Here is a 72,089-nt window from a genome sequence, read left to right on the forward strand (position 1 = left end):
ACTCCGTCCATCATTTCCTTTGGTTTTTACCATGAAGAAATCCGGCATCAGGAATGGAGAAGCGCGAGATGCACAGCGCACGTGATACTTGGTTGCCAAGGAAACAGCACAGCAACAGAAAGGCCTCAGGTAAACGACGTCACAACGCCACTCTGATTGGTAGTGCAAGTAGAAAACTACCGTTACTTCAGGCCTCAAAATCTTCAAAGTTTAACTGCTAGGCCACTAACAAAAACAAAAGAATTCTCCCAACTTAGCCAAAACAGTACCTGAATTTCCACAGTCCAAGGAGATATCAAACCATGGCCAAGTAATCGCTGCAGAACAGAAATGGGTTCATTGGGGATGTTGATGGTCTATGAATCCCTGTCCCCACAAAGGCACAACTCGTCGCCAGTGTTGAAAAGTCCATTAAACAATCAGCAATTCTTATGTAGATGTATTCAGGAGTACAAGTATAGACCACCAGCCCAGGCAGCAGCTAACATCCAACTGTCAAAGGTGAGGCTTTGAAAGATAGAGCATTGTGTTGTCATGGATGACACATGGATGCAGGAACGCAGCCCAGCAACAAGAATAGAAGGCAAGGAAAACATAGCTAATAATAACTAATAGATATATAACTAATCAGGAGATGAGTAAAACCCACAGCAATATCCCCTTGAATTTGACATCTTTTGATCATCCTATTAATTCTACCAATCGCCTCACGGGACTGCTATCAGAACGAGACACACTAGCATCGCGGAATGGCTCAGATATTTTATAAGGCAGGATGCAGACACCACCAGCGATAGTACACAACCAGGGAATTTCCCTGCCACATCAGAAATGGAATGTATTGCTTTCACTACTACACTGTGAGAAAGGGGCTCTGTATATACTGTTCCCAAATAGGTACAGGGTGTACAGAGTCCACAGTCCCCAGAGGTTTGACAGAGGCTAAAGTTAGATATAACCTTACTCTCTAAAGTGGTAGCTTGGTCGAGCAGTAAGGCAGTATCAGAGGACAGTATAAAGCATTTGTTGTACACACTCAGTCAGCAAATGGTCTCACACACTCAATAACTGAACCCTAGGCCAATGGTTTATATATAAAAAATATATGCTTGTTTTATTTTAGAACCAACAATAGGTATTAAAATATACTTTCTCAGAATGAGATGCTTTATATAAATACTTTTGCAATATGCAATTGACTTTTGTAGAAAGTTACAAGTGGTTGCAATAGGCAACACAAGTTTACACACAATAATGCTTGAGTTCAATGGAAGTTTCAAGTTATTTGCAACAGATTACTTTTAGTATTACTTATGGATTTCCAGGACTGGATCCTAGATTCAGTCCTGGGCCAGTACTTGGAATCAAGTGATAAAAGTCGACTTAATTACTGTGGTGATTTTTAGACAATATTTAGCTATTTTAAAAGTTGACACAGACAATATTTCATAGAAAACAGTCAATGATTCCCTATGGCAGAAAATTCAAGTTGCAGGTATAGTATGTTCTCGTGACTTTTGTAATCCAGTACTGGGTGCCTAGACTCAGTACTGGGACCTTTATCCAAAACAGGTAAGTAATTACGTTTTCAGAAATTATACGATTTTTAAAGAATATTTAAAGTTTGCAGAAATTGACAGTTAGAAGAAATTTCACAGATAAACAGTCAATGATTTCCTATGGGAGAAAATTGGGTTACTGGTAAGTACAGTTGTAAGTATTTTTCAGAGTCAGTGCTGGGCACCAAGATCCAGCACTGGGAGCTCACCTAATAGCAGGTGAGTAATTTCGTTTTCGTTACTCGGCTGATTTTTGGTGAATATTTTGAAAAGTCCACACAAGAAATTTCAGGAAAAACCAGTCAATGTTACCCTATGGAGAAATTTAGTTATCGGTTTAAAGGTAAGTACTTGACTGGCAGAGTTAAGGTTCTGGGCATAGACTCAGGGGTCTCCCAGGGTCAGGTAGGTACAGTTAGTTCACCCTCAGCGGCACAAGGGCGGCCGGGTGCAGAGAGAGTTAGGCCCAATGTTATCCTATGAGAGGTAGGGGGGCCTTGGTTGGTGGCTGCTGACTAGTAGGCCACGCGGCTGTGGGAGCTGGGCTCCTGGTCACTTACTCAGGGCAAGTGGGGAAGTAGATAGGTGTAGAGGTTGCACTGCCAGGGCCACTCGGGCGGCTGGGTGCAGGGTGCTTTTAACCTTCGGGCGCTCAATTGATTTCAATGGGAAAGCTCCGGTTTAGAAAAAGACTGCAAGCTCGGGGACGAAGATTCTTCAGGTGCCACCACCACTTTGAGAGGTAAGTTGGGTAATTGGAGGATAGGTAGGTACCCCGGGATTGGGCACAGGGGACCGCGGGGCGACGGGTGCAAGGGTGCCTTTTGGTGTAGGGAAATCTTACCCTCTGTTGATCGCGGTTGGGGGGGCACCTGGTTCTGAGGCTGCAGGCTTCTTCAGGAGTGTCGGGTAGGTCCTTGGGTGCCGGACTCGGGGTTACAGTAACCGTGGGGTCGTTCTCGTGGGCTTTGTTCACTCCGGCACAGGCCAGGCTTGGCAGGTGCAGAGTGTAAAGGGTTCGCGGTTCCGGGCTGCTGCCAGGGATTAGAAGTAGATTTTGAGTAGAGCCTCTACTCATGGGAGTCTGAGGGGTTTAGAGTCAAAAGGTAGCCAGGTCCCCCGGGGTTTGTGAGGTTGCTGGCCACAACAGATGCCGGGTTGGAGCAGGAGCAGGTTCGAGGGTCGACAGGCCGGTAGGGCTGGGGCCAAAGCAGTTGGTGTCTTCCTCTTCTTAGCAGCTGCAGGGCAGGTCTTCTTTCTTCTAGCTCTTCTTCGGATTTTGGAATCTGGAATCTGGGGAAGGAAGGTTCAGGGTGCCCCTAAATACTAGATTTAGGGGCGTTACAGGTAGATGAAGGGCAGGGACTAATAGGTCCCTGTCCTGGGGTGGGTACACCCCCTATCCTGCCTCTCTCCTGTGGGAGGGGGCAGTAGCCTAGTCCTGATTGGGCAGGGCTTCCCATCTTCAAGATGGCGAAAGCCCGGAGATGTGCTTCACCTCGCCTACCCCACCTGAGGGGTGGGGTTGGCAGGCTGGCACATTCCCTGTCCTTATTCGGGGTTTCCGGCCAAGCTTCCCGCCAGAGTGGGGGGTTGCAGTGACCTGGGGAAGCTCACAGAGGCGGCATGCCTTTGAAGCTTCCCCCTGCCCATCCTGGGGGAGGAGATTTAGCACCTCGCTCAGGATGTGCATTGTTGCAGACCTGGGAGAGCATGGGCTCTCCTACCCAGGGGTCCAGCAACATGTCTGCTGTGTGGCAGACCTAGGCAGCCTCAGAACAGACGTGGATTGTAGGTTAGGTTTTAGGGGGCATCTCTAAGATGCCCTCTGGGGTGCTTGGTACATTAAATCCCACACTGTGGGTTTAATGTGCTGAGAAGTTTGATACCAAACTTCTCAGTCTTCTGTGTTGCCATTATGGTGCTGTGGAGCTCGTGTTTGATGAGCTCTCAGCACCATGTGCTCTTAAATGGCAGCACTGCACTTACAGTGCCCAGGAATGGACCTGGGTACTGTAAGGGCACAGGGCTCCTGATCCTGTGCCCACACCACTGGCATAGGGCACTCATCTAGAGGGATGGCTGATGTATGCCATGGCAGTGTAGGTGGTGGGCATGGCACACAAGGATGTGTGCCATGTTGACTCTTTGTTTTCTCTCATACCCAGACACCCAGCCTGCAAGGGCAGTGTGTGTGTGTAAGGGTACAGGGCCTCTAAGGGTGGCACAATGAGTGCTGCAGCCCTTAGAGGCCTTCCCTGGTCACAAGGCCCTGGGCACCTAGGGTACCATTTACCAGGGGCTGACATGTGGCCAGGGTTTGCCAATTTGTGTTTTGTGTTTTAGGGAAGGAACATAGGCCCTGGGCACCTGATTGGCAGGAGTCCAGGGCACACTCAGTCAAAGTACATTCAGCAATTCAGAAAAAAGTGGGGGCATACCATGCAAGAAAGATGGCACTTTCTCACACACACCCACTCCCTTAATGTTGAGAATACTTAACACGGGTGGCGCCTCCTCACCTTTGAGCTTCTCTAGACTGAACTCCCACCCCGGTCACTCATACATCACTCCGCTGCTTGTATTGCCGTTCCAGCAAGAACAATAGCGCATAATGGCTTTCACTGTAACTGGAACCTGCTTAGTTAGAAATGTTTTCAAGAAATGTGCCTCCCTTTATGTTATTGATATAACTGCACACAGTCCTCCAAAACGTTTTTTACAGTTCCCTTAACTAATAGAGGAAATCGTAATCTGAGCACATGATACCTGATGTGTAACCTACGACCTTGAATGCTTCTCCCCTTCCCAATGAAGGCGTGCCTCATATTGACCAGGTCCCTCTGTCTTTCCTAAGGAGCATTGCTCTTTCTCTCTTGAGGTAAGTCACTTTCATGTCCAAATGTATATACTACTACACATGTGTAAACCTTTTCCACCTGATCACGTGCTTGGATTAGATATATGTAATTATACCACCTTCCACACGGTTTTTCTATGTGTTTTTACATAGATATATTTTTACTGTATGTTTGCTGAGCTTCGATTACTGAACTTCGATCAGCAAGCATTGGTCACCTCATTGTATAGCCGATCAGATACACGTCACCCATTTTAGATACTTGGATGAATTCACCAAAGTACCACTAGGGTGACTGAGAATTTTACTTTTAATCACCTGTCGTATGTATCTTTCCACCTTATATCTCTCCCTCTTCTAGGTGGAACAATAGGCCGGCATATATTAAGGGGAAAGCCGGTTAACTTCGCTAGGTCAGCCCCAATTAGAGGGTAGACCTGAAGCCCCAGACAGGGGCATACTTCACTACCTTTGGTCCTGACGAAGTGCCGCCCGATCTGTTGGCCCCCGAGGCACGAAACATGTTGATCACTTTAAATTAGAAGCTATCCTGGTACTTGAAGACCACATGATAGCAACACTGTTTTTAGTTAGACCTGGTATCTGTTCTCTATAAAAATGTATCCATTGGATGCCAGAGCCTATTTTAGCCACCACTCACTTACTCCACTAGTTACACGGTTAGTTAGCCCCCTCACTTGCACTCATCCATATGGCGTCCTTAGATCAAAAAGATCTCAGACAAAGAGCCCTCAGGCCCGTCAGGCATTGCAGCGCAGACCTGAAGAGGAGCGCCCAATGATGAAGCATGACACCCTAACGGGTGTGTGAGGGCACCAAGATCTGACCTTCAGGTCTTCCTGCGACAGGACTACCAACCACTTGAGTCAACCCTTGGTGACCACTTTTGGCATAGGGGGAACTAACACTATCTTGAGATTCGTTGAATTGTTCCTAGGGAGGAGCTTGGGAATCGGCCCTTGTTAAAACATTTTGCTCTTCCTTCCCCCCTTTGATTTTGAGAACCAGATAACACACTTGCGAGGAAAGAAACCAAAAAATGGCACACTGGCAAATCTTAATATGTGAGAATATGCAGCTGAGGTGCAAAGTCAGGCTAAGTTAATTAGAGGATCAAAGTGAAAGCACATTACACTATTATTAATCATTACCAGCCAAACGGTTATTATCATTAAATGAGTATATTCAATAATCATGATTAATTTGATTATCACTCAACTTAGTATAACTTCTCAATAGGCTAATAAGTTGTGACTCAACACACTTATTGTTAGAATGAAATGCAGGTTAATGGACGTAAGGCACACATTGAATATATGAATTATAAGTAAATGCAGGATCCTGCCCACGCCGGGAATCCCGAGGACTCGGATCTTGAGCCGGGACAGGAACCTTCCTTACACCCTGATATTGGGGTGACAGTCCTGGTGCTTTTACTACGAACCTTACCAACATACGTGAATATACTATTTAATAGTTGGAGCCCTGACAAAGTTCCTACTTTGAAAGGAACGAAACGCGTTGGCTGATGGCTGTTTTCAAAGCTTATGATCTATAGTTTTCAATAAAATGATTATAAACTGGGGGCGTGGCTTAGCAAGCCAGCATGGCGGACGGCTTCTAAGTAAGCTCCGTTCAGCCCGTTATTTATCCTGCCATTATCCTGCTCCCCTAACCGAGATACTACTCGCCAGCCACACCTGAAGTTTGGGAGCCGCGGTGTCGCGGTCTCACGCGATCCGGGGTCCGGAGCGGCGCCCGGTGGCAGAAACGGGTCCGGATCGGGGCTGAGGCCTGGGGCGGCGTTGAAGCCGCGGCCTCGGTTACAGACCAGCTGGTGAATCCAGCGGCGGTGCGGCGGCTGCAGAGAGTTTGAGAGCCCCTCCTGCCTGGGGCGCTGCGTGGGACTTCCTGCGGGCGGAGGAATTTTTCCTGTTTGGCGGCCCCCCCCCCCGGCGATCGACGGACAGTCGGTCCGAGAGGGAAAGAGAGCTGTGGAGCGCGGTCGCGGAGGACGATGCCATTTTGGGCCCGCGGCTGGGGAGCTCCTGGGCCCGCGTGGGGTCCGATGCGTGCGGGCGGAGGATCGGCCGCCGCGCTCATTGCTGGTTTGGCCCTGGTGGGACCGGGACCTGGTGCTGGGCTCGAAAGACAGAAGCGGGCCTAGCTGTAGAGACTCGTGTATGGACCTTAGCCCCGCGCCCTGTACCGCCGGGGCTACTGGGGACTGCGCCTGGTTGTTGGCAGCCGAGTCGGGCTGCGGTGCTGATGGGAGAGCTGCGGGGTGAGTGAACCGGCTCGTTGTGGCCGGGCCTGGTTCCCCCCCCCTCTCCCCCGCTGATCCGGGTCCACCGGGGGGTTCGGCGGTGCTGTCGGCCCGCGTGGGGGTGCCGGAGTGTGGCCTGTGACGCCCGCAGCGCTCTGTGGATGGCCTGGAGGCGCATCCTGTCTGTTCCTTGGGGCGTACACTGGGCCCGGTGCAGGTACCATTGAGGTTTCAGGCCGGGGAGCGCAGTGGCACCGGGGGCCTGGGTGGAGCTCTCGTCGCCCGTGGGTCTTGTAAGGACATTGACGTCTGTCCGCTGGGTGGTGTGGAGTGGTGCCGCCTGGCCCGCGCCGGCCGGGGTCGCTCGGCCGGGGCTCCCGGACGGCCTCTTCGGCAGTTAGATCGAGCTGCGCGGCCCGGGATCGGTCTGCAGTGTCGCTCTACGCTGGGTACAGAGCCCCGGCGGGGTGCACGGGACCGGCGCCTTTTTTCGAGGGAAGGAGGATCGCGGGGGTCTGCCTGCCCCATCATGACGAGGGACAAAACCAGCAGAGGGCCTTCTAAGCAGAGCACGATAGATAAATATGCGGGCCCGGGGGGCCCCGCCGGGGCGGTGGCCGGGGCCCCAGGTGCTGTGCTGGACAATGCTGCCCTCCTGGCGGCTATCACCCAGTCTAGGGACGCCCTGGATGCCAAAATAGGGGCAGTGGGCTCTGATGTAATGCTGCTGCGCCAGGACCTGCGCAATGCGGTAGCACGTATCACGGAGACCGAGACTCGGATCTCGGGGGTAGCGGATGTGGTGACTACCCTGCAGCAACGAGTGGCATCTCTGGAGACTACCCAGCGGGCTTGGCATCCAGGGTCGAGGACGCAGAGGGTAGGGCCCGGCGTAACAACCTCCGCTTTATTGGTTTTCCGAAAGGATGCGAGTCTGGGAATATGGAGGAGTTTCTCACCCGGTGGCTAGAGAGCTGTCTACCTACCGACACCCTTTCCAACTGCTTTGTGGTGGAGAGGGCACATAGAGCTCTGATGCAGAAGCCTCCCCCCGGGGCCAGGCCGCGGCCAGTGATTGCAAAGCTACTTAATTATCATGATCGGGATGTGATCCTCAAGCAGGCCAGAGCCCACGAACCCTTGCAATTTAACAACGCCCGTATCCTCATATTCCCGGACTATACTAAACAGACTCAGCAATTGCGGCAATCGTTTCTTGCAGCTAAGGCCCGCCTGCGGGAGCTCAAGCTTCCTTATGCGTTGCTTTATCCGGCCCGATTACGGGTGGTCTACCGCTCCCGCACATACTTCTTTGACTCTCCGGAGGAGGTTTTCAGTTGGACGGATGAGACGGTGCGGCTACGCCCTCATTCTCCGCCAGGGAAGGAATCTGACTCTTCCTCGAGCGGGGTACCCGGGGCGGGCCTGGTGGCCGGGTGAAGAGGTCCCGCCGCTCCAGGTCCAGGAGGCGATCCGGGTCCGGGGGTGCACTGACAGGCGGGTGGTCGGTGTTGGATCAGACGGCACCAGCAGACTGATTTCTCCTTCTATATGTGCATTCATGTCTCTTGGAAATATTTATAGCGGTCAGGGGAGCTCTGTATGGGCTGCCATCCCGGTTAGGTATACCAGGAAGGGAGGGGACCAGGGGATGATGGGTGGTAGTTTGGGGATCCATTGGTGGGTGTGGGGTGGTACCCCCTGTTGGGGTCTGCTGGCACTGCCTGCCGCGACAGGTACTTCTTTGTTCTCGAGGTACGGGGTGGAGGGAGGGGGTTGTATTGGGGATTGTTGTTGTTTTCTTATCGCACTGTCCAATCGCGGGTTGGGGTCGCACTGCGTGACATGTCCTGGGCAGCTGGGGCTCGTCTGGTTTCTGATGCTCTGGTATGGCCGCCAATACAGGTAGATTGCTAGGTTCCCCGGGGTCCCTGCGCATTTTGAGTTGGAATATCAGAGGGGCGATAGATAAGATCAAGCGTGGCGCTATCCTTAAGCAGGCTAAACGCGCCGGTGCGGAGATCATGATGCTCCAGGACACACACCTTATGGGGAAGAAAGCGCTGCGCTTTCAACGTTTTGGAGACGTCCAGGTGTTCCATGCAGGCTTTGTGTGAGGCTCACGGGGAGTGGCAGTTCTGTTTCATAGATGAGTTCCCTATATCCATGTTAGAGCGTGGGGTGACACACAGGGCAGATATCTCTTTCTACAGGGTGAGTTGTGGGGTGAGCCTGTGACCTTTCGGAGCGTGTACGCCCCGCCGCCGCTGTCCTGGGGTTTTGTTGAGAAGCTGGTGACTGTGTGGGCAGATATACCAAAGGGGCTAGAGGTGGTGGGTGGGGATTGGAATGATGTGCTGGATCTGGCTCTTGACAGGCGGAGGCCCGATGGGGCCTCGGCTGGTGGCAATTCCACCAAGCTTCACTCCCTCATGATGGGCCAGGAGTGGGATGACCCATGGCGCCGGTTGCATGGCAGTACTCCGGGATTCACCTACCTCTCGGCAGTTCACGACTCCCTCTCTCGTATCGATTGTGTCTTTGTGTCTCGGGATGCCGCGGGCAGGGTGGTGGAGGCCGATATTCTCCCCCGGGGGCTCTCTGATCACTCGCCGGTCGCCATTACGCTGCGTGTAGGCCCTATGGGAGGACCCTTCCGGTGGCGTCTTTCGGTGTGGAACCTCCAGCAGGCGAAATACAGGGAACACATGGTAGACGTCATAGATCATTATTTGCAGCACAATGTGGGGGCGGTATCGGCGGCGGCGTCTCTGTGGGAGGGGATGAAGCCCACACTCCGTGGGATTGATATCTCCTTCTGTGCCGCGGCACGCAGGGCCCGCAGGTACTCACTTGTGCGGGATGAGGCGAAGATCTTGGATCTAGAAGAGCGTAGTGGAAGTGGAGGGGGACGGCGGGTTCGCCGCCAACTGTTGCTGGCGCAGCAGGAACTCTCCTCCCTCTTGCAGGATGAGGCCCATCAGGCGTGGTTGGCAACCCGCAGCAGGATTTACCAGTGGGGGGACAAATCGAGCAAACTCCTGCATAGACTGTGTCAAGGGGCGACGAGATCCCTTGTTCTCCCGGGTGTGATTGGACCCAATGGTGTACCGATTTCAGACCCGTCGGCCATCGCAGAGAGCTTCGCGGACTATTACGCGGACCTCTATGCGCCCCGAGAATGTTTGCCGGCAGAGGTTATTGCCCGATTCTTAGATGACCTTCCATCCAAGACCCTAACCGATGAAGTGAGTGCAGATCTGGATCGTCCTTTCTCGATAGACGAACTTCAGGAGCTGCAGCCTGGTAAGGCGCCGGGTCCCAACGGATTCCCGAACTAATTATTTAAGCGATACTCCCAGCAGCTCGGCCCTCATTATTGCAGGGTGGTGGAAGAGGCCAGGGAGGTTGGTAGTTTGCCCAGAGACTGGCGGCACGCTGAGGTGGTGGTATTTCACAAACCCGGCCGACCTCCTGAGCACCACGCATCCTATCGTCCCATTTCCCTTCTTAACATAGAGGCTAAGGTCTTGGCCAAGGCGCTTGCCAATCGTCTCCGTCCTCATATCTCGTCTCTTGTACATCCCGACCAGGCCGGGTTTATGCCCCAGCGGGCGACACGCCATAATATACGCCGGGCGCATGCGGCTATTGCGGCAGCTGGAAGCCTGGGGGTGCATGCGGCCCTGTTGCTTGCGGATATGGATCGAGCCTTAGATTCATTGAGCTGGGAATATCTGTTTGCCCTCCTACGTTGCTTGAATCTGGGACCTCGCTTTCTCTCTTGTCTGACGTTACTCTACACTGACATAACAGCGTCTGTGTGAGTGGCGGGCTCTGTCTCGTCGGTCTTCCCCATTGGTTGTGGCACCAGGCACTGGGTGCCCTCTGTCGCCCTATTTGTTCACCCTGGCTATGGAGCCCCTGGCTGCGTGGATGCGTGTCGATGCGCAAGTGTCGGGGTTCGAATGGGCCAATGGCCTGTCAGATCATATTGCCCTATATGCAGACGACGTGCTGTTCTTTCTTACGCAATTGGATAGGACTGGCCCGCGGCTGTTGCATATTATGCAGGTGTTTGGGGAGACTACCGGCCTGTAAGCGTAAGTATACCATATGGGTCCTGGGAGGTGGGGCGGATCCTGGTGCCTGGGCCTCCGCGGTGCCGGTGGCGCGTGGGGGGCTGAAATATTTGAGAGTGTTCCTGTCGGACGCTCGGTCGACCTCTTGGGAAAAGAACCTGGTGGCGGTATGAAACAGGGTGCGGGATGATATTCGCATTTGGTCTCACATGCCCCTTTCTATATATGGTCATCTTCAAGATGGTTGCCCTTCCTCGAATACTATATCAGCTGCAAAATCATCCGTATCCTATTCCGTCGGGTTGGTTCCGCCAGGTGAATGCAATACTGGGTCAGTTTCTCTGGGGCGGAGGGGTTGTGAGGGTGGCTCTTCATACGTGTTTTAAATCCACGTATTGCGGGGGACTCGCTACCTCCGACATTCTCTCCTACTATGTGGCCTCCCACCTGCTGGTCCTTAATGAATGGTGGTATGGCGACAGGTCGGATCCGGCGTATAGCCTTGAGCGTCGCTTAATGGGAGATCATTCACTACATACACTCCTCTATTCTGCGCCTCTGCGGCGCTCATTGCCGAACGTGACACAATTGGTATTTCAGATTTGGAGACAGGCGCTGCGGAGGATGGGTTGGTGGAATCGCCTAACAGGGGAGACGCCACTATGGAGAAATGGTGGCCTGCCGCAATTGGCGACCTTGCCCGGCTTCCAGGACTGGGATGCGATAGGGATCTCCACATTGGGGGATGTCATGAGGGGTTCTATCCTCAAATCCTTCCAGGAGCTGCAGACAGACTTTCAAATGCCGCGCACCCAATTCTTTAAATACTTGCAGTTCCGGCATGCCCTTTCTCCCAGTCTGGTGGGTCTGGAGGAGTTGGACGATTTTAGTCCAATAGAGGTGAAGGTGTTCATGGGGGACCTACGAGACCATAAGATTTCGAGAATATACCAGTCCCTTGTGACTCACTGCTCCCCGTCTCTGCAGCCTCTCCGTGGGGTATGGGAGGAAGATGTGGGTCAGCTGGAGGAGGAGGACTGGACGGAGGCCCTGGCCTCTCCGCGTGGGGCGGCCGTCGCCGTGAGCCTTCGACTCATCCAGTTTAAATACCTCCACAGAGTGTATTTTACCAGAGTTAGACTGTATAGGGCGGGTCTGGTGGCATCTCCGTATTGCCTTCGCTGCCTGCATGAAGAAGGGACGCTGCTGCACACTGTATGGGATTGCTCTGTATTAACTAGGTTCTGGCGGGGTGTACTGACATGCCTTTCAGAGGTTCTGGGTTGGGATCTCCGTCGGTCCCCTAAACTGGTGCTCCTGCATGTGATGGACGATGTAGGGGGCAATGTCTATAAGCGTCATCTGAAGCTCTTGGGCTTTACTCTTGCCAAGCGGGATGTAGCGAGGGCTTGGAAGGCGACGGCCGCACCCTCAATATCAGTTTGGAAGGCCGGGCTAGATTTCTGTATGGGTCTGGAGGCCCCTATTTATGTGGCGCGGGGCTGCCCACGAAAACATTATAAAATTTGGAAGCGGTGGGCAGACTACAGGGGACTGGAACTGGAACCCATTCCAGTGGAATGATTGTGTGGGTGGCCGACGCTTTCTTCCTCGTTTTTGGGGGACATGCAACATTTGGGTATTGGGCGCAGCTGTGTTATATGGACACAGTTCATAGTGAGGACAGAATCGTAGCTGCGAATATATTTGCTGCCTTGACTGGATTGGCGGTGCGATGGGTGGGGGGGTGGAGGGGGGGGGCTGTTCTATGTTCATTTAATTGGGGAGTTGCATTGTTTATGCACGTCCCTTATGTATTTTGCATTTGGTATCTCACGAGAAAAATGTCAAAGCCGGTATGTTGTTTCTTGATGCTACAGAAGTCTCTGGGTTACAGAGCTTCGCTAAATGTGTATTTGACGAATAAAATTTGTTTGCAAAAAATGATTATGAACTGACACTGGCAGTATTGAATCTATTTCTGGTGCACCTTCCTTTTGCAGTATATCTGATTTTCTGGTTTCCAGTGGCACTAAATGGCTGCAGGTGCTGGAAAAGGGTGCACAGGACTATTTACTAAAAAAAATGTGAAGGGGATTGTGGTGCGAGTCTATGGTCAGCTGCTGATAGCTTTGTATTTTGCATATACATGATATATAGAAGGTGGAGCCTAATATTACGCTGCTCCATCCCAATTTGAAATTCCTCTCTCCCTCTTATTTTTGTCAAGTTAGGTGTTACCTACACATGGAAATTCCTATTGATGGGTCACTTGTATAATAATTTTAATCCCGGCAGAAGGGATATAGTGAATCACCAGCTTTGGCGCATGAATGGGACAAGGAGCTGCTACTGGACAACATAGGGCAAAGGTCATGCTCAGGGCAGTGAGAGGCAATAAAACAGGACTTGTCAAGAGTAGACCTGAGAGCATCAGCTCGGTTCGCACATTGTGTAGATACAGTACACTGTTGCTCAATGGGGATTGCAGGCCATAGGCCTATGACACTGGTGACCTGCCCTATCTGGGTAGAACTACTTACTGCCTGTGAGCCTCCCACAGCTGTTTATATTGGTGGGCTATCTAGGTTGAAGCGCAGCCTCAAAGCCTAGCAGCAACTTGTAAACCCTGTGACTGAACTGCAGGCTGTTTGATTGTGAAAAAATGCTGGAAACAAGGATTCGACAGTGGGCCACATTTCTTAACCCTTCATCCAAAACAATTAGTTAAAAAGGCGGTACCTGACTACCCTTAAATCTCCGTATCGCCTTATTGGGCAATCGCGTGCCCATACACAGGCGTATCGCTGTTGGCTGCTTGGGTTTGGGAGTGATTATCAGCGGAGATACCCACGGTGTTAGTCCTGACACCGAGTGATGTTCCTGCGCTGTCCTGAGTCACATGAAATTTCATTTGGAATGAGATATTGCCATGAATGACTTGCACTTCAATGACTCCTTGTAGCGGAATGGGCATGTCGCCCCGATACGTGAATATGTTTGCTCTCGTGGTCATCAATTTCGGCCGAGGGTTTAACTTACAATAGTGTTCTGTGTCCAGGATGTTCACTGAGGATCCTGAATCTATGATGGTGGTTACTTGAGTGTCTCCAATCTGTATTTGGCACATCGGTGGGACCCTTTTCTTTTAGTTGGTTTGGTTCACCCTGTGAAGGAAATGATGAAGACCTCCTCTTCCTTGTCTTCCTCCAGTAATCGCATCTGCTGGTACAAGGTATCCTGCTTCTACAGGGCCTCCGCCTCTCTTGTGACCTATTTGACTTGACCAAACTTTTTGATCTTTCCTCCTGTGGTGGCTGTCTGAGTTGCACTCTGGTACACCTTTGCGAAATGTCCTAGTTTTCCACTTTTCAAGCATGGTTTTCCATAGGCTGGGCACTGCCTTTGTGGTTGACTCTCCAACCCACAGTTGAAACACCCTTGCTCTCTCGGGCGTGTGCTGATAGTCTCTCTAGCTCTTCCTGACCATTTCCGAACAGCCTCCATCCTTTCCTCTTTGATAGTGACTGGGCCCGTCTGTAGGGACCCTGACGCTCTCCGTGGCAACGCTGACTCCATTTCACTTGCTCAGGCATCCCTGGCTTGTGAGAGCTGCTCAATATTATTATTTCATCCAATGTGATGCCCGGCTGATGTAATATGAGTTTCTGCAGTTTGACGACCTGCACCCCTGGATTCATTGAGCGCTCATTTCAAGTTGCTTGTCAATGCTCATGCAGGAATTTGCCAATTTGCTTAGCCTTGTCGACAGTCTTCCCCTCGAGCCGAAATGAACTTGTGTTTCATTTCAGCTCGAAAACGAACCACAAGTTCCGGCATGCATTGGAAAAGGAACTCACCTGAGAGGCACACTGGAGGCCTATAAAATTGTGAACATGCAGGGAATTTTGGGAGCAAGTAGTGCTGTGAGTTCAATTTCAGCATATGAATAAGGGGCTGGGGCCCCAAACATGTCAGGCAGAGGAAATGATCAGAATGAAATGCCGGTTTTTAAATAAAGGGATTATACACATCAAGGACGACGCCGGTGTTTGCAGTTGTTGTACTTATTTTATTCAGCCAATATCATACGCGTTTCAGCTGCCCAGCAGCCTTGCTCACCGATAACATAACAGTGAAAGCGGCCATTTTTAAATACCAATCGTGATTGTGTCACATGAAAACTACACCTAATAACAGTGAAAACAGACTCATAGTTTGTTTGTACTTACAACTCATACCGTGGCAAATTGGGATTGTGATTATTTCAAATACATGAATAAAATTCACTTTCATTATTCTTTAAAAGTTTGCTCCATACCTACATTTTTATACATGTTTTTCCTGAACATTTAAAATGTAATAGTTCAGTGGATGTTATATCAGTGGGATAATATCGCTACGATTATCACATCACATCCTTGTCCTCATTAAACCTAGGTGGGTATACTAAAGGTTACACTCAAACCCAAGTGGGCAAATAAGCCATAAAGCATTAAATACGCTTCTTATGGAGTATACTATTTACATTAATCACTGCCCTAGTGGGCCCATTTCATTGCCCCTCTACTTCTGAGTTCATTTATTGCATCTCACTACTGTTTCTAACCCATTACACACCTTTAAAAACTCTAATTTAATACAGTTAAAACCTTTTTTGATCGTGAATTCATAAGCAGTATCATTTTTGTTGTTATTATATTTTTATAAATGCGTGTACAAATCTTCCTCTACGTTAAGACCTTCTGGCTGTTTAGAGTTTAGTTCAATAATGTACCGGGACAATTACATAATATGTAAGCCCTTTGTCATCCTTTGCATGAATACGTTCAAAATGGTGGGCGACTGGATATGTACGATCGCTATTCTTGATTGCCCTTATATGCTGCAATATTCTCTTATGCACTTCCAGGATTGTACTGGCCATGTACCGTAGGCCCCAAGGGCACTGCAGCACGTAAACAGCAAACCCTGTTTTGCAGCTGTATTTTCCTTTGATTTTCTTCATCATGTATGACAGTCCTGGTCTGTATTGATTTATGTTGATGCCATACAAACAGGCCTTGCATTTTGTACATTTTAAGAATCCTTGTCTCTGACTCAACCATGTTGCTTTTGGTTGCATTTTACCAGGGTATTGCTAACCAATGCCTGTTTGAATGATCTAACACGTCTGTAAGTCACTTGTGGTCTGCGCGGCACCTCCTCTCCCAAAACCGGGTCATTTTTAATCACCGCCAGTGTTTGTTTAAGATGCTCTGCAACATACTAGGTTGTGTACTAAATGTTGTTATTAACCGATACTGATTTTTGGTATCTTTCATTTTCTTTTTGTCTTTTACAAATAACATTTCCTCTCTCCTTCTTTTAGAAGCTCTACATACTACAGTATTGACCCAATCATCAGGATAACCTCGACAAACAAATTGTTCCTTCAAATGAATAAGTTGTGTCTCTGTTTCAGCCTCCTCACTACAATTTTGTTTGGTTCTCAAATATTCACCAAACGGTATACTTCTCTTTAGGTTGATCGGATGGAAGCTTGTTGAGTGAAGCAACGTGTTTCCAGAAGATGGCTTCCTATACAGCTTTGTTTCTACCTTGCCTTCTTTGATATATACTGTAAGGTCAAGGAAGTTATCACTTGATTTACTCACATCACTCGTATATATATATTATCTACTGGCGGTCGCCAGTAGATAGTTAGAGTTAGGACCTATTTTCCATAGGAAATCCGCAACATTCTGTTGGGAATATCTTTGGCGCCGGTTGATGAATCTTCGCAAAATTTTCCAAACTTTTGGCCAGCTCTGCTCCGCTCCTACCCTGAAAGATTTGCGGTGATCTGTCAAGCGGGGGCCGAGAAAAAAGGGGGGTCCCAAAACGCATTTTCCCCATGTAATTTCCCATAGGATCTGTTGTCGCAGCTACAGCCCGAACCGCTGAACGGAATGACACCAAATTTGGCAAAGAGGTTGTCCTCAGTTCGGACTCGTGCCTTTTGCATATATGGTGTGAATCTGTTCAATAGTTCCTGAGAAACTTAGAGTTAAAAAGATAGATATATCTATGGCAGGGGAGGACCCTACCCGCACCGTAAGCGCACCCTCCCCGAACCGAGCGCGCACCTTCCCGATCGCGCACTGAATGCTAATTGGCTGTCGAGTGTCCCTCTACATTCGAAACCAGGAACTGTTGGCGTCCTATTTCTGCCTCGGTAGAAGCGAGGCAGAAGATGGAAGGGGAAAAAGTGTGTAAAACATATAAAGGGGGCAGAGTGGAAATACTCTGACCCTCTAGAGGTGCTTAGGGGGCCCCAGAAGGACCCCCTGGGGCCCCCTTTTTAAAAAAAAAGCACGGGGAAATGCGCGCACGGTGCGCGCATCCTATCACGTTGGATGCACGGATCCTCTCGCGTTGGGTTCGCGGATCCAAGGGGAAAAAAATGAAATTGTTGGGAGATAAAGATTAAGCTTAAGTGTTTTGTTCATGAGTGGCTCTAAAAAGAGCTGTTGTGTTCATTGAGAGTTTTTGGTACTTATAAGTAAGTACCTATACAGAGTCGAAAGTTGTTGAGGAAGACTCTGTTTCCTTCATCAGTAAAGTGTCCTCCATCTCTCCTATACATCTCTTGCATATGAAAGCGCAGATTGTTATTGTAAATGGACCCCATTCTGTAGTCTCGGAGAAAAGCAGAAACAGATTTATTCACATGTTTCCTAGCTTTCTCAATCTGTGGACAAAAATGATCAGACCAGTTCCATTTCTGCCTTTGGCATATGTTAGAGTACACAAAGGCAGTTTTAGGGAAAGTGAAATCAGTTGTGCAAAGGTGTCCTTCATAAGCATTTCCAGACCTACCCCAGTCAAAGTGCCTAGGTTATTGCCACCACAGTGCACTATTATGAGGTCAGGGTGTTGGATTTGCATGAAGGATTTCACCAATGGCATCAATTGGTGCCACTTTAACCCTCTCTGTCCAATCCATTTAATGTCTACATTTGGCAAACCTAGGTCTTTGTGAATGCCTTTGTTTTCTGCATACCTTTGGCTCCAGAAAATGTAGCTGTGTCCCACAATCCACACTGTAAGCATCTTGTAAGGAGGTCTGGATGCACTCAGATGGTCTCTCTAAATGAAATGGCAGTTTGGAAAGTAAGATGTTTCTAAAATGGTGGCTAAGATGTAGTTTTGAAAAAAGACAAGAAATCATTGGTTGTTTCACAACCTTCTACACTGAAAGGTAGGGTGTATATTTCTGTTTTTTAAACGCATGATTCTTATCGGTTAACAAAAACTGATTGTAAGGAACATTATATATGATACGCTGATGTGTTGAAAAGTCAAGCACACTTGCTGTCTTGATTAGCAACATTGTGTGCTGAACTTGTGACCTGTGTGCTCAGTACAGTGTTTCATGACCTGTTTCTATGGTAACGGGCAGAAGGCAGATTGGGGGAAGGGTTGAAATGTTTAACCAATAGAAATGTGTGTTTGCTTTTAAATTTATGTGGGAAGGAATGTGATTTGATGTTTACATGTATATGTGTGGAAAATGAGAGGGAAACCTTGCCATTCTTTGGTTCTGCTGACAGGTGCACAGTGCAGAGATTCTGTATACGAAAATCTGGTGTGAGACTGATATCTGGTGTGTGAATGATATACTTCTTAATCTACAAAACATCTTGAAAGGTGAGTTATTTAATTGTGAGGGGATGTATGTAGACTATTTTGATTTTAATCAGACTAATGTATTTCTCCTGCTAAAGTGTAAGGAGTACTTTTTTTCTGTACAATCTTATTGACAGTGTGTGCGTGCATGTAGAAACCATTCTGTGATAAGCATTTGTGTTTTTCATGTGTTTGCAGAGAGATAACTGTGCTGTTTTTATAATTTGGTAGAATTAGAAACCAGTCATTGTTTATGAATTTGTGAAATGAGTTATGTTATATTTCTATACTAAAATGTAGTACTTCTTCTAGATGAAGAAATGTGTTTTGGTATAGTGCAAGGGATAGTGTTGTTTGTCTAGAATCACACAGTGAGCATGTGTGTATTTGGGAACCAGTGTGAGAGAAGCGTTTGGTAACATCGTGTATTTGCTGACAGATAACTGTTATAAAACCTGTCATGTTGTCAAGTTTTAGTAGCATTAGAAGTCAGTGTTTGCTTATGCATTGATAAAATAAGTCATGCTTTGACACTAATGTGCTGTACTTTAATATGTAGATTGTGTGTAGTCTCCTTACCCCTTGCACAGTAGTGAATGAGTTTTGGTAAGCTGCTAGGGATAGTGTTGCTTGTCTAGAATCACACTGTGAGTGTGTGTACATTTGGGAACCACTGTGAGAGAAGCATTTGGTAACATCGTGTATTTGCTGACAGATAACTGTTTTAAAATCTGTCATGTTGTCAAGTTTTAGTAGCATTAGAAGCCAGTCATTGCTTATGCTTTCATTAAATGAGTTAGGTATTGACAGTAAAGTGTAGTCATGAAATATGTAGATTGTGTGCAGTTCCCTTATCACTTCCAGTGTGGTGAATGAGTTTTGGTAAACTCCTAGGGATAGTGGTGCTTGTCTAGAATCACACTGTGAGTCTGTGTGCATTTGGGAACCACTGTGAGAGAAGAGTTTGGTAACATTGTGTATTTGCTGACAGATAACTGTTGTAAAACATGTCATGTTGTCAAGTTTTAGTAGCATTAGAAGCCAGTCTTTGCTTATGCGTTGATTAAATTAGTCAGGCATTGACATTAAAGTGCAGTCGTGAAATATGTAGATTGTGGGCAGTTCGTTTACCACTTCCACTGTAGTGAATGAGTTTTGGTAAAGTCCTAGGGATAGTGGTGCTTGTCTAGAATCACACTGTGAGTCTGTGTACATTTGGGTACCACTGTGAGAGAAGCGTTTGGTAACATCGTGTATTTGCTGATAGATAACTGTTTTAAAACATGTCATGTTGTCAACTTTTAGTAGCATTAGAAGCCAGTGTTTGCTTATGTGTTGATTAAATGAGTCAGGCATTGACACTAAAGTGTAGTCATGAGATATGTAGATTGTGTGCAGTCCCCTTACCTCTTCCACTGTAGTGAATGAGTTTTGGTAAACTCCTAGGGATAGTGGTGCTTGTCTAGAATCACACTGTGAGTCTGTGTACATTTGGGAACCACTGTGAGAGAATTGTTTGGTTATCATCGTGTGTTTGCTGACAGATAACTGTTATAAAACCTGTCATGTTGTCAAGTTTTAGTAGCATTAGAAGTCAGTGTTTGCTTATGCATTGATAAAATGAGTCATGATTTGACACTAAAGTGCAGTACCATGTAGTATTGTCTTCACTGCACCAGAGCTGAAAATTTAAAATTTTTACCCAGGCACTGTCCTAGAAGTAGTCTGATGATTAATCAGTTTCTAAGTACTTATGTTGTGAACCATTCATTACCAAATAGACTGCTTCAAATGTCTATGCAGTATGCATGTAGTTCTGTAACCACCTACACAGTTGTTTTCATACCTTCAATTCCCTAGTCAGTATCCATACACTTCTAGGAAACACCCTGTCAGTCCCTTTGCAGTCTTCTAGTGACCCATCCAGCACCATGTAGTAATCCATTCACTGTGCCAAAACGCAAACACTTATACATTCACTAAGACACTCTCTTTACAGTACTCTAATGATTCAGTCACTGTCTAAGTATTCATGCACTGAGCCAGGCCTTAGCAAATGGACTGCTTCAAACCCCTATGCACTATGCATGCAGTTTTCTAACCCTCTACAGACTTGTCTTTTACACTTTCAATTCCCTAGTCAGTATCCATGTAGTCCAGCAAACATCATGTCACTCCTTTTGCTCTCTTCTAGTGACCCATTCAGTACCAAGTACTAATCCATTCCCTGTGCGAAAAGCCTACCACTTATAAATTCATCCAGGCAGTCTCCTTGCAGTAGTCTAAACATTCTGTCAATACCCAAGTAGTAATGCAGTGAGCCGGGCCTTAGCACATGGACTGCTTTAAATGCCTATCCAGAATGCATTCAGTTCTTTAATCAGCTACACAGTTGTCTTTTGCACCTTCAATTCCCCAGTTAGTATTCATATACTTCTAGCAAACACCCTGGTACTCACCCAGTGTGTCTCCTTTTAGAAGTGTAATCATTCAGTCACTTAGCATGTAGTCTTTTAGTGAGGTAGGCTTTAGGGCATGGACTGCTTCAAAGTAGTATGCACTATGTATGTAGTGTTTTACTCATCGTCACACTTGTGGTTCAGGGCTATAGTTTCTTAGTCAGTTTTTATATAAAATGTGTTTGTACTGTAATGGAATACTGTAAATTTGAAAGTTATTAATATACATTTATTTGTGATTCTTTTTTGCAGATACTGTTTTTCAACGTTAAAATCGAGAAATTATGCCAGAAAAAAAAGAAAAAGAAAAAAACAGAGACAGGAGGATTATTTGAAGAAAAATCAACCACTAGTATTGAATGAACAAGATAATGTGGCTAAAAGGAAAAAAAATTCTGGTAAGATCACAAAGCAATTTATTAAAAATGTTTGTAGGAGCAAACAGAATGTAGAGAATACTGCAACTTCAGAAAATTTTCCAAGTAAGAAAAAAAATCAAAATAAGAGGAAAAGTAAAGAAGCAAATGTTCAGTCAAAGGAGATAAAGTATGGTAAAAGAAGACAAAATCAGTATAAGGAATTACGCAAAAAAATATTTTACAAGAGAGTAGTGCATAATTTGCTGAAAGATGTGATGAAATATAAAAAGAGAGCTTTATTTTATAAAAAGAAGAAGCATATTGAAAGCATTGTGGAAAAGGCTTTTGAAGTAAAAAGGAAACTGTTTATTTTAGTGTTAAACAGAATTCGATCACTAGATAAACCAATATATGTAATGAAGGCCAAAAGTAGGAGGAAAAGAGTTATTAATAAAAAAAAATTTGATTTTTTTTGGGAGAATGGAAACACAGTTCTAGTTCAGAGCCTTTTTTTAATGAAGAGAGTTATTCACTAAGTGAAAAATTATTGTATGCAGTTGACACCAGTGGTAGAGGTTATGAGGTTAGTGATGGTTGTCCAATGGAGAAAGAGAAAATGGTTGAAAGAAATGCAGAAGAAGTGATAGCTGATGAAGTTTTAGGGAGACATGCTAAAAACCCTGTGTACACTTGGGATTGCAGTAATGTTTGTAGTGTACGACAGGAATCTATTGAAAAATGATGTAGTTTTTTACGAGTCTATACTAAAAAAAGTGTGAAACAAAAGATTATGCTGTTGCAAGGACTAGACCTTTGCAGAGTGAGAAAACATACTGGTTTGCAAGGTCATTCTCTGGCTTGTCTTTCTAGGAAAGTTTGTGAAAGTGTTTTTCACCATTTCAGAATGCTGGCAGTACATCATACTCAAATGCGGAAGTTAGTGAGAAGGTTGTATTATGCAAAAAGTCCAGAACTAAAGTTAAGTGAGTTGAACAGTGCTCTTTTACGTGGGTCAGTTTCAGATGTGAAGCAGGTCTGTGAGGATATTGGGTTTTGTTACTTTGGGCCTCAGCAAGAGAGTGAAGAAACTGACACATAAGTAGAACAAAATGTTGAAGACAATGTAGAACCTGTAATTACAGAAACATTTGAGGATGAAATCACAAAGTTTAAGGTAATTTCAGGTGAAAGACCAAATGTTTCTTGTATTTGTTGTCGGCGAAATCACTATAAAAATCAGACTAGGGGTGTCAATCTGTATTTAAAAAGTGAAATAGAAGATAATGATAAGTGGATGGAATTTGCAACTTATTTGTTGGTAGAGGATTGTTTTGATTTGGGATGTGAGCAGCGTATTTGCAAATATTGTTATAATAAATTAGATGAGAATAAAATGCCTGCTAGAGCTGTTCATAATAATCTAGAGTTGGTTGCTATTCCTCCAGAGCTGATTGATTTAAATACGTATGAGTCTATTCTGATACAATGTGTTCACCCGTTTCAGGCTATTGTTCGTATGGAGCCCAAAACAAGTAAATTACCTCCATCAGAGTTGCAAAGAGGATTGAAAGGAAGAGTTGTGTATTTACCATTAGATTTAAGGAAAAATGTTGAAACTATTGGTGTAGATCATGCAGAAAATGAGCCACTAGTCATTCTAGTTAATGGTGTTCCTACTAAGAATAAGAAAACCTGGCAAGAGTTAGTGGATGTTAGAAAAGTGCAAAACGCATCATTGTATCTGATAAAAAATAATGAGTACTATAGAAATGTGTTTGTTGGAGAAGAAGAAATAGATTTAGCAGAAGATAGTGAAACCTTAAGTGGACAAATTGAAAAAGTGGACATGTCCAGATGTGAAGAGATCTATGAACATTACAGTGTACATCCACTTCATTCCAAAGAGGTGATGGGGAATACAATTGAGTTGTTTCAAATGAAAAAAGCAACAGGAAGTCCCATGAGTGTATGGGAAGAGAGCTTGGAAGCTCGTTGTTTCCCGCAGTTGTTTCCAACAGGAAAAGGTGGACGATATGATGAACGTCCTGTGCAGATTCCTGCATCTGAATATCGGACAACAAGATTATATGCAGAAGATCCAAGATTTCGACAATGTATCCCTTCTATGTTTCATCTTCTGTTTGAAAGTGACTTGTCTGGACTTTCATATGCAGTAAATCACATTTTAAAAACTGGAATGCATCTTCAAAATGTAACTGCAAAGGATTTTATGGATAAAGTGCATCAGAGAGATGATCATTTAGAATCTCAGTTGATTAATCTGATGGCATGTCAGCGTGGGACTAATGAATATTGGTACCATCGACATGGAGAACTGAAATGCATGCTACGGAACTTGGGAACTCCTACTTGGTTTGTTACACTAAGCTGTGCTGAGTATGCTTGGGATGATTTACTTAAATTTCTTCGAGAGGCAAATTCCAATATAAAAAATATTGAATACAAGACACTTGGAGAATTGTGCTCTTTGGATCCTGTCAATGTATGCAGATATTTCAATCATAGATTTGAAGCTATGATGTCTTTCATCTGCAATAAAAATAATCCTCCTCTTGGAGAAGTTGTGGATTTCTTTTGGAGAAAGGAGTATCAAGCAAGAGGTGCTCCTCACATACATATGTTGTTATGGGTCAAGGACGCCCCCAAATTTGGAACAGATTCAGATGAAACTGTTTTGTCTTTCATTGAAGATTATGCTACATGTGCTGTTCCAAATAGCAGAGAAGAGAAAAACTTAAAACAACAAGTCTTACGATTTCAAAGCCATAGGTGTGTAAAATACAGTAGAAGAAAGTACAAGTCAAAGGATAAGTTCTATACCAAATTTCGTTTTGGAGTTCCACGTCCTGTATTAGCCAAAGGAAGAGTGAACAGTTTTATGTTAGCTGTACGACATACCATCACAAGAAAGTCTCCGAAAAACACCTACAACTTAAGAAGAAGCGAAGAATCAAAATACATAAATGACTACAATCCAGTTATTTTATCCATGTGGAACGCTAACATGGATATTCAGTATGTTGCGGACAATTCCATTGCTGTTGCTCGATATGTAACGTCTTACATTACTAAATCAGAAAAGACTGAATTGAAGACAGTTTGAAGATGTTATCGCATCGTGAAATTGGAGCATATGAATGTTCAGATCGGTTATCATCTGCAAGTCTATATTCCAAAAGTAGAAGAATCATTTGGGTGAGTCTAGGTCTTACAGGAATGCGAAATCGGGTACTGAAATCTGTTCAAGAAATTGAATATTTAGCAGAAAATGACCCTGAAAGTACAGATATTTTGAAAACCAATATGTTGGACACATACTATCCAAAGAGAAGTCATCATCTTGAGAACATGTGTCTCTATGAAGTGCTGCAAAACTACACTTTTAAACGGAATATTACAGAGAACATCAACAATGGAAAATATGGAGTGATTGGTTTTGAAGGATGTCTGGTGAAACAAAGGAAAGGACATTTAATTTATCACAGAAAACTGAGTTGCGACACTGCTGACAAAAGGGAATTTTACTATTTAGCCCTTTTGCTAATGTTCAAACCATGGCGTTCTGAACTGGAATTACTTGGAGATTTTCCCAGCTATGAAGATTCATTTAATGCTTGTAAAGATAGCATACAATGCAGTGCTTTCGCAAATTATGTGAAAATGTTGAATGATGAAATTGATCAAGAAGCTACAATTGCAGCTGAGATTGCTAGAGACAGTTCTCAAGACAGTCAAAGTTCTGCTGCACTGAGTCAACATCCACTAGGACAACCAATTGTTGAAAATGAAGCAGCGATTGCAATGAATGAGGTGGAAACAGCAATGTATCAAGCACAAGAAGATGCAATACAGTTAGGAAACTTGGAAGAGCAACTAAATGTTGAACAGAAACAAATATATCAGCAAGTGAAAGAGCAGATAGACCATGGATTACTTCATGAAAAGAGAGTGTGCTCATGTACATCATTTCAACCTATCCGAATGTATGTGAGTGGTCAAGCTGGAACAGGAAAGAGTTTCTTAATTAAAGTAATTACAAGTTATCTGCAAAAAACAACTGAGTCGCATTTGTCTTGTGTTGTCACTGCTCCAACTGGGTTGGCAGCACATAACATTAAAGAAATTACTTTACATCGTTTACTAATGCTGCCAGTAGAGCATGAGAACAAATTGGAATACCACAAGCTATCTGGAGAAGCTTGTTGTGAAGTTTCAAGAGTGCTGAAGAAAATGAAACTTCTCATTATTGATGAGGTGAGCATGGTTTCAAACTTGATGCTTGCCTTTGTGCATTTAAGAATGCAGCAAATTCTTAAAACAGAGTATGACGTGTTATTTGGAGGAAAGCACGTCATAGGTTTTGGAGATCTACTGCAACTGACACCGGTAAAAGGACAACCGGTATTTAAAACACTTGCCCATGAAGATAGCAGAAAGGCTCTAGGCAGTGTTGGTAATGTGAACATTTGGAGTAATTTTGAATACAAAGAACTGACAACAAATAGGCGACAGGCAAATGATGCTGAATATGGAAGTATTCTTCAAGATATAAGAATTGGAATTCTTTCAAAAAAAGGGAAAGAAGCTTTGGAGAGTCGATTACTTTGCAATGTCTTTCCAAATGAAAATGCAGATGCTGCAAAAGTGTACGTGGAAATTGCTAAAAATAAGTCAGTGATTTGCTTAATGCCGACACTGCGTGAGTGTTCAATATTTAACGAAGAATTATTAAAATTGGAAAATGAAGAAATTGTTAAAATGGAAGCCATCGATAAAATACTACATGAAAGAATCACTATTATTTTGACGGGTAAGTTGAGATCAAAACTAGATTGTTTAGAAAAAAAAATATCTAAAACTGCTGGTTTGGAAAAGACACTGTATGTGTGTGTAAACTGTCGGGTAATTTTAAGGCGTAATTTGGATGTAGAGAAAGGTTTAGTTAATGGTGCAATGGGTAAAGTGGTGGAATTTGTGAATTATCACAAAAAAGAAGGAATTGAATTTTTAAAAATTAAATTTGATCAGATTGATGAAGTTAAAGAAATTGGTTGTTGTTCAGTTCGTTTTTTGCTTGTTAAAGATTTATATGTCCGTAGGAAACAATTTCCATTTTCTCTGGCGTATGCAGTGACTATTCATAAATCTCAAGGATTAAGTGTAGACAGTGCATTGGTGAACATTGGATCTACTGTATTTAAAGAGGGTATGGCATATGTTGCTTTGTCGCGAGTTAGAACATTATCTGGTTTGTTTTTGATTGATTTTGATGAGACAAAGGTTACTGCAGATGCAAACTGTGTAAAAGAGTATAATAGGTTAAGAAGGGTGTATGCTCCAAATTTAGGTCAATATCCTGTATTTGAAAAGCGTGTGGTTTGTCGAAAAAGAAGGTTAGAGAATATCTGTACTGAAGATGTCAAGAAGGGAAAAGAACAAGCTAATGTTGCGATTGCAGGTAAATAGAAATTGGACACTGTTGAAGAGATTGTTGGTTATCAGTTTGAAAATAGTTCTGGTGTCAACTGCTATGCTAATGTAGTGGTCAATGTTGTTTTATATCTGGAACGTTTGCAAGCACAAATTATGCAGAATTGGGAAAAAAGATTTTGTTCGCTGTTGCATTCTGTTTATGAAAAATTGACAACAGATAGAAGTAAAATACAATCTGTTTCAGATGTTCGTAATCTTTTGGATGTGTGTTCTGGTTCTACACAATTTACACAAAATATCCAACAAGATGCTCAGGAATTTTTAATGTATATGCTTACAATTTTTGAAAATGAAGGTGTAGAAATAGAAAATATTTTTGGTCTTTCTTACAAATGGGAAAATTATTGTGAAAATTGCATGTATACATGTAGCACCAATGTAGACACTGAGAGATTTCTGTATTTAACATTACCAGACTGTAAATCAGTGTCTTTCAATAAATTAGTGAAAGGTGCAATTCAAAACATGGAGTGTAGCCAATGTAAATCAGAAATGTTATCCACATTATTCTTAACAAAATGTGGAAAATACATAATTGATGCAACGTTGTACAGCTGATGGAAGAAAATTGGATACTTTAATAAAGCAGTTTGTAGCAACACAAGTATCAATATCAGGAAGGACTTTTGTAGCAATTGCAATAATTTTCCATGATGGTCCTTCCACCACATCTGGACATTACACTGCCTATCTAAAATGTGACAAAGGCTGGATACTTTGTAATGATGCCCAGTTGGTTTTCAAACAACGTTTGCCTAGGGAATTACAAAATTCCTACCTAATATTTTTAAAGCCAAAGTTTTAGGAAGATAATTCACTCTCTGAGGAATTTATTATTATAATTTAATAGGACTACCATTGGACAATTTACATAAAGAAGAAGTGCAAAAATACCATTTGGCCTCAAGGAAAGGTATATTTTTGAATTATGGACTTTTTGGTGGTTATTTATTCGGTGATTATTTTAATGCGGCAACATTTACAGTTTTTATAAGTTAAAGTTATAAAATTTTGTAATCTGTAAGCATTTCGTATATGTATGATTTGTATTTTCTGGTATTTTACTGAGAATAGTATGTTGTTGTTTTTTTAAGAATCTTTCTGATTGTTTTTTTTTGCCCGCTGTTAAGTGATGAGTACCATTGAAATCACTATTTCTAGTGAAATTCAATATATTCTGAGAACAGCAAAAAAGGCAAACAAATTGCTTTGTGGAAATTATGTTGTGTTGTAAAAAATGTATTATTATATGTTATAATTTTTTTCTTTTTTTTCTTTCACAGATCCTAATTTTAAAATAAGCAATTTTTAACAATTTATATTTAAATGAAAAACAGCAAAAAATGAATACCATTTTTTATTTCTATTACTGTGAAGGTAAGTTTAACTAAGTCTCAATATGCAGAATGAAGAGGCGTGAAAGAAGCTACAAAGTTGAAACACATTTCTAAAAACACTCTGTTTATGTTGTTTTGAAATCTGACCATAATCAGATATCATGTGACCTGCAAAAAAAGAGATTTGAGGGGTTCATAATATTTCACATTTTTAGCTGTTGAAGGACTGCAATCATTTCAATCATTCTTCTTTGAACATCTTTGCAGACAAAACTCTGTGCTTACTTTTATCATTCGCAAGGAAATTTAAAAACGGAAATATGTCACTTTTTATAACATAGTTATTGTGGAAGATACTCTTTTATATTTACAAAGAGAGGAAAAGGCACTCTGTGCACTTTTTATACTCCATGTAAATACAACCTCATCATTTAGACCACTTTGTCTTGAAAGGGTGTTTTATAAGTGTTGTTGTGCATGATTGCACTTAATACTCATAGAATAAGACACATGTCTAGATTTATCAGAAATCATAAATCTCGATATGTGTGTGAATGGTGCACCATTCTACAATTGGTGTAGGAAAGCACAACAAAGAGAATTGTTTTAATTTCTCCACATTTTTATATCTTCAATGCATGCTGAAATGTTCAGCATACATTGAAGGAGAAAAATGCATTTTCTCATTGTTTTTGTACAGGAAGGTGTGTCCTCCTGTAGAAAAACAAACAGCACATGACACAGATATCCTTGCACTATTGTGCAAGGGTGCCTGTGTCATCACATGGCTGCAGTTTAAGCAGCCGTGCAGACAGAAGCATAGATTTGCAACATATTTATGTACATATGTTGCATCCCTGTGCTTCAGAAGTACTGCAGCACACTGTAGTTAAAGAGGTTACTGTGTGATGCTGCAGCACTTCCTCATAGTTCTGCACTTATACATTCACCATACGCTACTAATGCATTCATTCAGTCAATTACGTACTACACATACATTCATCTAAACTTTCACACACTAACAAAGAAATTTAGCTCTATTTTTAAACCAGGAAAGTTAGTTCTTACAAGAACTTTTTTTTTTCTTCTTTCTTCTTTTATATTTTTTTGGGGGGTTTCTGAACAATTTTGTGATTTTTTGGGGTTTTCTGAAAAAAAAACAAAAAAAAAAAAACAAGAGAAACCAAAGAATGAACTTCAGGGAACAATAAAACAAAACAAAAAAAAACTAGCAAATATGACTTTCTTGGCGGCGGCAGATCAGATTGATCGACTGCTCGCCATAGCACAAAGTCTTATTGCACTTAGTGCAGAGCACTTTTAAAAATTGAAATTGAGGACGGATGTCCAAGGTTTGGTCTGATGGATGCACTCTTGATGTGCTCGGCTGCGATGAGGTGGATGGCGCAGGAGCAGGAGCGTTTCTCCTCCGTCGGCACTCTTCTTTTGCAAGATTGTTTGGATGAAGGGTCCTCATGTGCTTCATCATACTTGCCGTGCCGCAAGAGTATTTCTTGTTAGGAACCCATCTCGATAGGACTCTTTTGCAAATCTTGCATGTGACCAAGGTGGCATTGGTTTTATTATGCCCCTCGGGAAATGTAAAAAATTTCCATACCACTGAAGAGAAACGTTCTTTGCGTGGTAACTCCGGCAAAAATCCATCCTCAGAGGTTTGAGGTGATGCAGGTGATGCCTGCTGCCCTGAAGCCATTTTTGGTTGAAAAAAGTTAGAGCTAAGTGTAAACTTACTCTAAAAAATCTTCTTCTCTCCAAAGAGGTGGTTCTCCAAAGAAGCTCAAAGAAGAATGATTGAAATGGGTGGGGTCTTTCAGTAGTTAGAACAGGAAGTGTAATGAACCAATCAAATCCCTTTTTTTGCAGGTCACATGGGATCCGCGCACCGTGCGCTTACGCAGCACGGACCCAACGCGCACCCGCGAAATTGAATTAAAAAGAAATATAGGATTAGATGTCAAAATATATTAGTTTTAAGACTAGTTTAGAGTTTGTCTTCAATTAATATTCACATGCAATACATAAATATGTTTTTTTAAATGTTAAATACTTCACGGGATCCGCGGACCTACCGCATCATAGACGCAGATGACGCATCGCGGAAGCGCATAAATGTCGCATTACGTACATCGAACGTGTCGCATATAGGCTGGGAGTCGCGTACCGGTTGCATTGGCATCGCGCACTAACCACGTACCCGACGCATACCATGCGCGGATGCTACCGCGTAGGGATCCAGAAGGGTGCGCTTAGGGTGCGCGGATCCAAAAACATGGAAAAAATATATATAAAATAAAGTTTTGCACATATAGTTAAAAAAATATTTTGAAAAATATAAAAAAATATGTTTGAAAAACCCATTAAGTTCAAATAATATTTTTACATTTTTAAAAGAATTAATTGAAAAAATACATTTAAAAATGGTGATAAAAAAGTATATTAACAAAAATGTAATTAATGAAATAACACACTGAATTTGAAAAATATAGGAATCCAATCAAAATCATTAAACATGATATCTTCAGAGATGAGTTATAGATAGGAATTAGCATTTAAAAAACCTTTGAAATTCACTGAAAAAACCATAGGTTTCATGCACGTTATAGTTAGGAATTGGCATTCTAAAAACCTTTGAAATTCACTGAAAAAACCATAGGTTTCAGGGGCGTTATAGTTAGGAATTGGCATTTAAAAGACCTTAGAAATTCACTGAAAAAATCATAGGTTTCAGGGGTGTTATACTTAGCTGGACATTTCCCTCATACAAAACCCTAGAAATTCCCGTTATAGTTAGTTCAGCTAACTATAACTCGTGCCCCCGCAATGCACTGCTGATGACGTCACATATTACATCACTCATGACATGGTCAGTGACATCACTCATGACATCACTGATGACATCTCAAATGACATCACTGATGACATCGCTGATGAAAAATAAATTCTCCCTTGGGGGTCCTTCTGTGAGCACGTGTCCAAGGCTAGGGGGTCAGGAACTGTCCACTCTGCCCCCTTTTCACGTTCTCCACCTTTTTTTTTCACCCCCTCAGACTGCGAGAGACAAAATGGCGGCCGACACTTCCTGGTTTCGACCGATTCGAATGTTTACCGACATCTAACAACCAATCAGAATTGCGCTCGCGCACGGCAGGGTGCGCGCGTATAGATATTGATATGCTTTTAAATGCTATTTTCTCAGGAAATACTGAACAGATTTACACCAGACCTGCAAAAGGCACTTCCTTGACCTTATGGCTACCTCTCTGCCAAATTTCACGTAATTCTGTTTAGCCGTTCGGGCTGTAGCTGCGACTAAAGGTCCTATGGAAAAATGCATGGGGAAAACGCGTTTTGGGACCCCCCCTTTTTCTCGGCCCCCGCTTGACGAATCACCCCGAGACTTTCAGGGTAGGAGCTGAACAGAGGGCCCCATTTGTTTTGAAAATTTCGCGAGGATTCGTCAACCGGCGCCAAAGTTATTCAAAATAGAATTTTGAGATTTCCTATGGAAACTAGGTTGTAACTATAACTATCTACTGGCGACCGCCAGTAGATAATATATATATATATATATATATAAATATATGTCCTTATTGCCGCGTCAAGACTGCAGGAATCCTCCTTACGTTTACGAACATCTGACACGGACCTCAAGTAGGTGCAAATTTAAATTATTTTATTTTGAAGTAAACAGCCATAACGTTGGCAATGGCAATGTACTTTTCAAAGAGTGCAGGATTTAAAGTGACAGTGCAAATTGCTCAACATCACGTGGGAGACGTAATCAGTACGACTGAAGAAATACTATATATCGAAATAAAACCAATGACATATAGAATTGCTTGATGTTAAAATTAGGCAAATAGCAAAACTAAAGTGTATATAACAATGTATTGAAATCGATATCTCCATTGACCGGCTGAAATTCTAATATATTAAACATAAGAATAATTAATGTATAAAAAAGCCACTGATGTCAACAATACATGTATAGAGTTACCAGAGCCGCAATCAATGCCTAAATGCATGGCCAAAAATTGGTAACACGGTATATACTCATTAGTAACTAATATTAATAATAATAAGTCAAATAGGAGCATATGGATATCAAAGTTAATAAAGGAAATATATTGGTTCATATAAAAGGTCATCATCTCCTAAATGTGAATAGATATAAAGTGCTAGAGTGATACTAAAAAGTGAATGTTGAAAACAATCGTCACTTAAGTATAGACAGTTACAGTATCAAAGTGTATATTCTTTTGGTGGTCATATATATATATATATATGTATATACACACACACACATGTCAAGGGTTACCAACCCGGAGCTGTAATACCGGGTTTGTCCCTTTCTAGCTCAGCATGGATGACACTGTGCTGGTCCTATTCTTAAAAACTTTGCTAGAGTAACAGACATTTGAGGTGAGCAAATTCAGACTGTTGGTGGTGTTGTAGGATGCCCTCCATAGGAGCTGCTTGCTCTCCACCAAAACTCGGTTTCCCTGCTTTCTGTTTTGCATGCACATATATAGATATATATTACTGTAGTGGTAGTTTGAACCTAGTTACCATAGGAAGAGAATTTTTGGGTTTGCTGGTACTTTGCAAATCATTTTGGAGCTGTTTGACGAATCTTTTTGAAACCTTCAAAAAAAGTACATCCACCTCAGCTCCTTCCTGAAAAGTGTCAGGGTGATCTGTCAAGCGGAGCAGAGAAAAAAGGGGGATCCCAAACAAATGCAATGTCCCTCTCTATAGGAAAATTGAACAACGATACTTCAAAAATTGCTGAATGGAATTGCTCCAAATTTGGCATGCGTGGTTCCCTACCCACGCCAATTTTTAGCTCCAGGGACTCCATCCCTCAGGGCCTGGTACACTTTTAGGAGGGGTGGGGAGAAGGCTGCCTCCCCGAGCTGAGTCTCAACCCCAGAGATCCCCATCACCCAGGGCCTAGCACAGATTTAAAAGATGAGGGGGACATGGGGCCCCTTCCTTGTGCCGCTATGAGATCACGGGGGCCCCATCCCTAGGGTCTGTTTGTATAGTTCGGGGAGTGAGGCGTGCAGCGCCACTCCATTTGCCGTAGATCAGCTCCTGACATTTAAAAAAGTCTGGGTGCCTCGGGTGGACACCAAGGCACCCAATAAATGTTAAAAATAAAAAAATGACAAATAAAAGTAGTAAATGAGTGACAGAAGCCTCCTAATGCCATACGAGGGCTTTTCAATTATATTTGCTGGAGCCTTGTGGTGCCCCTTTAAGCATTGTTTTGGTGCCGATCACGATCCTGTAAAAACCGGGTACAAACCGTCGGACGGAGCAAATTCTCCGTCCGACGCGTACCCGGTCGTCAAAATGTACAAACATGGAATTACGATTCGCACGGAAAACACCATTTCCGTACGAATCGTACAAAACCCCGACCGACGAAAATAAACATACAAATGCGATCCGGGAAAGCGCCGACGTGACGTCGGGACGCACGCAGCCTGCCATTCACGAACCAGGAATTACGATTCGCACCGACGTCATCCCGCACGGTAAATATTTTCCGGCTGCCAAAAACTGCCGGGAAATCAGGACGACGCGAACAAGGAGTACCTGTACGCGACGGACAGACATGGACCCGAACCTACGTGTAATCCCGGCCCTCATAGCAGTCGACCTCCTCTACAGGTTCCGCCGCAGACGCCGCAGAAGGTCAGAACAACTAAGGGAGGGGGGAAAGGGGGGGAAGGGGGGGGGCAGGACTAGGGGCAGGCCACAAAACCACCACCAATGTCACACAGCACACATGCCCTGGACATACCTGACCCCCATGCCCTGGTCACTACGAGGGGGTGGGGGCGTGTCCAGCAAAGCCAGCGTCCGCCACAAAGGAAGTGCCTGACGACGCGAACCGGCAACACAACTATACAGGTACGTCCCGTACCCACGCCTTAAGAGCGTGGGTACGAGTCGTACCACGCCCACACCTACGTCACCCCAACAATGGCAGGACGGCTGTACCCACGTGGCAAAGGCCTGGGTACGGGTCGCACAAGCATCACATAGCGTGGGGATGGATATGTACGGACCGTACCACCACCACCGTATGCATGGAGTGTACCCCCAACCCCAACAGTGTAAGTACGACCCGTACCCTCACCCGCGTATGTATACGTCCCACCCCAACAGTGTAAGTACGACCCGTACCCTCACCCGCGTACGTATGGAGCATACCCCCACCCCAACAGTGTAAGTACGACCCATACCCTCACACGTGTACGTATGGAGCGTACCCCCACCCCAACAGTGTAAGTACAACCCGTACCCTCACACGCGTACGTATACGTCCCACCCCAACAGTGTAAGTACGACCCGTGCCCTCACCCGCGTACGTATGGAGCGTACCCCCCACCCCAACAGTGTAAGTACGACCCGTACCCTCACACACGTACCTATGGAGCGTACCCCCACCCCAACAGTCTAAGTACGACCCGTACCCTCACACGCGTACGTATACGTCCCACCCCAACAGTGGAAGTACGACCCGTACCCTCACCCGCGTACGTATGGAGCGTACCCCCCACCCCAACAGTGTAAGTACGACCCGTACCCTCACCCGCGTACTTATGGAGCGTACCCCCACCCCAACAGTGTAAGTACGACCGTACCCTCACCCACGTACGTATGGAGCGTACCCCCACCCCAACAGTGTAAGTACGACCCGTACCCTCACCCGCGTACGTATGGAGCATACCCCCACCCCAACAGTGTAAGTACGACCCGTACCCTCACCCGCGTACGTATGGAGCGTACCCCCCACCCCTACAGTGTAAGTACGACCTGTACCCTCACACGCGTACGTATGGAGCGTACCCCCACCCCAACAGTGTAAGTACGACCCGTACCCTCACACGCGTACGTATACGTCCCACCCCAACAGTGTAAGTACGACCCGTACCCCACCCGCGTACGTATGGAGCCTACTCCAACCCCAACAGTGTAAGTACGAACCGTACCCCCATGGAGCGAACCCACACACGTGTATGTACTAAGCGTACATATTGTTAAATAGGAGGGGTGTGTGCCTATCACTCCTAGCAGTGCCCAGAGGCAGGAGGGGTGGGTGCCTATCACTCCCAGCAGTGCCCAGAGTCAGGAGGGGTGTGTGCAGAGTCCTCCCAGCAGTGCCCAGAGTCAGGAGGGGTGGGTGCCTATCACTCCCAGCAGTGCCCAGAGTCAGGAGGGGTGTGTGCAGAGTCCTCCCAGCAGTGCCCAGAGTCAGGAGGGGTGTGTGCAGAGTCCTCCCAGCAGTGCCCAGAGCCAGGAGGGGTGGGTGCCTATCACTCCCAGCAGTGCCCAGAGGCAGGAGGAGTGTGTGTAGAGTCCTCCCAGCAGTGCCCAGAGTCAGGAGGGGTGTGTGCAGAGTCCTCCCAGCAGTGCCCAGAGTCAGGAGGGGTGTGTGCAGAGTCCTCCCAGCAGTGCCCAGAGGCAGGAGGGGTGGGTGCCTATCACTCCCAGCAGTGCCCAGAGTCAGGAGGGGTGGGTGCCTATCACTCCCAGCAGTGCCCAGAGGCAGGAGGGGTGTGTGCACAGTCCTCCCAGCAGTGCCCAGAGTCAGGAGGGGTGTGTGCAGAGTCCTCCCAGCAGTGCCCAGAGGCAGGAGGGGTGTGTGCAGAGTCCTCCCAGCAGTGCCCAGAGTCAGGAGGGGTGGGTGCCTATCACTCCCAGCAGTGCCCAGAGTCAGGAGGGGTGTGTGCAGAGTCCTCCCAGCAGTGCCCAGAGTCAGGAGGGGTGTGTGCAGAGTCCTCCCAGCAGTGCCCAGAGACAGGAGGGGTGGGTACCGTTTGGCTTGGGTATGTGCTCACTTCGTTAGTCATGTGGCGAGGATGACTAACGAGGAGGTAATGCCCCGATTACTTACCGGTAATCTTCATTACTCCGAGTTAGTCTTCCTCGCCACATGAGTTCCCGTCCCTCCCTCCCTGTCTGGCTATCGGCTTCATGTTTTGCTTGGTAGTTTCAGGCTTTGGGGTTGGGCCGGCCCTTCTCTTATAGTGTCATAGGGGTAAGGGTCGGCCATATTGGGAAGGGATGGGAGGCATGGGAGGCTAACTTTTGCTTTGGAGGGTTCTGTGTTGGAGCTGAAGCTCACTTCGTTAGTCATGTGGCGAGGAAGACTAACTCGGAGTAATGAAGATTACCGGTAAGTAATCGGGGCATTAACCATGACTGCACTGAGTGAGGAGGAGTTTGTCCCAAAATTCCACTGATGTAAATTTGTAAGTTGGGTGGTACAATCCGATCACAACTTCAAAACATGAAGCATTTGGTGGTGTTTTTTAAGTCAATGATAGTTGGACATCACTGTTTAAACTATTCTCAGTAAAATAGGATTGAAAACTTGCTGTTACCTCAAAGCTGTCAAATGCTGTCCGTCATCAAGTTAACTGACCCTCTGAAACTTATAGTTTTGTTTTTCATTGCAAGTGGTGACTTAAAATACCCTGCACTCACCATGTTGGTGGTTACAAACCTAGGACAGGACACGTGGCTGCTGTTACTTATACAAGGTTTCACGCTTCATTTCGGCATGTAGTTATGGCCTTCCCTGTTTCCATTTAACTGTTTTTGTTGTATTAATGTTAGCTTGAGATGCGAGAGGCTTCGCTGTAATCCCTGTTGCACCATGTCCACATTCAGTAACTTAATCAATTTTTTTTCCGGGTCATTCTGGAACTTGTAGTCAGTAGTGGCCCATCCCCTGCCAAAGTGGTGGGGCGGGCCTGGCCGGAGGAGGGAGGTGGGGAGGGTTGGAGGGTTCGGGAACAAAAAAATAAATTAAACAAAAACTTACCTGAACGCCGCTGCCCACCGCATCGCGCTCCTCCATGCGTCTTCTGGGCACAGGCTCCCAGACTGCACTGCGGCCAATCATGACGCTGCATGAAAGCAGCGTCAGGATTGGCCTGAGTGTCAGCAGCTTGTGCTCCCAGGCAGACTGGGAGCCCTGTGCATGTTCTCTCCAGCCCCAGCAATGCAGCTGGGGCTGGACAGAGTTTCACTGCGCATGAGGGTTTGGCCGGCCTGGGACGGCCGGCTAAACGCTCATGCGCACTGATGGGAGTGTCCACCACTTACCCACCAGCAGAGTCATCCCCTGGACCCGCCACCAAGACTCGTCACAGTCCTGGGAGCAGGTCCAGGGGATTAAAATAAAACGATAATAAAACGGGTTTAAACCCCGTTTTATTATTGTTTTATTTGCTGGTTGTGGCTGGGGCGCTCCTCCGCTGTAACGGAGAGGCCGCTGCTGCTTGTAGTTTTAAATTGTCCATTATGAATGCAGGACTGCCTGTGGCAGAGTACCAAAGTAAATGAGGGGACATCTTTGCGACTAATTTCGGTAAAGCATTCGAGTTCTGATCTAACTGCACACTTGACCAGTTCTATATGTTTTGCACTGAGTCACTTATGCACAGTTGTGGAAGCATCGTGCCACACCGGCATCTAAGGTTGGAAGGCGGATATTCCTGTTGGTTCACTTGTGCTCTGGCATTGGTGGGGAGCCAACATGTTAAACACATATGCCCATTAGCAGTTAATCACAGCCCATGAGTAAGCTGGGGGCTATATGGTGGCTGTATGTGGCACACACCCAATCACTGGGAGGATCCACTCCAAAGGGCAGAAAACCATGCCACCCCCAGGCATATTTCCGCATCTCTTTCATGGGAATGGTAATACACACCAAATCAAGGGATCCTGTTAAAAATAAAACTGCTTCTTTGAACTATATGACAATTTAAAACCGAAACGAACCTTTTTGCAGTAAATTTTGGTGTAAAACAAGAACACTTTATTTAGCCAGAACTCATTATTTCCCGATATATGCAAAATATTTCAATTTCATCAAAGATCATTTTCTCTCACTTTCTTTACTCTCAGATAACAATGCTTTATGTGCATTTCATTATTTTGCAATAATGCATTATTATTTGTCCTCCCACAAAGGTAAAGATATTTATAGCCCCCAATTTGGAACCTCAGTGAGCAGAAACACTTTCAGAAGATGACCTCCTCTTATGGTGTTTGCCAGACTGGACATGAAAAGGCAAATCATTTTTTTATTATTTTATGGCCTCTACAGTCGGGGAGGGATTCATAGGAGTCACAGTTCAGTTAGACATCACGGGTCCTTAAGGCTTGAAATGTGTCCATAAATGTTTCCAGGGTCAAGCGTATATTCCTGAATCAGACTGCATAAGCCAGTGTTTAGTAATTGATTAGCTAGTCAATCCCTGGTGGCACAGCACCCAAAATAACAAATGTACTGCATTGCTAAACACTTATAAGGTCCCAAAGGCCACTGCGCTGTAAAGCAAAGCACATAGGTAAAAGACATTGGACCACATGTATCAAATTTAGCATTCCTTAAATAGCGAATTTTAGGTAATCCCTCTTTAAGGAACACAAAATGGTATGTAAGAAAATAGCGATTACCTAATAGCGATTCCTAAAGATTTGCAATCGCAATTAGGTAATTGCTATTAGGTAATACTACTCCATTCGTAGGCCACGTGTATCAAAAAAGCATTTTGCACTCCTTAAATAGTGAATATTAGGTAATCCCTCTTTAAGGAATGCAAAATGTTATGTAAGAAAATAGCGATTACCTAATAGCCATTCCTAAAGATTCGCAATCACAATTAGGTAATCGCTATTAGGCAATACTACTCCATTTGTTCCTATTGGCCACATGTATCAAAAAAGCATTTTGCGATTACCAAATAGCAATTTTTTGAGAATTGCAATTTGGTAATCGAAAAATGCTACGTATGTGAGGAATTGCCGAGGATTTTGCGATTACTTAAAATGACCAAATAGTGATTCGGTAAATAGGTAATCGCTATTAGGTAATACTACTCCATTTGTTCGAATGGGCCTAAAGGCCTATGGGTGCAAATGGTTTTGCATTAGCTAATTAGCGTTTACCTAATTGGTAATCCAAAATTAGGTAATGCAAAGCCAAGGGTGCCCGGGGGCTTAAGGACCCCCTGAAGCTCTCTCCCCCCAAAATGTGCACATGTAAAGCGCATACGCGATCTAGGGGCATATGTGTGCTTCAAGGCACTTTGAAAAATGCATTTTTGTGCATTTCTCAAAATTTGCACATGGTTCGGTGGTAATAGCATTTTCCTAAAAGCACAGTTTGCATTTAGAAAATGCTTGGTACATGTGCTAAGGGAATCACAATTTGTGATTCCCTATCTGTAGTCGAAATTTTACGTAATCACAATTTTTGCGTTCACCTAAAATTGCGACTGCAAAGACTTTCATACATCATGAAAGGTTATTTTGTATTTGCAAATGGCCAAATTTTGCAATTCGCACCGTTTGCAAATGCAAAATTGTTTCATACATGTGGCCCATAGGTGTGAGTGGTTTTGCATTACCTAATGGCGATTACTTAAGTGGTAATCGCAAATTATGTAATGCAATACCAAGAGTGACCGGGGGCCTAAGGCCCGCCTGAAGCACCCCAAAAATAAATTTGCACCTGTAAAGCTCACACATGCCCTAGGGGCATGTGTGCGCAACAAGGCACTTTTGTGCATTTTTCAAAATTTGCACGATTACCATCGACTTGGAGTCGATGGTAACAGCATTTACTAAAGGCACAGTTTGCATTTAGAAAATGCTTGAAACGTGCTAAAGGAATCGCAAATTGGGATTCCCTATTTGTGGTCGCAATTTTAGATAATCACAATTTTTGCGAAATTACCGATTTTCACCATTTGCGAATGCAAAATTGTTGATTTATTTGGTCTACTGTCATTTACACTGCCACTAGCTCTAACTCGCAAATGCGAGACCTGTTGTACTGCAAATGCTTGTTATAGCGGCAGGGAAATAAAAGCTCAGACCAGGCCATAGAAAAACACAGCCAGGTGAGAACCCTGCCTAAAAGTGGAGGCGACATTGTGGCCAGCTTGGGAGCTCAGTTCTAACAGTGAGAAGAGACAACAGTATGTTCATAGTGCTTGATATTTCAGAGGCAGGTGGGAGGGGAAGCCAGGAAATTAAGGAACAAACTCTTTTAAACTTCTTCAAATAACTCTAAACAATGATAACGCGATGAAATGTGGAATAGAGAACAATACCGAACGACTCAGGGTTATGTTGCTTTGAAAATCATATTTACAGTCACATTGTAGCTGTCTGTAGGTTGTCAATTAACCCGGGTACAGTGTATTGACTTTCATCAGACCTTTTCAACAACTATTGTAGTAGGGTTTGTACTAGAGGCAGATAATTCGATAACATTCTTTTAGAGCTATCATGTTCCTCAGTGTGGCCGTGATAGGCTCCCAGATGCGTGTACTCAGGTAAACAAAGAACACGAGACAGGCGCTTCCTGAAAGTTCCCAGGGTTTGTGAGAAGTCAGTCAACGTTTGAAGGATGAGAAAGGAAATGAAAGGTTTTGTGCGTGTATGTGTCTGCGTGTGTGTGTCTGTGTGTACACTGCACGCTATCCACAAACAGAATGCATTAAATAAACCCAGAGGATGCCTCAGAACATTATAGGACATTTCATAAATTCCACTCTATGGCGTCACTTACTGGGCCAGATGTACGACCAATTTTAGCATGCGCAAACGGGTGAGCGACCTGTTTGCGCATGCTAAAATTGATATGGCCATGTACCAACACAATTTTGCGAGTCACAAATGAATCGCGACTCGCAAAAAAGTGTTGAGACTCGCTGTTTGGAAGGGGCGTTCCCTTCCAAATAGCGACTCTCTAACCCATGTATGAATGTTTTGCGACCACAATTGTGGTCGCAAAACACTCGCAAATTACCACCCTCTTAAAGAGAGTGGTAATGCAGTCGCAATTTGGAAGCTTTCACTTTGTGACTGTCTCAAAAAATATTTTTTAAGGGCAGGCAGTGGTCCCAGGGACCACTGCCTGCCCTTAAAAAATGAAACAAAAACGTTTCTTTTTTTTTTAATTTAATTTCATTTCATTTCATCTTTATTTCGGTCACTAGGACCATAAAAGAGTGCAACATGCATATAATGTAAATTTATACATAATAAAATGAAAACATAATTCAATAAAATTGGTCTTAATATGATTAGACTACAAGCGTCACAATCATCCATTCGACTGTGTTGACTTAGTACAATGAATACGGGTAATCCACATTGATGTTAAAAATTTTGCAACAGTGAATACAGTCGGAGCAGATAGATCTGTTTTCAATATTCTGAATGCTGGCAAATACTGCCTAAAACCAAGATTTCTAAGGAGTGGACGAAGCCAATGATTCCTTGCTCTTTGGTATGCTGGGCAAAAGAATATAATATGTAAATCAGTCTCTCGCGGGTGCGCGCAGCCGGGACATTGGACTGTAGGATGGGAATGTGTCCAGTGAACTGTATGCGCCCTAAGGGGGAGGGTGCTATAGCGCCATTGCATGTACAACTTCCTTGTCAGTGGCGGGCCTATATCATCGAATGTAAGTTCTAGATGGTATGAATCTTTGAAGGCCAGGAATTGCTCAGTTAAAGACCCCTCCCGTGCACTCGTAATTGCAGCGCGTAAATTATGCTCATAGTAAGCCTTAGAAATGGATTTACGTGAAATCCTAGGACATGCAGTCCCTGGATCGGACCACAATTCCGGTCTCCCTAGTAACTCGCAAGTTTGCTTTATATATCTTAGCCATGGGATTTGTGCAGTTTTAGGAAAACGCAAGATCTCTAGCAGCTCAGCTCTATAATTAAAAAGTTCTGGCGAACTCCATATTTTACACCAAAAAGTTATGGGTTTGAGACCCAACTCCTCTGAAATCGGTCTTAGGCCCAGATCTAATCTGAGTGAAAGAAGAGGGGTGCCAGTTGGTAAAGCTGCCAATTGCCTTATGAAGTTGTTCTCAGTGACCTGCATCTTCTGGCCAACAGTGTGCCCCCAAATTTCGGCTCCATAGGTGGCTGCCCCTCTTGCCTGGATTTTGTAGATTTGGAGGCGAGGGCCAAATGGCTTGTAAGTCAATCCTTTAGTCATCCTGACAATGCCACCCACCAGCTGATTCAATTTCAGATTAGCCTTAGTTTTATGGGAATCCCACGTCATGGACTGGTTGATTGTTACCCCCAGATATTCGAACGTGTAAACCCGTTCTAATCTGGAGGGCCCTATAGAGGGACTCGCGCGTGTTGAGGAGGGCGGATTGAAGATCATGTACTTAGTTTTTGCAGCATTAATCTCCAATCCGCGACTCACACAAAAACTCGCGAATCCGTCCAACACCCGTTGTAGGCCCATGGGGGATTTGGAGAGCAGCAGGGTATCATCTGCAAACATAATAGCAGAGACCCTGCTGCCATTCAACTTGGGGGCGTCGGTGTTACTCAGCTTACTAAGATGGTCAATAACCCCGTTGACAAAAAGGCAAAAAAGGGTCGGTGCAAGCACACAGCCCTGCCTGACCCCCCTGTCAACGGGGAAAGCCTCCGAAAGAATGCCTCCTCTTCCACATCTCACCCTGGCGAAATTTCCCTGGTGCAGTCTCTTCAGGGTTAATAGAATATCAACGGGAACCTCGAGGTCTGCCAAAACAGCCCATAATTTATCCCTGGGCACTAAATCGAAGGCGGCACGCAAGTCCACGAACACCGTGTATAGGCTACCGCCCTCAATCACAACTGTCTTCCAGTATAAAAGGTTCAGACGGAAGATTTGGTCGGTGGTAGAGATACCTCTTCTGAACCCTGCTTGATATGTGCTCAAAATCGCACGTTCTTCAATCCAGTCTTGGAGGCGATTTAACATGAGTTTGCCAAAGATCTTCTGTGGCACATCAATGAGGCTAATAGGTCTGTAGTTGGCTGGGAGCAGAGGCAAGCCCTTTTTGAATATTGGGACAATCTCTGCGCCCAGCCAAGTACCAGGCATAGCCATGCCTCCCAGGATGGCATTAAAGAGAATCATAAGGTAGGGTGCCCAGACGTCCGGTTCTTGCTTAAACAAATCGCCCCGCAAACCGTCCAAGCCTGGTGCCTTTCCTGAAGCCAGTCCGGCGATGGCCGCTCGGACCCCCTTTAGTGTAAACGGCACCCCATTCCAAGAGGGACTGGGCAGCTGGGTGGAATTTGCCCTATCGTCCATAGATATTTTGTAAAGGGACTGGAAATGGTCTTGCCATACCTTGGCAGAGATATTGGGCTCTATGGCAGGAGCCAAGTCATCAGAGCCTCTATTAACACAGCACCAGAATTTTCGCGAATCCCCGCAAGCCAGGCAGGTAGTAAGATTTGTCCATCTTTGATGCTCCCATTCGCTTTTAGCGTTGGAAGTCAAGGTCTTGTAAGCCAATCTCCTTGCCCTAATTTCCACACTACCCTTTCCCGCTTTGATCGCAGTCGTGAGGTCGGTTTTTGCCTTGCGACAAGCACTATTATACCAAGAGGGGCCAGGAGTGCTTCCGTTGACCCTTTTTGGACTATTGGTTAGAAATATAGAGACCAATTTAGCCAGGTCTTCATGTAACTCTCCCAATTGTGTGTATGCGCCCTGGGTGATGCCTATTGTCTTGAGTGCCTGGACCTTTTCGAGTATGGGAATTACCAGCGCGTATAGCTTGGGTATCTTCCCGGGATGGGAAGCTATTTTCTCCCATTTCACTCTACGTCTGTTATTTTCTAGGACCAGGCCCACCTCAGAGGCCTCCCCTTGTTTCCCCCTGACCTCAAGCCCAGGATGGTCATATACTAGTTCAAGAGCGTTATGATCGCTATCTTCCCTAGCTGTCACCCAGAAATCTCTGATGTGTGACCAGCAGGTCAGTGGAACCAAGAGATAATCAAGTCTTGACACCTTGCCCACTCTGTTGAATGTACACCTTGAAGGGATGTCAGATTTTAACCTTCCGTTACAAGCCCGAAGGCCGTATTTCAAGGTTAAATATGTAATTTGTAAGGCCAGAGGGGACCATGTTTTTGGGGCCGGTGCCTGCGAGGGAGGTATAGACCACAACTGGTCCTCCTCCTGGGACAAACCATCCAGAGTGCCTAGAAGGGGCTCAAAGTGGGAGTTAAAGTCACCTCCTATTAAGACAGGAATACCATCCGGGATTTCATTTAGAGCGGACGCAAGCTCCTCGATGGTACGCGACTCCTGTGCGATGTTAACTGGCCTGGAGTAGACGTTCATCAACAGGAGACTTTGCGAGTTTGGCCATTCCAGCATTACCACTAAGATGTCCTCCGTGTTCGAAGGGAGGACAACAGCACTACATCCCAGGTCACTGGTCACCCAAATTGCAAGGCCACCTGAGGGGCGCCCTCTACCCCCCCATGTTGCATGTATAGAAAATATTGCAAAGCCCGTATGGATAACATCTTGCCTCGCCCAAGTTTCTTGGAAGAGGCATATATCTTTGTCTTCAACGAAGGAACTCCAAGTCGGATTGTTCAGTTTGTTGCCTATGCCCGCCACATTCCAAGATAGAATCTTAAGCGAGGGGAGGCTAATTATCTCAGTTTGTGGCTTTGGGGACTCGACCTCGCCAGAGTTCATCCCCCCTGGTAAATTAGAATCAGATCTGTCTGCCAGGGGAACCATAACCATAGGCATATTGCATAAAGGGCTATTAGTCCCTATGCATCGCTCTATATTGACTTGGCTGGGCTCAAGGTGGTCCTTCTCCATGGGAATTCCTAGATATTTGTTAGTTGTTATAATCTTATGTTGGGTATGGTCCCCTCCACCCCCCATCGAACTCGGTCAATCCACCATATCTAGGGTGCTAAACCTATTATATGTGGGAGGATAGTCATATCGGGGAAAACCAAAAGTAGGGTAATCACGTCCTGCCCTTGGGCCCCCTCTACCTCCTCTCCTGCCCACTAGTTCCCACCCTTCCTCTTCCTGTTCATTAGAAGTAGACGAATAGAAAAATGAGAGGGGAAGGGATTGGATGGAAGTCGCCAGGGCATTGTAGGGCCAGCTACATATGTGTGTAACTGTGCGAGGATCCCTAAAGTTAATCAGTACAAAGTCTCCTTTGATGGTTTTTCTGGTATTGCCAAGCCATGGAACTCGCCTTACCATGAGGACTTCACTGATAATACCTTCAGGAAGAGGCCTGTTAATAGAGAGCCAGTAAATGACCTTATTTTTTAGAGCCTCCATAGGTTCTCTGGTCGATGGTTTAAGTTCCGGGATGCCAGCTAAAATTACTGTATACGGGATAGCCTCTGGGGGTAAATTGAGTGGCCTATATCTTATACCATTACCCTGTACCCGTGTTGCAGATGCCGCTATCATCTCGTGGGTACTGGTGTTTGCTATACACGATGGTGTCTGTAAATTTGGGGATTTTGAAGTGGGTAATCTGGGATCGTGTGCTTGTGTAAGCTTTAGTGGAGGGTAACCTTCCTTAGGTGGAGGTGCTGGTGTGGGCTTCGTGCATTGGCTAGCTATCTTTGAAGCGTCCACTAATTGATCAATTCCCTTTTGGAGGTTCACTAAACCTATTTCCAGCTTTCCGAGGCGATCTTCTAGGGGATTGAGCATTTTCCTCATAAGAGAATTGATGTCCGAAAGAGAGAAAATCTCCTGTCGAGGTATAGCATTGTGACTAGGGGATATCTGGGCCGGGGTGTATGAGAGAAGTGCCCCCCTTGTTGAGGATAAATCTAACCCCCTGCGCTCTGCGCCCTGTAGGTTAACTTCCCCCGTCAAATTGTGTTTTGGAATTTTTGGTTTTCGCCCCCCTGCAGGTTGAGCCCTTCTTTTTCTTTTCGAAATTTTCGAAATTGCTCCCTCCCGTTCCCCCTGTGTTGGGTATGCCAACAAATGAGTCCTATCAGTAGTGGAGACCTTAACGGGGATACTCGCTTTAGAAGTAATCTGAGGTGGAGGGAGCCTAGGTGGTGGAAAGGGTAGTATGCTAAGCTCTACAGGGACGGAGATATCACAGTCAATAATAGACGTAATCGAACTATTTGTTTCAGGTAGGGCAGGCATACCAATTTTCCCCCCAGGAACAATTAATGTGCGTTCCGGCATTTGTACTGGGGAGGGGGCCTAGGGAAGATCTCCTAACCCAATTTATTTCTTGTGAAATACGCCTTTCTAGGGTGGTTATTTCATCAATCAGCAACGAACCTGCCTTAGCAAAGTACGAGTCCAAAGTACCTGATGCAGTTCCAGCGGCCTGCGCGGATTTGCTCCGTGTTTCTCTGGCAGTCATGATCCGCGGTTCCAGACCTCCGTACAAGGAATGATAAACACTTTCTAGCCAGGGGGAGTGGCCCTGGCCCTGACTCTCCCGTACTCGAACGGCCTCAAACGGCCCGCTCTTTGTCCGGTCTTCGCCCCGGTGTGCTCACGCGAGACTGCACGAACCTTAGTCAGTAGGTAGGAGGGGTCTGGAAGAGGACTCAGGTGTGATGGTTCAGCAGGGCGCGAAGCGCGCTGGTCCTCGCAGTCCCAAGCGAGTTGCTCCCCCAGGCAAACAGTCTGTCTTCCAAATTGGCCGATCAGCTCCTCCGAAGTGGCATCAGCAGAAGCACAAGAGTACGAGGTAATGACCCAGCCTGCAAGCGGCACCCCTTTTTTTAAATGCTTCCCGTTTTCCTTTAAGGAAACAGGACGCATTTAAAAATAACTGCTATATTTAAAAGCAGTCCCAGATATGGTGGTCTGCTGAGCTCAGCAGGCCGCCATACTTGGAAGGGCCTGTCATTCCCAATCGGCTTGCAAATTGCGAGAGGCTCATTAATATTAATAGGAATCGCAAACAGTGTTAAACACACTGTTGTACATGGGAAATTGTGCCTGCAAATTTTGACTTGCAAAAGAGTCACAATTTGCGAGGCGAAATTTTGTTGGTTGTACATCTGGCCCACTGTGCCTTGTGTAGTGTGTTTATGTTTATAAGGAATGTCTTACCCCTGAACCAATCCGAAATGGGCAGGATCTTTGACTGAAATAAAGTGCAGCAGAGTAATCTTAACGATTTTGAGGCTCTGGGCAAGATGTATTATGGGGGGCCATGTTTGGAACAACCTTGAAGGTTTTTACCAATTTTCTAATTCCAGCCTGTAATGGTTCCAATACTGAATTATAATGAAACTCTCCAAAACAGGGTCATACAAAAACATCAATTATTCTTATTCTAAAGATGACACTAAGAAGACAGAGTCAGATGTAGGGGTAGGCACAGAAGAGGAAGTGAGGTTGAGATGGAGAAATATAGGTGAAATGTATGGAAAGTTCACTTTGCCCTTGCTTTAAAACATATTTGAATATTGTTGCTTAAGACATAGAATATGTAAATTGAAATCTAGAGCCCTCACTATGTAATTCCTGATGGTTTCAGATGTGCTTCAGGAATAACAAGTGATGCAGGAACAGCACAGATTGCGAGTTTTTCACTTTTCATCCAGGTATTTATCCTGCTCAGGGCAGAAACAATGCCTAGGAGGAACAAGAGTCAATTAATGGAGGATAAATTGCAAGAATCATTGCAGAAGCACAGAATCCTGCATGTTATTCCCTATTTCTCAGCGGCATACATATAATAGATTGCTATACTCATAGTATTGGTACTTCTTCCATTCATTGTAATTGGGAACTCTGGAGTCTAGTATGGATTGTGGATGGTTAGGCCACATGAATCTTGAGGAGGGACCATCTATAATGTTAATAAAGAAGCTACACCGTGCTGGCCAGAGAGGATGGTGGAAATTGGAAGATGCTGTGGAATCAGTAAACTCTTAATTGCTGGGATTGAACTCTCTTGTCTTAACTATGAGAGACCATAGAATCTCACATTTGTAATAAGTCCAAAATGTAAAACTAGAAAACTATTAGTTATAGGGATGGCAAGTAGAGAATGAGCCATGACTGCCTGATGTAAATGTTATATAGATACTTGTGTGGTAAGCTTGCCGGAGCCATATAGCTGGGATCACTGTCATTGGACAAGTGAAAAGAGCAAATACTGTTGTAGAGAGCTGGGTAAAGCAAACATCACACAACAAGAATGGGCAGAGATAGGGGATTCACTGCCTTGAGCCTGGGGCCTTTCCCCCAAATGTACACCCTTTACTCAGAACCTTTCAAGTAGGGTTGGATTGTGAGAGTCAGTCTTGGTCTTGCATTGAAACACTTTTAGCAGGGCAAGAAGAGACACTTTACATGCTTTATGGTGGAGATGGGCTTTGAAGGTATTGTTTCTATCAAACAGGTTCAGTGGATGTTTGCGAAGAGAAGCTGGACCCCTTTCTTTCATCCATTCTTTTAAAATGTTTATATGGATTCACTGTGAGATCAGCACATCTTGTTCCAATGATCATAGCCTCACTTAGAGTGAGGCGGCATAATGTCTACACTGAAAGGAAGATGCTAGTAAGAGCCAAATACACAAGAAGGACTAAAGGCCTAATTGCGAGTTTGGCAGTGTGGGAGCAGGCGCCACGCTCCCACACTGCAAAGCTGGACCACTGGCCGCATGCCAGATTACGAGTTTCCTCGTGGTCTGGTGGGCAGTCCTTTGGTGGTCCCACGATAGTGCCTATTAGAAAGGCAACACAATGGGAGCACCAAAGCCCGATCTTGCATGGCATGGACTGTGCAGTCCATGCCATGCAAGAAAAGAAGGGTGCATGCACACAGAGCGGCACACCATGTGCCCCCCTGCATGCATCCCCAGGCCCAGATTCAACAAGGGGTCCTGTACGCCATCCTTTGTTTTCTCACCGCCAGCATTTTTATGGCCATGAGAGCGCTGGTGGTGAGGAAACTCATAATATGCTTGACGTTGCCCCTGGCATATCGCAGCCTCAGACCACCGCTCCACCACTAGGGTTTCGGTTCCCCAGCACTTGTGGCGGTCCGACCTCCAGAGTCGTAATACGGTGGTAGACGCACTGCCACCTTTGCGCCACTGTGGGTTTGGCAGTCCATGGAATGCCAAGCTCATAATCTGGCCCTAAGTCAAGATTGGTAATGGTCCTAGACTGAAACAGCAAACCTTCAAACCCCAACTGATCATAAAGACATCTCTTTGAGGTACAGAAGTATAAGAGGCCGAATAGGGTAGGGCAAACAAGGGATGGAAGCATGCACTGGAAAATACAACCTCTGCAATGGTATGGATATTGTGTTTTTCTGTCCTGGGCATTCCTCTGCTTGAGTTACATGTGCTAAACAATTAATTACAATGTTTAACATGCACGATTCATATGAGGCACCTTTGGTTTATATGATTATGTTCTACAGTGTGATAATCAAGAATACATTAACAGATTTCTGGTGCTTTATATAAATGCTGACTGCTTCATTTTTACATTAGCTTAGTATTGATTTTTTTGAATTTATAGAAGGTTGATAAATACATGTAGAATACAAATAATTGAAAGGGCATTTGTCAAATATTTCCACAAAGAGATCCTATCAACAATGAGATTGCGTTATAAAAGTTGAGAACAGAAAGTGATGGGCAGAGAGGAGTCTTCATGCCAGGGAACATGGGGACCGGTCGTACATCATGTCTCCAGTTCTTAGTGAAGACTATCTGGACGGGAAGCACTTAGTCTTTGTGTGCTGAGTTATCGGTGCAGCCTATCTCTTGAGATGAGAATAGCAGACCTTGTTATTTCCTTGAACACAGAACTTCATTATCCAAACAGGTATGCACGTGTGTATCATCTTTGAAACTCAAAATAAGGGTTGTTTTCTGCTCTGCCAGAATTCTAAAATTAGACAAGTGCTTAGCAGTAGCAGAAAAGGGGTAGGATTGCTGTGCATTGCAGCCATCACGTTTTGTACACATAGGGGTATTTTCTCAAGAACGTGTGATAACCATCGCAAATTTAGCGTAGCGCAACTTTCCAACAGGAAGGCAGCAAAGGCGATAGGAGGTGGGAGTTCTGCGCCACAGGAGGAGCCGGAGGAAATGGAGTCCACAGTCATCAGGTTGGAGACGGCTCAAGGAGTTGGGAGTACGGACACAGCTCAATAGGAACTGATACAACATCCACCGGGTGAGCAACGACCAGGGACTGGGGGGACGGGCGGTGATGGGCACAACGGCACACATGCACACAAATGTGCAGCACACTGCACATCCACAATGACCCTGGAACATGTCCCTGATCCCCGTGGCACACTGCAGCACACACACATAGCAACAACAGCACATCCCATGACAATGTGATAGAAAAGTGCAACACCGATACTGCAGAACAGAGGAAACAACTGGGTCCGCAAATGCGCAGGAACAGGCCAATCACATGTAACACAGCAGGAAACTGCAAGATGGAAACGCACATGTACATCCTCACCTAAGTCATGTACTCCAAATGTCCACTGTCCCGCATCAAATATACAGCACCTCTCAAACAGTCACAATGTAGATCGTCATACAATCTGCATGTTAACCAGAACAATGCGCCACAACACATGTCAACACAATGTCAACATACTGTAAATAATCTAGGACAACTTCAACTCTATAAAACACAACCTAGAACATGAATCGACACGAACCTCCGTCGGTCTCTCCAGCTACGCTGACAGCAGGTCTTGAGCTATCTGCACTCGGCGATCATTTCATGGTTGAAGTCTCCTTATCTAATGGATTGGCAGCCCATCCACTGATTTTGTACCGTTTTGCTTAAGCTCATTTGTGGAAATCTACAGAATGAAGAGCTTTGTGCCTCTCCTTTATCGCATTGCCCCTTATACTCAAGGTTGAGTCTCTATTCCCTATCAAAACTGAATATTGAAGATACCCGTACCTTTAGTTTATTGCATCGCTCTTCTTTTATAAGTTGATTCCGTTGCATTTAATTCAAGAAATTAACCTTGAATCCATACCATATCAAGATACTGTTGGATTTCTCGTTTGCTTTACTGTCATCTTGACCACATCTAGTTTGACAGTTAAATTGAACATACTATTTGGAGGTGGAACTCCTGAAGAAGGCAGTGGTCTGCCGAAACGCGCGTTGAGAAACTATTTGGAAAACCACCAGAAAATTCAATGTTCTAATGAAAATTTAATTGTTACACTGCATATAGCTGATTAATGAATTGTACTGTCATCAAAAACAGAACTGTATTTACAGCATAAATTAGAAGTGTAAATGCATGATGAATGATTAAAATAGATATGCTGCACTCGCTATATCTAAAAAATATTTTTTTAGTGATTTATCATGACTCTATTTTTCTATATAAGATATGTGACTATATATAATAAATACATGATATTGTATTTTTCTTAATTATAGTGTCACTACTTTTTATTTGACATGTTCTGGATTGTGTTTTATAGAGTTGAAGTTGTCCTAGATTATTTACAGTATGTATTTCCCTGTCTAGGTGAACTTCACATTAGTTTTCAGGGGACCCCTTGTCTTTGCAACACTACGGGCCCGATTCACAGAACTAACTTAAGACAAAATCCTAAACTTACTACTGTTGGTATTCACAGAAGGCATTTAGTAGTAGTAAAGTTAGGATTTTGTCTTAAGTTTGACTTAAGACAAACTTAAGACAGACTTAAGACAGACTTAAGACAGAAGTTAGGATTTTGTCTTAAGTCTGTCTTAAGTCTGTCTTAAGTCTGTCTTAAGTTTGTCTTAAGTTTGTCTTAAGTTTATCTTAAGTCAAACTTAAGACAAAATCCTAACTTTACTACTACTAAATGTCTTCTGTGAATACCAAAAGTAATAAGTTTAGGATTTTGTCTTAAGTTAGTTTTGTGAATCGGCCCCAATGTCAACATGCATCTCCCCTTCGCATTGCAGAGGGGCAAACAACACCTCCAGCAGAGCAGACCAGACCACTCATCAGTGATGCTGGAGAGGGTCACCACACCTTCGACACTGACGCCCTACAACAGCCCATGGACATCTTAGGCGACCCACCCGCAGGAGCAGTGCAGCCAAGCCACATAGAGGAGACACCAACCCCTGCACAGACCACACAGCAGGAAGCACCCTCCTCCACATCTGTCTACCAACACCCCACCTCGGCACACATCGCATTCCAATGCCTGGTGTCAGAATGCCAAAAGGAGGTGGCCGAACAGGTGCAGGTGGGGTCAGAGCACATGGAACCCGAACCCGAACCAGAGCACACATGTGGGTGTTCAAGTCCCACCAGGGACCACCCACACCCCACAAAAAAGATCCACACCTCAACAGAGACTCATGCATACTTCCTGCAAAGAACCACGCCCAGAGCCCAGGAATCATCATTCACACCCCCACGCTAGACCTCCGTACAACGGCCCAGTCCACTCCTCCCACGCATTGAGCAGGTGACGACGAAGCTGCATGTCCAAGGTCTTACCCACTGCCAAAAGTGACATGGTTGCGCACGATGTACAAAGCACAATGTAATGTTGTAGGCCCAGGGACCCTCATACATACATCATGACCACACAGACACACTGAGAAAGTTAGTGGAACTGGCTACGGCTATTGGCAGGGTTCACATGTACAGTGACGCCTGTGCTGGATGTGTGTGGGGTGAGTGTAAGCCAGCCAGCACAGAGTTGCTGGTGCTGGCAATAACTTGAACAGTGAACACCATGGAAATGTAAACAGTAAACACCGGCATTACAGAGACTACTGCGGAGCATCATGGTTGTAGCCGGAGCAAGTACAGAGGGCAAACAACATGCAAACAGATGTGTCCGTGAGTTGCAGTGCACTGATGTTGGGGCATCAGAGCTGAGCTCGCTCATGTGAAGCAAATGTGTCCCTTCGGAAAATACCTGATGCAGCTGCAGTCACTCCTACATCATCTTCCTCAACATCGTCCCTGGTCTCCCACACTGCCTGAGGTGACACTGCTGCGAGAGCTCCCCACAGTACATGACCCAATCAGAAATGGTCCATGAGTCATGGTGCTCTGAGTCAGTGGCACCTCGAGTGCTGACCAGGGCATCAGGCAGATGATGCCATCCACTACAGGTCAGATCAACTCTGACAGTCTGGCAGTAAGACACATACGACTCAGGCTGTTGTCATCTGGAGGTGGTCCTGGTGGTGGTGGTGTGTGCCTCCTGCGGTGACGAGACGTCCAGGCCCATCATGGCTCGGATTGATGTGTGAGCCCTGGTGGACCGCTGCTGATGCCGGACAGCGCAGGGCCACAGACACATGGCGTTTAGGACCCAAGGCCACCGTCTCAGCGGCCATCCAATAACTCAGCAGACAGGGTCCCTGACTAGAGCTGCACAGAGTAAGTGGCCCCGAATGCACTGCAGCCGGTACAGGCACACCCGCAAGTGACGGTGACTTATGGTGCACTGAGATTTGGCCACGCGCAGTGCTGAACGGGTCCTCATCGATGTCCAAGGTGAACGAGGCATAGGGTTGCAGGAGCCAGTGGAAGGTGTCCTCCAGGGCAGGATGCGGAGGGTACAAGCCGTCCGGTAGCAGCAAATGGAGGAGTGGAATGCTACTGCCTCGTTCTCGCCACAAAGTCAGTATCACAGACATGATGATGACGTAATCCCAATGCCATAGACCCATTCGCTACCATAGTTCACCCAGAGAGTATCCATGGATGTTGTGGATCAGACTCAATGGCACCAAAGCTGAGCGGGTGTACAGTCAGCGACGATGCCGTGTCCTGCCTGCTACGGACTGGATTGTATTGGAGTGAGGCATGCTGGATCGCAGTGTAGGCCGGAGGCAGCGGTCCGCATGGGCCCACAGCCACGTGTCATTGACACGCGATGCACAGAGGCATTGACACCAGAGCAGTTGTCGGCAGCGTTCGATCACCTCCGTAACAATGCTCTTTTTCTCCTCCGGACTGAACCGCGTATTCCTCTTACACCTCTCCCTACGTGCAATGATATGAACTCTGGCATACATGAATCAAGACTCAGTTCCAAGTGTGTGACCTACTTGGACTCAGTGTAGGCCGAAGGCAGTAGTCAGCAAGGGACGACAGACAGCTGTCTTTCGAATGCTATGCACAGAGTTGGTGGCACAACATAGAAGGGAGAACACAGATATGACTCAGCCATAACGTGTGTACTCGGCCATTGCATAATCAAGACTCAGTTCCAAATGTGTGACCTACTTGACCATAGTGTAGGTCGGAGGCGGCAGTAGAGTACGTCAACTTCTAGAAAGGAGTAAAGCGGGCCTGTGTTGCGGAGGCCGTGATGGTCTGAGGAGGTTGCCAAGGTCGCTGGCCTTGGGCTTGGATCTTGTGCCGGCACGTGATGGGCCCTCTTTGACACACGCCGGTGTCGGTAGGTGGATAGTGCGGCCTGGCTTTGCAGGGGCGGGCCCGACAGGTTTGCTGTCCAACGGCCCAGGGTACAGCTGGCGCACAGGATCACAGGCAACTCCGCTCACGTTGGGCATTCCGGAAGAGAACCACACTCAGGACTATGTGCTTTTTATTCACACCCCTACGCTGGTCTGGCGTACCCTGGGCCAGCCCACTCCGCACACGCTTACGGGGGAGATGTCACAGGCTACATTTCCACAAACTGCCCCACTGGCTGGGGTGACGTGGTTGCGTCCACTGTCCCCTACACTCCATACACCAGCGGTGTATGTCGCCATGGATATGGATGTGTTCTGCATACTGCAGTCTGCCCAGCACATGTCCCCCACACTTGGCATTGTATACTTTCCCATACATGGGTCTCTTGCCTCCTTCAAACATGCCTGGTTCCTGCCTCTCCCCACATTCGGCTATAGTGCGGCTGGGGTGCCATGACGTTGATGACTCATGTTCAATGTTAGCCCAGGTTACCATGGTAAGTTGTGCTGTCGAGTCTGGTGGGTGGGCATGTTGCTTGGCATGTTGCATGTGAATTTGTGACATGTGCATTGCCAGCATTGTGGGTTGCATGGTTGTGGAGTTGAGGTGTGTGGGGTGTTCTAATGGTAGTTGCCACCGGGCTGTGCATTTCCATTGGTGCCATCTTGGAAGAGCTGGTTGATGTAGGACTCTCGGAAGTTGTGGGTCTCATGCACACTGCCTGGATAGTTGACGACGACGTTGGTGGCGATCCAACGGTGTTGGGATGTTGCTGCACATTGATGGGAGGCGTGTGCTTTCTGTTGGGGCACTTGTGTGCTGTGTCAGCAGGGGGAACAAGTGGGACATTTGTGCTGTCGATTGCCCATGACACGTGCATGCATCCAGCTATGGCGTATGGTTCTTGCTTGGTCCCCAGTGGTTCCAGCGCATTGTGATGGACGTATGGGTACTGGGGTACCAGGCTGATGATGGCATCCCGGGCAGGTGTGAGGGTCTCGGATGTAGCAGGCTGTGAGATTCCTCCGACTCTGGCAGATGTTGGTTGGGAGGTACATTGGCCAACAGGAGCAGCACAGCCAGCAGCTTTGTCTAAGGTGGGATGCTGGTTGTCCGCTGTGTTGGTGCCATCAACATGTTGGGCGATGATGGTCAGGATGCGTGGATGGTTGTCCTTTTGAGCCTGTAGTGTGCAATGTCATTGTCAGGTGTTGGGTCTGAGAGCCTAGTGCGTTTCCTGGGGGTCCGCTGTCTTTGTCCACGCTGCCTCTGTGGTGGTCCGGGGGCAAAGGGGGTGGGTACGGGGGGGTGGCTTTCCTGGGTGTGGTGGCGGGGGGTGTTGTGTCCCTGTTGGGGCTCCGAGCTGCATGATCAGTGGCTCCATGGCATCTGTTGGTCTTCAGGTGTGGCTGTATTCTGGGCTCCCTTTTCTGTTGCAGGTTGTCATCCGACTTTGCACCAGGTCGGAGCAGGTGTTAGTTTCCTGCTGCTATCGCGCCATATCGCATGTTTTGTGATCTTATCGCCGATGTGGCTGGCCTTTGAGAATGTTGCGGTGTGGTGTTGTCGCAGCTTTTTGCTCGGGAATGCCTACTCTGCATCTCATTAGCGATAGCTGCCGGGGTCATCCGTGGCGATGTTTTTTGAGGATGCTATTGCAGGGAAACTGGTGGTATGGGCAGTTTGCACCGTCTTGTGAATGGGGCGATGGATTTATCGCGAGTTTGGCTGCGCTAAAGTGGCATTAACTCAGCGATAGCTCCTTGAGAATATGCCCCACAGTGTGTCGCCCTTAGTGGGATGGGTATGCCCAGACATGAGTCCCATGCACACTGTCTTACTGGAACCAAGCTATACCCAGCTGATGAGCCCATAACTAGGGTGAAACCGGTCCGTGGTTGCTTATGTTCTGGTTCAAAGAGGCCCTGGCTTAGCAGTTCGGGCAGGACTGTTCCAATTGGAGTAGGGTCAGGACAGATTTGTGATAAAATCAAGAAATAAGATATTTCACTCTGTGAAACCGCTTTATTCTTCAATCTCCTCTCTCCACCACCGAAAATCCTCTCACAGAATACCGACCGCTATCCAACATTCTAAAGCAGATTCTGGTTTAGATTCAGTTCATGACGAACTTCCCAAAATTTCTAGATATTGTTACTAAAAGAATCAATAGAATTGGGCCAACCTTGCAAAGTATACGTTTTAGATATCCCATTCGCTTTGTCAGTGATAAAACTAAGATCTCATACTCTGTGAAACTACTTTATTCTTCAGTCTCCTTTCTCCACCACCAAAACTCCTCTCGCAGATAACCGACCGCTATCCAACATCAAAAGAAGGCTCCCTGGAACAAATCAGGAGACACCAGCTTGAGGGCAGGGGAAGGGGTGGGAAGGGTGAAAGGAACAGAAAGGAAATGCACGCATGCGTAACCCAACAGTGTAACATTTATAGGATCTTAATTGAAGAAAGTATTTATAACAATTTGCATATAGCTGGGTCCAAACTGAGGGGACATGGTGTGCAAAATCCAGATGGATTGGTTTGCGTCCAAGTAATTACCAGTGGCTGAGATTAATTCAAGCATTCCACCCATCACTTTTTTTTGTATTAACAACAGCAATCAAGTAGAAATGATATTAGGATTCACACTTCTAGTAGCCATTGCTGCTGCCACATTATGTCTTTATTGCGGTTACAGTTCATAACAGGTGCACTAGGTGACTAGACAAAGAATTTAAAGTAAATATTTTAAATGTATCTGTCGTGTTCTAGTGTTCTTGAGTGTGTTATTCCTTAATGAACAAGGGTTTGGATTCCACTGATTGTCCCAGTAATATCTCATGTCATTGATTGTTCCCTAGAACACATTTTGCTCAGATATTGCTCAGTGAGTTGTGTATTGGTTGTAGTAAAACTGTTTTACTGATTCGGGTAGGTACACTGACTAAGTCCTTTGTGGCGGGGGTTTAGGAAACCGACCTACATGTCAGTAAGATATGAGAACATTATTAGTACAGTACTATACCCTCAATAACCATTGAGAATTCACACGAGAACTAAAGATGTGGCCTTTAACCAAATGCATGATCCAAGTGACCCCAGGCAACAATCACAACTGAGTTAGACGCTCCTTGTGATCTTATGCTTATAGTCCTTCCTTTTTTAACAGCATCATTATTAAATCATTTCACAGAGTACAGAGTTCTTGAAGCTAGATCATCAAATAGCAAAAGAAAAATAAAGAAATCAAATCTGCACAGTTTTTAGAGGTTGTATCAATCACAGTTAATCAAGTTTCTTAATTCATAGCACTTTATCTAATTCTTATTCCCAATAAGTACAAATGTGAATGAGCATTGTGAGCGTTGGTCTCCTCCATAGTTGAAGAGAATCCTCTGTTGCATAGCAAGATAGGCATTCATGATTAATGCAAACATCCTACTCTTGGTCAATCTATTTTAATGTATGTGTTAAAGGGCAGTCAAGATTTATTGCACCTTTTCATTCTGTCGTCAACCATAGTAGAAAATTGATCCATAGCATACATGTTCCATATCTCAGTCCCCCGCACTAAGGTCAGAGGGCCACGTTGTGTTTTTGACATATGTTCCAATGTTAAGCATCCAACCAGCATTCTCTGTGTTGCCAATCTACCTAATAATACAGATAGGGTGTAAACGCAATCATCACCAAAGTCTCCCAGAAGAATTAATACAGGATCATTTGGTAGGCAAACTCCTGTCATCCCCTTGATCTGGGACATCACCTCTTTCTATTAGTTATGTACTTGAGGGCATGACCACTCCATGTGTATAGATGATCCTTTTCTTACATTCTGTTTTACACTCACATACATAAGACACACACACATACTGCAGCATAACACACAACACCAAAAGTCATCAATAATAGATGTCATTTCAACTAACACCCATTCCCCATCCATGCACCACAGAAGTTGCTAAAAGTAGTACATCAGGAACAATAGTTCCTAAATTGTATTTGGGAGTCTACTAATATTCATAATAATAAAGCCACAGTACTACAAAAAATCAAACTGAATTTCTGAGTGCCCACTGTAAATTAGGAATTGTTTTCTTGGAGTTCTGCTGTTAATGACTCTAGTTAATAGGCTTGCCAACTCAGCACATATAAGCAATCAGCAGGGCCACTGGCGAAAGGCCGTTTAAGGTTACATTGAGCCTTTTTAATCGCAAAGCAACCCATGTTTTTTGGTTTTATTTAGTACAGAAGTTGTAACTACTCCCCTTGACGGTCAGGCAAAGTGCTTTGGGGCATATACAAGAGGTAGGAGAGTGTTACAGAAATGCTATGGTAGAATGAAAAGAAGTTTCCTGTTGAAAATTCCAGAAAACTGTATTTATTAGATATTTGTAAGAAGACAGATTTGTATAATCTGTCTGCAAGGCAGACAGAACGAATTGCTTCTTACTCTCCACAGCCTTCTCTCCATTCTCAGACAGTAAGTTCTAATAATGACATGTTAATGCTCCTCAGGAACCAATTTGGTTATCTGAGAACTGTATTTTTAGGATCTTCGCTTTAGACGGTGGAAACTACTAGGATCACTTGGATAAGCTTGATCACGGTCTGATACTTTGCATGGATTCTTCTATTTAAGTACAAAATTCTGTATTTATTAAATATATTTAAATATATCCCTAAGACCGAGATAAAGAGCCTGGGCATTGGGTTAGACCAGAACTTGACCTTCAGGGTGCAGGCCAGGAAGACGGCGGCTACTTGTTACGGCCTGCTCAGAATGGCCCGCAAAGTGTTTCCTCTTCTCCCTTTTCAAGCCAAAAAAATACTATTCCAATCGCTTATACTTTCCAGGATAGACTATGGAAACGCTTTATATTTGGGGGCCCCTATTACAGTAATTACGAAACTCCATACCGTACAAAACTGTGCAGCCAGACTGCTGATGGGAGTGTTCAACCGCCATGCTGCAAAACCTGCACTTCACTCCCTTCATTGGCTACCGGTGCAAAAAAGAATCAATTTTAAGGCTCTTTGTGTTGTCCATAAATCCCTGCAAGGGAATGGGCCCCCGATAAACTCACCCATGATCCGCCCCTACAAGGCCAATAGGAAACTGCGTTCAGATGAGCTTCATTTGGTTGAAGTGCCTAGCATCAAGAAGGCCAGAAGTGGGTCCGGCTTTTCTCTCATAATGCTGCCAAACTCTGGAACTCCTTGCCACTGTACCTTCGCAAGGAATCGTGCCAACCTGCAATCCGAAAGCATCTGAAGATATTGCTGTTTCCCTAAGATCTGCTTCCTCCCTCTAGTATTGCCCAGCGCTGGGATGCTCCCGGGTAGCCCTATATAAAAATGTTTTTCATTCCATTTCATTTCATATATGCTTTATATTCCATCAAATGCTTTTTTTGGCTAATTAAATATAGTGTTTATGTCATTCCTCTTTCTTTAATACTCTGAATTATTTTTCCATGTGGGAGGTGTTTGTTTTGCTTTGTTATCACTTTCTAGTAGTGGCTGGTATCTTTATCGTGCTGGGCCTGAAGGTCCAAACGGAGGGACTGCCAAAAGTAAATCAACACTCCTTTGGTAAATAGGAAAATAGGCTTAGCGGCCAATTCTCCCATCTGCAGGGGATTGTTGTCCTCAAGCTAATGGTAGAGCCAGTTGATGTCTTCTGCCCATGGGAAAATCCTGCCAGTACATAGTACACCTGAACGTCCATGCTCACTTAAGGACCCTTCAAGCAACCATGTCCATTCACATAAGAGTAGACCCTGAATGAAAAAAAGCACACAGTACGGTGGAACAAGGAGTGAAATGAAGATAAAATGATTGAGTTGAAGTAAATATGAAGGAGGAGTCGCTACATAATGTACACAGGGAGGCTTACATTAGATCACCAAATATATGCGGGATTAATTTAAAGAAGAGATATCAACAAGGCAAAAGCCCTCATTGTCTAGAACAGGAGAGAATTAAGTTGCCTTAAGTTGTCAGATTAGCAGAACACCTGTGTCAGATATACAGGGAAAGTGGGAAGAAGTCGGAGGATTAGGAGAGAACTATGGGACGCTGTTGAAGAGATCGGTGTGGTGAGATGAATCATCAATGGAGCAGTATCAAGTCAAGAAGGGTTTTTAGGAAAAATGATCTAAGAAGAACAGTTTAACTGAAGTAATTTTAGGTTTCTTTTGAAAACCATGTTACGGACAGACAGATGAAATCCCTGGGAGTGTGAGTTCCAAATTTTAGGATTAGGGTAACATTTGATGTTTCTTGAAACTAGATTTTTCCATTAACATTGTTTTGTTACTGGGCAGGGGTGGGTGACCTCTAAACACAGTATTTCAGATAGGTATGCAGAGGAGTTGCAGTAGAGAGTACATTGCAGCAAGGCAGAACATTTTACAGAAATGTCTAACATCAATGAAAGCCAATATAAAGAGATAAGGACTAGTGGTATGGGTTAAAAAACACCTAGTGCTATGGATGGGGTGGGCTGACACAGGTAGTGCAGCTTTGATTGGTGCATTTTCATAGGCCAGACAGGTCAGAATCAGTGCTTGAATCATCCACTAGAACTTGGCTTCCGTGGTGAAGTGTTTGATACCCTCTAGAATCTTAAGTTGATGGCCAAAATCTTTTGCTATCTTGTTTACATGATTTTTATTGTGTCCTCAATACTCTAATACTCATACATATACCTCAATTTTATGTACGGCACAGTGGGGGAAAAGGGCTGTTGATATCTCCAAGATAAGAAACTTTCCAATGCCTGTTCATTTACTAACTGTGATTCAGTCTAAATCCCAAAGCATGGTAAAGACTAACAATAACAACAAAGCACAACTCTTAGCAACTACAAACAGTAATGTTAGGAATTAAACAATGAAAAATATAAGCGTAAAAGGAAAACATATGTGTGCCATAAGAGTTTTGTCTGAATGGATCTAGACTGGAAAGGATTCACATATCTGGGAGTGACAATCTTGGGGTTTCACAAATACAATCTACAAGGAGGAATCAAGGACTCAAACATGCTACCAAGTCAATGAATAATCCCATATGCTCAGACGTCACTGTTATTATCCAAAGCAAATTTGGGGCATCCTCACATATAGTGATGAAATATGGGATCTGGAGATCAAGTTGGAGTTGCAGGAGTTACTGTATGATCACACTTTAAGTAAAAGTAACAAATCCGAGATTCTTTCCAGACAGCTGTATGTGACACAGATACTGGTTGACTCCCAATTGAGTACAATAAGCACAACTCCCATATTATTTTCAACAAAGCATAAAAGCAGTAGAAGCAACAAAAACTGGAAACAAATTAGGAAATACATGCTGAGGAACAGTTGATTAAAAAAAGTCATGAGAGAAGATGACCTGAGTAGCAAAGAATCCACAACTAATAGAATGTAATGGAGAGAACTTGTTAAGAGCACGTTCCCCATCAAGGAATCTTAGTGCTAAGAACAGAACTGATTGGGAATTTGCAGCAAGTTAGTAGGTTAGATGAACAGAACAGATGAGTCTTTAGTGGCTTCTTAAAAGATGAGTGACAAGTGATGGATTTGATGACCATTGAAGGATCATTCTAAAGCTCTGAGCCAAGCATAGGCAGAGATTGACCACCTGCTTTACTTTTCATGACATGTGACATGTGGAATAGCAAAGCATGACTGTACGCAGAAGTGCCCTTGGTGGCTTATAGTGCTTAAAGCTCTCCTCTTGATTGCAGCATTGTTAAAAAGGAGGACCAAGAATTGCAAAGGAGTACAAAAAAGTAAATCAAAGAAAGGCAGATGGATGTACCTGAAGATCATACCATTGGTAAATATCTTTTATGTGGGCTCAAAGATGCAACCTTATTTAACACACCTTTCATAGGAGAGCGACAACTCTTCATGAATATGAGTGAGCAAAAGGCTGCAAATAAGTGGTAGTTTGAGACATTCATTTTATTTTCCAGTGATGGAGATGATTACACATGTCATGATCCAGTTCCTATTTGACTCCTCTATTCTCATAGGGGTCTAGCAGTAAGACACAGTTTTTAACTTTTGATTTTTGTGGATACCCACTGAATGACTACTGGAAGCCAGGGTCCCTGGTCAAAGCACTTTTTCTTTGATTTGAAACTCCAAGCAATACACAAAATACAATCAATCAATCAGGATTTGTATAGTGCGGCTTGTCACCCGTAAGGGTATACAGACAGTAAGGGCTGCTGGTTCAGGTGAATCAGCTGAACAGCTAGGTCATGATTCCCTTCCTGAACTCTAAAAGAGAATGTGAGGTCCGGAGGTGAAGGAGAAGGCTGTTACAGGACTTGGCAGTGACGTAGGAGAAGGAGCATCCTCCACTGTTGCTTAAGCAGATTGGCGGATGTGAGCATGGGAGAGGGCGATGGAGGGCAGATGTCTGGAGGGTTGATGGAAGTTCATGCGGTGGTTGATGTATGCTGGTCCTTGTTCGTGGAGTGCTTTGTAGGCTTGGACCAGAATCTTGAATTGGCATCTCTTCTGGAGGGGTAGCCAGTGGAGCTTCTTGAGGTGGTGGGTGATATGGGCCCCTTTGGAGAGATCGAAGATGAGTCTAGCTACTGTATTCTGTATGGTCTGCAGTCTCTTCAGGAGGTGATTGGTGATTCCTACATACAGTGTATTGCTGTAGTTCAGCCAGCTGTTAAGTAGATCTTGAGTGACGTTCATCTGGGGTTGACAGGAAGCCATTTGAAGATTTTCCAGAGCACGCGAAGAGTGTGACAACTGCATTGATCTGGATTTTCATGGTTAGCTTGCTGTCCAAGATGATTCCACGGTTGCAAAAATGGTCTGTCAGTGTGGGTGAAGGTCCTAGTTTGGGGGGGCCACCAGGAATCCTTCCATCAGGACATGTTGTTCCCAAAGATCAGCACCTCTGTTTTGTCAGTGTTGAGTTTCAGGCAGTTGCTTTTCATCCAGTCAGCGACGCTCGTTATGCATTTGTGGAAGTTGGCTCTTGTGGTGGAGGGGTTTTCTGATAACAAGAGGATGAGCTGGATGTCGTCTGCATAGGTTATGAAGTTCAGTCCATAGTTTCTGATGATGTCGGCCAGTGGGTTTATGTAGGTGTTGAACAGTGTGAGGCTTAGGGTTGAGCCTTGAGGGTCACTGCAGGTCATGCTCTTGGGTTCGGAGGTGAATGGTGGTAGGTGGATCCTCTCAGTTCCTCTGGTGAGGAAGGAGGAGATTCATTTGAGGGCGTCATCTCATATTCCAATGTGATGAAGCCTCTCAATATGGGTGTGGTAATATGCTGTGTTGAACAGCACTGAGAGGTCGAAGACGATCAGAACTGCTGTTTCTCCCTGGTCAAGGAGGGTTCTGATGCCATCTGTGGCAGCCATCAGGATGGTTTTGGTGCTGTGGTTGGTGCAGATTCTGGATTGGAAGGTATCCAGCAGGTTGTTGTTCTCCAGGTATTCGGTCAGTTGGCGGTTGATGGCTTTCTCAAGGACTTTGGTGGGAAAAGGGAGCATAGAGATGGGACGGTAGTTATTGAGTTCATGGGGGTTGGCGGATGGTTTCTTGAGAAGGGATTTGACCTCTGCGTGTTTCCATTCTTTGGGGAAGGTGGCTGTGGTGATGGATGAGTTGAGAAAGTAGATAAGCTTGGTGCTGATCTTCTTGCTCCCAAGGTTGAAAATGTGGTGGGGACAGGGGTCCGTGGGTGCTCCTGAGTGGATGGAATTCATGATGAACAGGGTGTTCTCTGTGGAGAGCTGGTCCCAGGTGGTGAATAGGTTGTCGGGGTTTGTCTCTGTGGGAGCGTGGAGGGTGTGAAAGTTGGTGGGATGGGCTTTGAAGTTTTTTGTAGCTGACAGAAACAAGTATACAGCAAACAAATTGACTAGTTATGAATATTATATTTATTTCACACACAAAAAAAGAAATCGAAGTTTTAAAAAGAAGGATGTCGTTTTTCAAAATTTGGTTTTATTTCTATAAGGCGAAGTAATATGCTAGACTGTAGTATATCATTTTGTAATTTTTGTACCTAATGCATGCGCTGTTATTGTTAGCGTATACCATGCTTCATTTGAGGACACCAATCATTGATACGGGATTCTGTTTCCTGTACTTGCACTGTTCCCAAGCTGAGGATAGCAACTTAATTTGTAGCCTCCAATTTAAAATCCCTTCACATTTACAGACCATTTTAAAATTTCAATTTTGATTTCTTATTTTCTCAAATATATTTTGTTAATCTGCTAATAATATTTAATTTTCCAAATAGTCATGGAAGCCATGAGTAGGCGGCCTGGACACCAGGTTAAGAGCAGCTCCACAAAAGCTTTCACATATGAACGATCTAATAGGCAGAACCAATAAAACTGCCACAACACAATATAAAATGTCCTTTCTGCATCCAGTAGATTCACTGGAAGGGGATTCTTCTCTGTTGATGTAATATCCAGGAATTTACTTGCCATATTTGATGTTAATTAGAATCTCTCCTGCCTATGAACCCCCTATTGCCAACAGCATACAAGAGTATCATTTACTGGAACTACTTTACTGCTAAGACTATTAATTTATTTATTAATTACAACAACAACAACATAATAGTTGGTCAGACAACCCACTTTTGTACAAACTGTAAAACAATCAGTGCAGTTACGAAATAATAATTAATGAACTTTAAAATCAGAGTCAGCAATTGAGCAGACTTTTTCTTCAAAATCTGTGTGTCTATATATAACTTTGTACCGGGGATTGGAAGTTTAGCCCTTTCCACAATTGCAATCATTGAGTCTAGTAAAATATGATGATAGCTGCCTAAATTCTTTGTATGTATTAACTTAAAAGCTCATGTTCCTCTGCTGTTTTTTCATTTGAGATTTGTTGCATGATTACTATTGCCTCCCCAAATGTTATTTGCTTTACACGATTATCTATCATGAGGCTGGCCATCCTATACAAAGAACATTTTTGAAAGCAAGCTTATAACTGTTTATGAAAAGCAGTGGTTTCAGTGCCATAGGAATTATTACAGTACTGGCAAATCTCTTCTTCAAAATGGACCATTATCTTTACTTCATTATATAATTCTACAATGAACTGTGTCTTACGTTTTTTTTGTTTTAATGGCCATGATAACTTAAAGTGATTTAACATGGTAATCTTTACTGTTTGGTTACGTTAGAGGTATATAGTTTCTCTAGCACTGAGCCGACCCTGAACTATGGGTTTTGACTATGCAAACTGTTGGTGCATTGTACCTGCTGAACCTCTAGATTTCATGATCCAGTGGATAGCTGATTTATTTTCTCTCAGTGTCTGCATCCTTACTCCTGCTGTATGACTTAAATGCTTAAAATTATTCAATTTAGGGAAGCCATTAACTACACTGATACAAAAACTGGAGATGCTACCACCTTATTTATCTGATGGTAACCATTGACTTTGGAATCAAATAACTCCACAAATACAGAATGAAAACTGCCCAATTAAATGTTCACGGCCTAACCTAGAGCTTTAACAGGAGTTTCAATAGATTGCTGGTCATGATCTGAACAAATGATTAACTCTGTGTTTGTATATCCATCATTGATATTCAGAGGGAAGCAACGATTAGGAGAGTTTCCTCAATGTCAAAGTTCTTCACGTTCAAAACACTATGGGGTCCGTTAGTATGTCGGGCGGATCGCCACCGCCCGCATGGCGATCTGCCAGACATAATCCCTCGCCCTCCTCACATTTCCCCCCGCCATATCAGTATGGTGGGGGGTACCGCGGTGGACGGGAAGACCGTCTGCCGCTTTTCCGCCCAGTCGACGAGTCGACCGGGCAGAAAAGGGTTTAATATGGTGGCTGTGTCTGCTAGATACCGCCATCCATATTTGTATGCAGGCGGGGAGCTGCCTTTCCGTGGCGGCAGAAAGGCATGCGAAAATCACATTTGGGGGCTATTGCGGCCCCCATGAAGTTTGGGGGGGTGTACATGGGGGGTACCTATGGTATCCCCCTGCATTTGCATGCACAATGCATCAGGCACCGCGCGGTGCCTGTCACGTTGTGCATGCAAATGCACAACATGCATTCTTGGCATTGCGGCGGGTGATGCTGAAAGCACCGCCTGCCGCAATGTTAAAAATGCAGGATGCGCCCACCAGTGTGGCGGGCGCATCCTAATCACCCCCATGGGACCGCCACACTTTTGGCTGCCGGTCCCTTTTTACAGCAGAATGGTGGGCGGACATCCTAATGATGCCCTACTTTTTGTTGGGCCTTTTATCTCAGTGGACAAATACTTCCTCTCCAGGAATCTGGCTTTGATCCTATGGTCACCGTGCAAATAGTATTGTGTGAAGTCAGGTTTTGAACCCTCCTAGGTCACTAACATTAGTACCATTAACAATAAATTCCCGTTATCTGTTATTAACGCCCTGGGATGCCGGACAACATGCGTGCCTCTTATATCCATTTATGTTGTATCTTTCTAGTCCCCTCGCTTCCTAGCCCATTCTATTTAATTTTAGTAATGACTATGGGGTTGTAAATGCCATTTAAATACCACATACTATTAGGTAAATGTTGCAGAATGAAAGATCAAGTGTGACTTCATGGATCTTTGTCAGTATTGAGAGCAATTATGCAGTTTATTATAATAGATCTGCCATCCTTTTACACTACTCAGCTTTCTCCATGACTCAGTCAATTCCTCCCTAATGTTTAATGGAGGATTAGCCGCGATTATTGGGGCCACCATTTTGTCTCACTGATAGAGTCTGAGACTAGTGGAGTCCACTCTGCTCTCATGTCCCTTGTAGGCTATGTAGGCTATGTAGGCTATGTAGGTGACACAAATCAATTCTCAAGTGACAAAGGATCAGGAGGGAATCCATGTGCCAGAATCCTAAAAATATAAACGTTTCTTGGTGTATTGTGCTCTGTTTTTGGAAGTCAGGCAGGTACAAAGAACGTTAAACTCATTCTCCACCCATAAGAGTAGGCAAGGGCATGAGAGGTACGTGGAGGGGTTACCTGTATACCCATAGGAATGCACTCTAATGATAACAGGGTAGCTGTTTTGTACACAATTATTGTATGGTAATTGATTTAGTAGCAATAGATTGGAATACAATGGAATATTGCTCTGTATATATTGTAGGTGAGACATTAATAAGTTAATGTATGAACAAATTATTGGCTGAATTGTGTTACTCCTGAGAAAATGTCAGTGATAGCAATGAAACAGGAGCTAAAAAAACAACAGAAATATGGGAGACGGAATACAAAGGTAAGACATATAAGAAAGGACCCAGATGCAGGGGATCTGGCTTCCACCTCTTAGGAAGCGCCTAGAAACATCTTACGTCAGGTTCTATACGACTTTAAAGGGAAGCTTACCAACCAACAAAGATGCAGTGACAATAGAAACACAGATTAATGTGGGCATAGTAAACTGGCTCTTGGAGGAGAGCTGACAGATGAGCGTTAATTGTTTTTATTTTATTACATAAGAGTGTGTATAAAAACAGATTTATGTCAGGTTCATTCTCTGCTCATCTGCAGGCCACACAACAACAAAAAAAAGTTATGAAAAACAAGTGAACTGTGACAGCTCTGCAAGCCTCCCAGTGTGTGTCTGGCTTCAACACCTGCGGAGCAAGGTGTTATCCTCTGCAGGTACCAGCGCCTGGCAGGCTTTCCGTGAAGGAGTGAGCCTTGAATGATGGCTCTTGTCTGTAGCTTAGCAGAGGCCTGCTGGCATCACTGTTTTATGGTAGCTTATGCTATGATATGCTAATTTATATTTGCATAGGCAACAACCAGCGCTCCTTTCCCCAAGAGGGTGATCTTCAGCCAGTCCTGCTTTTCCAGCTAGCTGGGCTTTGTAATCCCCTGTTTATAACGGCAAAAAGAAACTATAAGTCCCACCATGAAGACTGTTATTGGCTGAAAACCTGGACCGGATGAAGCTCACATGAATGAATGATATGGAGCGAGGGAAGCAGTGAGCACAGGACTTGCTGTCCTGCAAGTTCTCCTGATGGGACCTTAACTCAGAAATACTTTCAGTGTAGTTTCTGCTTTAAAGCGCTACTCAGGATCTCGTGGCTACCATGGGAGAGGTCCCAGGTTCCTGGTTTCATGCCCAACCCAATAGAGTCCTCAGTGCTGGACTTGCCTTTTGGGAAGTCTGGCCCATTGACGTTGCCAGGCTGGCCAGATTGAAACCACGAGGGTACGGGCTGTGTTTTTTGGTCCCGTGAGGCGTGACAGGACTCAAAAACGATTGCTGCACAGCAATGGTTCTCATTGGTATCACTGAAACATTTGTCCAATCAAAGGCGAAGTCCTCTTATGCAATCAATGCAATAGCAACCAAACAATAATGGCTGTCACACTTGTGCATTAACACAGATTATACTTATATATAATTAAAATGCAGCAATGTTTGCCACAAGCTTACCACTAAGTGCAATGTGTCCCATATGAAGGAAACGACAACAAAAATACAATAACAAACAAACAGATGTTGAAACAAAAGTTTGAATGTGTGTGTATGTAACAAACAACTTTTGAATGTATGATAGTCTCCTGGTCATAGTTGCTGAGTTGTTTGCTTGCTACTTATTACTCTTGATGGCTTTCAACCCTATTTTTGGATATAGGGGTTTCATCGGGACTCTAAGGATATTGGTACAACTGAATGGCCAGTATCCTGCATAGGAATGGTATGTCCGGGCCTAATATGGTAGGGTGATGCAAAGAGGTGCTCCCCCTGTTGTGAAACACATAAGTACTCACTCAGGGGGTATGATTCATTAACCTAAGTGGAAATTACCCACAATAAAGGATCTGGTCACAGTGGCATTGTTTCCTCAACACGAGGACCTGTGAGCACCTCGCGCCACAAGGCCTTTTGCCCTACAGCCCAGTCCAAGCCTTAAGACTGTAAATTATTGTGGTGAGAAGTAAATCCTATAATGTAAGGATATATGGGGAATTACCAGAAGCTATGTGAATCTTCTGTCCTAATGAGAACCCATTGCTGACTGACTTGTAGCAGGTAGGATGGATGGATGATTGAGTGAATAGTTTCTGGGTGCTCCCCAAGGAAAGGGGCAACCATAGTGATATATGTTGTGTCAGGTGAAATCTGTTTGTAAATAGTTTCAGGAAAGTCTTGCACTTGAGAATATGGTCAGTCACCAAAATCAGTGAGGCGAATCTCAGAAGAGTGAACAACCAGCAAAGACTGTCTCCCATTCCACTTACATCAGATCTATTTGCCAGAAGATGTAATGGGCCATCCAGTTTCTATTTATGTGGAGTGAGTACCCCATTGAGGAGATATAATGATCGTCCATAGGGTTATGGAAGTGAAGCGCTCCCAATGTTGAGACCCCCCTACCACAACAATATACCAGCACCAAGAACTGGCACTGGGTTTTTGGAAACGTGCTAAAATGTTAGGGAGTGACTTGTACCAGGTTACAGTGTCAGGGTGAAGTAGCTTAATGCAGAATAAAAAACCTCCTGTGTGGAGTTCTCATTGACATATCCCATAGGCACATCTGTGTAATCTGTTCCCTCTGTAAGCCACCAGGGGAGTAAAGAGCCCTCTCATGGCCTATGCAATTATCCAACGCACAACATGTTTTTGCAGACAGGCTGCTGTAAAGCACTGTCAGTGTCAGGGTCTGTGCAAAGGGAGGCAAAGCTAACCATTCATAGTAAAAAAAATAACAGTGGCAAAGATAGGAAGTCTGTTTTTTAACGTGTTTGGTAATAGGCAGGCCACTTTGTGTGTTTTCCCCATGGACTGCATTACATGTAGGGTGCACTGTCCCACTGCGCGCCGCATCACACCTTTAACTATGACTGTGTGCCCTATTACGATCAATGCACTGTTCATAGTGCAGGAAATAAATTTCACATGCACTTGAACAGTAACATCATTGCAAGGTGAAGTTGCCCCTTGAAGCTGCTGGTTTTGCCTTTCACGTATAGCGGGAGATCTGGTCCCAGGTAAAAGGGAGGGGTAGGGGAGGGATTCCCTTGCAGGTGCGTGTTGTGTGCGATTGCACCTGCCTTGACAGGAAAGCCTATGTGAGGTTCCTGTCTTCCAAGGGGCGCAGTCAAGGGTTCACTGAAAGTGCACCACCTCTGTGTTTGGGGCTCAGACAGCGCGCCTACTGACGCCTTCTTTGCCCTCGGTAAATTGGCCCAAGGGCAAAGACAAAGAATTCCCTCATTTGTATGGGGCCAAGATCCACTCAAATGATGCCTTTGCATAAGAGAGAAGGGCCCTCTCAGATCGCGCTGGCATACATTTACTGCTGGCACAATATATTGTACAGAAATGGCCATGCAAGTGTCTGTGGCCCCTTCTGTAATGCCAAGGTGCCTGGGGATGCAAAAAATGGTGCACATGTCCGTTATGCCACTGGGGCACTTTCTAAATATGACTCCAGTTGTCCTAGAAAGAAAACGTATAATGAAGCAACATGTAGGACTACTACAATATGGAACCTGGGATTAGAACCACTCTGCTATACCAGCAAAGAAGTGATTTTGTAGTGAAGACTGCTATTTATATACGTACAATGCTAAGTTAGCACAACCGCGTTAGATGTTAGAAAGCCATCTTGCCACTTTTGCTGCTTTTGCACACAACACTGTAGTTACATGTTATTAATTGAGAAATGCTTGCTCGCCTTTGCTTCACATGAGAACTGTCTGTTGTTCACCCCTAACAGTGAGCTGCGACCTTGGTCTGAACATTGTGTAAAGAAACAGTCTGGGTCGCTAGACGGTGCATGTTGTTGGGTTCAGGTTGATCGGCCCACTATTTAGCCATAACACGCACGCAGCTGCAAATACCTGAAAGTCGAGTGCTTTTCATATTGCAGGCTGCATGCTTTAGACACATTCGGAAGAAGAGCTTTCCCAGGAGCAGGGTATAGCTGATCCTGTGATGTGATGCCACTAAGCTGATCTTTACGGTATGGGGTTCCCCATTCAAGCCTAGAGACCCTCTGTTAGTCTAATAATAATAATATTAGTTTACTAGCGAAAGGAAGGTGGCTGTAACCCACTGTCATTTTAGTATGATTTCTCCTTTCATTTTCTATGGTATTGTAACTATGCTGATGGTTTTGATCTTAATCATTTGTCTGCTTATGTTAGCCAAAGTACTGCATCTTACCCAGAGTTGGGACTTCCGTGGGTGTCGGATGTACTGCGCTATCTCGGGATCTGGATCAGTAGGGACAGGGATGTCTTTTATCAGCATAATATGGGGAGGGTTCTTAGAGGTCTCCGAGGCAGCATTGCCTTCTGGAACACACTTGGGCTCTCGCTGATGGGGAAGATTGCCTTGATTAAAATGGTGGTGCTACCACGATGTCTCTTCACAATGCAGGGCTCCTTCTTTGAAATTCCGCATCGGGTTTTCAGGGATCTTGATGCAATGCTGATACAATTATTGTGGAATGGAAAACGTTGCAGAGTAAGCCTAGAAATCATGAAACGCACTTGGGGTAGGGGCGGTTTGGAAATCCCGGACCTTGAACTTTATTATTTTGTGTCCCAACTACAGCACGCAGTGGCCT

This window comes from Triturus cristatus, chromosome 6, assembly GCF_964204655.1.
Source record: "Triturus cristatus chromosome 6, aTriCri1.1, whole genome shotgun sequence".
NCBI classification, from domain to species: Eukaryota; Metazoa; Chordata; class Amphibia; order Caudata; family Salamandridae; genus Triturus; species Triturus cristatus.